This window comes from Cyprinodon tularosa, unplaced genomic scaffold, assembly GCF_016077235.1.
Source record: "Cyprinodon tularosa strain WSP-4 unplaced genomic scaffold, ASM1607723v1 ctg890, whole genome shotgun sequence".
Lineage (NCBI taxonomy): Eukaryota > Metazoa > Chordata > Actinopteri > Cyprinodontiformes > Cyprinodontidae > Cyprinodon > Cyprinodon tularosa.
Window position 1 is genome coordinate 324,335 of NW_024039663.1, and position 64,255 is coordinate 388,589.

The following is a 64,255-nucleotide window of genomic DNA, read 5'->3' on the forward strand; positions in this document are numbered from 1 at the left end:
GAACCCGTAACGGTCAGGAATAACTAAAAGCCCGTAACAGTTAGGGTTAGCTATGAACCAGTAATGGTCAGGGTTATCTATGGACCTGTAACAGTTAGGGTTAACAATTAATCTGTAATGCCATAATGGTTAGGGCTAGCTATGAACCCGTAACGGTCAAGGTTAGTTATGAACTCGTAACGGTCAGGCTTAACTAAAAGCCCATAACAGTTAGGGTTAGCTATGAACCAGTAATGGTCAGGGTTATCTATGGACCTCTAACAGTTAAGGTTAGCTATGAGCCAGTAATGGTCAGGGTTATCTATGGACCTGTAACAGTTAGGTTTAGCTATGAACCAGTAATGGTCAGGGTTATCTATGGACCTGTAACAGTTAGGGTTAACAATTAATCTGTAATGCCATAATGGTTAGGGCTAGCTATGAACCCGTAACGGTCAAGGTTAGTTATGAACTCGTAACGGTCAGGCTTAACTAAAAGCCCATAACAGTTAGGGTTAGCTATGGACCAGTAATGGTCAGGGTTATCTATGGACCTGTAACAGTTAGGGTTAGCTATGAACCAGTAATGGTCAGGGTTATCTATGGACCCGTAACAGTTAGGGTTAGCCATGAACCTGCAATGGTTAGGGTTATCTATGGACCTGTAAAAGCTAGGGTTAGCAATGAATCTGTAATGCCATAATGGTTAGGAGCTATGAACCCGTAACGGTCAAGGTTAGTTATGAACCCGTAACGGTCAGGCTTAACTAAAAGCCCATAACAGTTAGGGTTAGCTATGAGCCAGTAATGGTCAGGGTTATCTATGGACCTGTAACAGTTAGGGTTAACAATTAATCTGTAATGCCATAATGGTTAGGGCTAGCTATGAACCCGTAACGGTCAAGGTTAGTTATGAACTCGTAACGGTCAGGCTTAACTAAAAGCCCATAACAGTTAGGGTTAGCTATGAACCAGTAATGGTCAGGGTTATCTATGGACCTGTAACAGTTAGGGTTAGCTATGAACCAGTAATGGTCAGGGTTATCTATGGACCCGTAACAGTTAGGGTTAGCCATGAACCTGCAATGGTTAGGGTTATCTATGGACCTGTAAAAGCTAGGGTTAGCAATGAATCTGTAATGCCATAATGGTTAGGGCTAGCTATGAACCCGTAACGGTCAAGGTTAGTTATGAACCCGTAACGGTCAGGCTTAACTAAAAGCCCATAACAGTTAGGGTTAGCTATGAACCAGTAATGGTCAGGGTTATCTATGGACCTGTAACAGTTAGGGTTAACAATTAATCTGTAATGCCATAATGGTTAGGGCTAGCTATGAACCCGTAACGGTCAAGGTTAGTTATGAACTCGTAACGGTCAGGCTTAACTAAAAGCCCATAACAGTTAGGGTTAGCTATGAACCAGTAATGGTCAGGGTTATCTATGGACCTGTAACAGTTAGGGTTAGCTATGAACCAGTAATGGTCAGGGTTATCTATGGACCCGTAACAGTTAGGGTTAGCCATGAACCTGCAATGGTTAGGGTTATCTATGGACCTGTAAAAGCTAGGGTTAGCAATGAATCTGTAATGCCATAATGGTTAGGGCTAGCTATGAACCCGTAACGGTCAAGGTTAGTTATGAACCCGTAACGGTCAGGCATAACTAAAAGCCCGTAACAGTTAGGGTTAGCTATGAACCAGTAATGGTCAGGGTTATCTATGGACCTGTAACAGTTAGGGTTAACAATTAATCTGTAATGCCATAATGGTTAGGGCTAGCTATGAACCCGTAACGGTCAAGGTTAGTTATGAACTCGTAACGGTCAGGCTTAACTAAAAGCCCGTAACAGGTAGGGTTAGCTATGAACCAGTAATGGTAAGGGTTATCTATGGACCCGTAACAGTTAGGGTTAGCTATGAACCAGTAATGGTCAGGGTTATCTATGGACCCGTAACAGTTAGGGTTAGCTATGAACCAGTAATTGTCAGGGTTATCTATGGACCCGTAATAGTTAGGGTTAGCTATGAACCAGTAATGGTCAGGGTTATCTATGGACCTGTAACAGTTAGGGTTAACAATGAATCTGTAATGCCATAATGGTTAGGGCTAGCTATGAACCCGTAAAGGTCAAGGTTAGGTATGAACCCGTAATGGTCAGGGTTAACTAAAAGCCCGTAACAGTTAGGGTTAGCTATGAACCAGTAATGGTCAGGGTTATCTATGGACCCGTAACAGTTAGGGTTAGCTATGAACCTGCAATGGTTAGGGTCAAGGGTCAGGTGGGTTAGGCTGTAGAAATATATGGAATTCAGTGGAGACGCCCTGCAAATATAGTGAGACGAGTGTGTGTGTTTGTGCTCAGTCCACTTTTCCTCACAGCTTTAGGAGGGTTAATGACAGATATGTAAGTAGGCAGCGTGACCTGTTCTGCTGCACATGGAGTTTATTTGCTGTGGTTTTAGTTGTAGCTTTCACCCTCAGCCCCCGAGGCACGGACACGTCTGTGGTTTTCCCTCCCAGAGAGCAGCGATCTGACAAGCAGCACAGACCAAATCCAGGCCAGGTCTGGGGCTATGATTGCTATGCATCCCTTAGGTATGGAATAAATACAAGGGCAGTAAGCAGATCCACCGCAGGGGAGTGGAGAGTTTTCCAGACTTACCATGTACGCCTTGACGGGATATCTCTTATCCTCATATGTAACCTCATAACATTTAGAGCTTTTCAGCAATAAAAACAGCTTTGATCTCCTGTGGAAAGTCGGGCAGGTTTAATGTCTGACTTAAAGGGCCATTAGCTGCATTTTTATCTGGTAGCAGGGCTGCTTGGTTCGTCTGAATGAGAAGTCAGGGTGTAGCTCCCCTTGAGGTAGGAAAAGCAAGCTTCTGATTGGAGAGCAGTTGTTCTCAGAGAGCTCAGAAAGACAGCGGATCAGTCGCTCTCTACCGCCCCTCAGAGCGCTTCAGCTGATTTACCCCTGAGCAAGGCACTAAGCCTTCTGCAAAGAGAGAAATGTGATTATTCAAAGCAAACAGCTTTGTGTTAATGGAGTGTTTTTACTTTAAATAAGGAGCAGTCCTCTAAATATGTAGTTTTTTATCTGTGTTGGAATACCCCCACCCCCACCCTTTCCCTCCATCAGTGGAGCACACCACACACACTTGTCCAAACTTGCCATGTAATTTGTGGATTAGCAGTTGTCTCTAATGGAGGAGACCTTCTGAGCAGCCCCTCTGCAGCCGAGAAAAATGACGAGAAGAGATGGAAACAGATGCTTGAGATGAACTCAACTTCTTCATGAGCGATTGTGCTCTTCATCATCTTTGTTTTCCTTCTTGCTGAACTGATCATCCAGACAGTCCACCAGGCATCAGTCATTCAGACTCCTATGATAAACAGAAAGAAAAAATAAGACATGGAGATTTTCTAGATCTCCACCTTTAACTCATTGAGTTTCGAGGTGTAACTCTGTGATGAAAGTTGGTGGGGACACTCTAAGGTTGGGGACTGATGGACCTACAGTTAGTTGCACGTTGCATATCCATAGAAATCTGTTTCACCTTTAAATCCGCAGCTCTCCCTACTTCTCTCTCTGCTCTGTTTAAAATAATTTATGAACCTCTTTGCTAATATAATGATGCCAGCGAGAAAATTTCAAGATATGTAGAAGCTCTGCAGTCTGATTCTGTCTGCTCAAGAAAACGTGTTCATTTTAACCTGTAACTGGGAGAAATGGTCGTCTGAGAAGCCAAGCTTTTTTTAACTAGTAAAAGAGAAGAGTAGAAGAACAAAGTATGTTTTCTCAAGCTTCTTGCATTATAATACTAACTTCTATACACTTACAATCTGTGGACATTTTCAGCTGAAAAAGCTCTGTATGTCTAAGAAACAGATTTTTCGGTGGCATCCACGTTTTTTTTACCACCCCATGTCTTCTCTCTTTTACTTAAACATCGAAGTAGATACTGGTTAAATTCCCTGAGTGCTGCTGTGTGTCTCTCCTCCAACCATGTACCTACTCTGTACATCAGTGAAAGCAACAAATCCCATGACGTTACATCGAGAGGCGGGACACAGGAGCAGCGGGAGAGAGGAAAAAAGACAGATTTAAAACTCTTTGACCACAGATAAATGCACCCCACCTCCGTTACCTTTGGGTAAAGGAAGGAAGGGGGGAAAAAGTGTAGATTATTGGTGTGAACATGTCCACACCAGTCCTTCATAAAGTTACGCCTGTGGTGGGAACAGACACTCTGGTTCAGGTGATGATGGAGCCACTGTGAAGTGTTAGCTGAGCCCACATCACCAAACTTCTGCTCAGTAATGGGCCCATCACTACCACTAAGCAAAAATTGGTTTAAAAGACCTTGTTAAGACGACTTGATTTACCTCCAAACGACGTCAACAATTGAAAAGCGAAAAGTCGTAATGTCCAGATCGTTGAAAACTGGTTTTATGACGTGTTTTTGATGTCTATTATTGGAATAAAAAAGGACAAAATCTGACCAACCAAAACAGACCAAGTTTCATCAATGATTTTTGGACAGAATCAAGACTATGATGGACCTACCAGATTTAACATAAAAACCAACGTCTAAATGATGTCTCCTTCAGCAGTGTGTAGCAGTTAGCTTGTCGCAGCTTGGCTTCGGGTGCAAACCAACAGACCGTCGCTCAGAGCTACAAACTAGCGTGCTGGGATAGTGTCCGAGGTGTGCCAGGCGTTATGGACGGCACTACAGCCAAAGTTTCTGCCATTAGGTACCAAACAGGAAATACACATTGTGTAGAGTGGATGCCTCCTGTCTGCGGCACTGTCTGCGGTCACCTACATTTTTGGGCAGGTTCACCAGAGTGTCTGGTGGGGGGCATATCTGTGTTGACTGCAACACACGCAGACAACCTGGTTTCTGAGCATAAACCAGAATTTAGGTGAGCCCACATCAAACTTCTGCTCGGTAACGGTCCGTCACTACCCACCCAGCAAAAATTGGTTGAAAAGACATTGTAAAGGCGAAATGATTTACATCCAAACGACATCTACCTACGGTTGAAAGGCAATCCTTCCGGAAGCAGAACCACGCTGCCTCGTCCCCTCAGCTTGTTAGACCAACAGTTTTATTTCGGGACAGAGGATTCAGATCACACTCTGTGCGTGTTTTGGTTCATATTTAACAGTCGTTTTGCTGTGGACCTCGCCGAGCAGACAAGCTCTCCGTTGCCATGGATACTGTATTTTCTGTTAGATATATTAAGGTTTGAGCCTTTTTCTGTCTTTGTTTAGTTTTCTAAATGAAGATTTAGTTTGGAAGTGAGCCAGAGAGCAGAGGAGAGGCTTGCTGAGAAGTCCCCCTCTTCCTGAGAAACACTCCACAGAGACACCTACACATTCCTGACGGCACAAGGCATGACTTGTTACGGAGGCTCTTCACAGCGACGTGTTAAGGTGAGAGCAGGCGCTCACCACTGGGGTGTGTGCATCCAGAGGGGCAGCGTTGATTTAGTGTGTGTGTGTGTGGGGGGGGGGTCTCCCCTGTCTGCATTAGGAGAGCCTCCAGCCTTTGTGATTCCTTTTGATCAAATCACTGTGAAAGATGAGTGTCATGCCCTCTTCCAGCCAGCTGTGAGGGGACTGCCCCGTGACGGGGGAGGGGGGTAGACATGTCTGGGGCTGCGTTCTGAGAGGGCGCACACACCTCCATGTGTGTGTGTGTTTTCTGTGGAGGCTGGGGAGGGAGCAGGCAGCTCCTGAGGTGAGAATGCTGAGTGGGAGGATCTCATTCCAATCCCCTGTGCCCAGTTTACACACACACACACACACCCCCACACACACTGAACATCTTGAGTAGTTTAGAGGGAATCCACTGCAACATTACAGGAGAAAAAGCACGGGAGGCGCATGTGTGTAGCCAGAATAAAGCTGGTTCCTTTGGACTGACTGCCTGTAGCTGTTTGGATGTTTCTTAGGAGAGAAGAAGAGAGCATGAAGCTCTGCTAAAGGAGGACTGGAGGGACTCCCAGAGCATGGCCAAGTCCAGCGTCTCCATAGAAACGTCCCACTGAGCGACCATGGCTGAGGTAAGGCACTCAGAGCTTCTCTTCAGAACCAGAACCGGGAGGAGGTTTGATGTCAGAGATCTGGTTCCTCCTGAAGCCAAAAGTTTAACTCTTCTTGATCCCCTTTGATCATTTTTTAGAAACTTTTTCTTAAATGCCTTCAGAACAAAACAGAGAACAGAGCATCTTCAGCAGAACTTTGATCAGAATCGAGGATCCGGATGTTTAGAAGGATGCAGAACAATATGAAAAGTATTTGCTAAAAACAACCTTCCAATGAGGCAAAAAGGATGCGGCACTTTGCTGCGTTCAGCTTCGGTTCTCTGTGGATTATTTCATCCACAGATTCATTAAATATTTCATTTCTGGTCACCTGAAAGTTTTTGGGATGAAACGTGTTTTCTTCTTTACAGTGAAAGTCAGTTGGTGATTCTGAGCTTATTGTAGGAGAAGCCTTTCTGGGGTGACCAGGGCCTGGTCCCGATCCGACATGTTGTCCCGATCCGGCAGGTTGTCCCGATCCGGCATGTTGTCCCTCAGAACCCGTTAGAGAAGGTAAAGCGTTTTAGCTGCAGCAGTGGGTGAGCAGCTCTAATGCAGCAGCAATGTTTCCATAAAAGCTTGAGCAGCAGAGCAAGGAAATAATCTCTGATCAACGGAACAAGAACAAATGGAAATCTTCATGTTCCAATAAAAAAAAAAAAAGACCTCAAAACTGAACTTCCAGATATGTTTGTATTCACATAAAACTAATATCTAAATAAGTCATTTTTGCCTAAATTGAGGATGTAAGTGAGACACTTTGCCAACGGTACAAGAAATGTTACATTTAAAATAAGAAAAAACTATTGTACTGTCTAATTTCAAGTGCATATTATCTAATTATCTGATTTAAATTTCATTGGCAGATCATCTTATTTACCCACTCTAATAAAGGATAAATACAATTAATTTAAGACATTTTGACTTATATCTAGATAGTTTTTGCATTGAAAATACTTTAAAATCAATCAAGAATAAATCCAAACATAATTCCTTCCTCTGAGCAGGTCAGTAAACAGCCTGTAAACCAAACGGCTGATCTGGGCCCTTAAATAGGATCATATTTTTATTCTGAAATTCAAATAACAAAAAAAAAGTTTGATTTTTTTCCTTAAAGTGCAAAACTAATTATTCAGATTATTTTACCCACAAACTGAAATCAAACAGCAAAAAACTAAATTAAAAAAAGTCCTATTTTCTATAAACAAATGTATTTTTCTTGAATTGAGGAGGTAAGTGAGACACGTTGCCAATCGAACAAGACATTTATGTTTATAATAATAAAAATCTATTAGATTGTCTTATTTCAATTGCATATTATCTAATTATATCATTTTAAGAGTAAAAATACTAATTCCACTAGCAAATAATTTTTTTAACCTACTTTATTCAAGGGTAAATACACTTGGACTCACACCTTTTTTTTCATGGAGATAAAGAGATTAGATTTTTAAACATGTCTGATGAAAATAAGGAACAGCGACATGACAGAGAAGCTTTATTTCTGCTAATTTCTCCATTTTTTTCTTCCCTCTGTTTAATTCTTTGGGCTGCGAACAGAGAAGACTGGGACTTGGGGCCGTTGTCCCTCCGTTTTCCAACAGTTTCCCTCTCTAATGTGGATCATCAGCTGCTTCAGCCCATCAGGGTCTGTCTGTGACTGGATGAGGAGCTGGAGGGGGCTGCCTGAGCCTTTTACCCCCTCAGCGTCTCCTCGAGCTGTGATCTGGCCCTGCTGGCCCCTGACTAACTCTGCAAGCCCACCAGTATGCTCTGGCTGCGCACCGTAGTATCTGCACCGCACAGCCACCAAAAGGCTTGTAAGGATTTGTCAGTCAGATGTGACCAGATTGGGAAGAGGCAGGAGGGGGGTGGGGGTGTGTGTGATATTAATCTGATCATAGCTGGAAGCCAGACTCTCTCAGACTGGGTGTACCAACATGTTCCCCTCATTTCCTCGCAGCCAAACCCTCCCTCTGCCTCTCTAACTTCCAGGACGCTCTGCCGTCCGTCCGTCCTCGCGCTCACAGATCTCTGTCCTGAAGGTAGTTTTGGAAGAGGCCGGCCCAGCCCTCATGGAGCTGCAGGTAAACCTTTACCTAACCTCTGCCACTGCTGGAGAGTAGCTAACTACTGGAAAAACGCTCTAAAAAGAAATAGAAATGTCTTAACTTTAGTTCATCTAGCCTTAATTTAGGTTATCTGCCAATGGAATTAATATTTTTACTCTTAAAATAAAATAATTAGAAGAATGAGAAATTAAATAATTCATTTTTTGTTTCTTATTTAAATGTAAATTGTCTTCTTCTGTTGTATAAGTATTTCACTTACGTCCTAAATTCAAGAACAAATAATTTAACTTATTTAGATTTCATTTATTTGCTGTATGTACTTCAGTACTTTTCTTGAGTATCTTTACTTTATTACATTTCTAAGCGTGTACTTGCCAGATAACAGAAATTAGGAGTGAATCTGGTAGCCACTGATTTAGAGATTTAATGTTATTTGTTGCCATGTGGCCAAGTTGTTCACCAGGATGAGTCTCAGAGCAGAGTTATAGTTTCTAATAGATTCAACATTTAACCTCTATTCTATAGAGGAAGAATGAGGAGAATCAAAACTCTCCTCTTTTCTTTTTGGTTGGTTTTTAAAGAAGAACTAATAATAAAATATCTGTCCTTAGTTTTGTGGTATTTTGATGCTGCTGTTCTATCCAGGTGGTGTAGAATCTATAGCAGGGTGTTCTATGCTTCAGTACATCAGGTGGTTTCTGAAATTGCAGGATCTTTAAAATTACTCTGAAAATTAGACAGAAAAGTTCTGATATTAAAATTAATTAATTTGCCTTTTTGAATAGTTGAGTACTTTTAAATACTTAAGTATTTTCAAAGTGAGTACCTTCGTACTTTAACTTGAGTAGATTTAAGATATGACTGAGTATAAATACTTTAACTGAAGTAGTACTTTGTCCAGCAGTGGTCTGTTCTGTGGATCATGCTGGGCGGCTGCTGACTGACTGACTGCAGGAGAATTTCTCCCGGCTGCCTAAAGCTCTGCAGCCTGTCTCTACATGCTGCGCTCATTTCTTTAAAAAGAAATGAGCCATCTCCATTTTAAACCAACTTCTTCCTCCTTTTCTGAGCTTTAGATAGAAGCTGGTCAGAATCAGACAGTTTCTGTTTTTGCAATGGATTGAAAAACGCGTACACCAGAAAAACAAGCTCGAAATAAGTAAAAAAATATCTTACTTTAAGTGTATTTACCTAATTTGAGTACACAAATTAGATATTTTGCCAATGGAATGAGTATTTTTACTCTTAAAATAAGATCATTAGATAATATGCACTTGAAATAAAACAATGCAAATGTGTTTTCTTAATTTAAATGTAAATTGTCTTGTTCCATTGGCAAAATGTCTCTTTTACTTCCTCAGTCCAAGAACAAATACACTTATTTTAAAAAAAAAATGACTGATCTAGATTTAGATTTGCAGTGTACAGATGTTTTCTGACTGCAGCTTTATTTTATCCAGATAAATTGATCTGTGTGGAAAATTATGTACATTTTTCTCTGTTGATTAAAAACTGACTTTGTTTCGCTTTGTGATTGTTTCCTCATTCAGTAAAAACACAGCCACGTTGCTGAAGTCTGAATAAAAAACACGCTGAAATGTGAACTGATGTGTAGGATTTAATTTAAGCTTTGGTTTTATTAACATTGCTGTTTTGGTTTGAGCAGAGGTGTAGAAGGCAACAGCAGATTTAGATTCAAAGTGCCTCAGGAATAAAATAGTGAACATTCTCACTTTATCAGCTTAAATTTCTGATCAAGTCTTAAAATTATTTCTTTGCTGTTTTTTGTGTCTGGATTTTTATCAGTCAAACATGATAAATATTCAGACTTCCTTGTTTTATAGCAAACCTGATGATTTCTTTGTGTCTCTGCAGACAGTAGGGCGTGAGAGCGTGTTCCTCCTTCTCGACGTTAGCTTCCCAGCAGGTTAGCTCCTGCCTGTTATCCTGGACTCGCCCAATCAGAGCGGCCTTTTCCCTTCCTGTCATCCAGGCTCAGGCCAGGAGGACATCAGGACTTTTTCCTCCTTTTTTCCATACCTGACCGCGGCTCCTCATCCGACCTATGCAGCGTGAGCAGCACTCAGGCTGTCATATAAAAAGCTTTATGGTTTAACAGAAACAAAGTACTGATAACCTGAGGATCAGAAGACAGGAATCCTGCAGACTTCCTCCTCTGAAAGGTTGCAGGTGATGCTGAGGAGCTCTGCCAGCTGCAGACAGCGAGATGTTCACAGCCTCACAAACACATATGAACAAACCTTAACGGCCATCAGGAAGTCAGTTACCTTAACTTGAACCCTGAAACTTTTTGATCCGCAGTTTTCCTGCAGACACTGTTGGTCTGTCTGTGATCAGTGGTTTCTGACAGGTAAATGGACGGGTCGGGTCGGGTCTTGCTGATGGGCCTGAATGCGAAGAAGACTGCAGGCAGTAAGCTGTGGCTCTGAGGCTGAGTGACCGGCTTCATTCTGAGCAATTAGCATCTCTGTCACTGGCTTCCTTCATGCAGCCCAACAGCTCCTGCTTTGTTGTGACAATGGCAAAGAGGAAGAGCCAGGCCCAGCCCCGCCAGGCCTGGTCAGGCCAGGCCAAGCCAGGCCGGCGCGGGGTGCCATACTTCCTCCCATTCTTCTTCTCCTTCTCTTTGTCCTCCTCTCAAAAAGTCATGAAATGAATCCCTAATTAAGACGAAAGAAGGGCGAGCACAATTAAGCATAATGTGTGTGTGTGTGTGTGTGTGTGTGTGTGTGTGTGTGTGTGTGTGTGTGTGTGTGTGTGTGTGTGTGTGTGTGTGTGTGTGTGTGTGTGGTGGGGGGGGAGTTAGCTGGAGCACACAGATGTGTGTGTGTGTTTGGGAGGGTTGATCTAGGGTGTGTGTGTCCACAGTGGGCTGGGATTAGGCTAATTGCGCTGATGGGGTTCTTATGCTCTCATGCCTCAAGGTTGTACTGAGGAGCCTGGTTCTGGTGGTTCTGGTCACGATGCGTTAAACGTTCGGCTGTGGACCCATGAAGATTAACTGGTGTGTATGACGGTCAGGCAGCTTTTCATTCTCTCTCATGATGAGAGGCTAGAGCCAGGGGAAACCATGTGGTTGTAGATCCTAAGGACTTTGATCGCAGAATCAGTCCCTGACCCAGCCAGGAGGAGGCCGGCGACCCATCCAAACCAGCCTTCACTCCTCCTGTGCCAGAGAAGAGGGAAGGAGCATCAGCAAGGAGCTAAGCATTCTGCTCGTGTCTGCTACAACCCCACTGATCATCTATTATAGATGCAGAGGGAGAGAGGCGCTGGAGTGGAGCCATTCCAAGGTTTCTGCGTGAACCACTAAGAAGAGAGCAGCAGCTTTGATCAGGAGGATGATGAAGCTTTTTTTTTCCTCCTGCACTGAAACATCTTTCCATGTCCCTTTTGTTAAGGATGCAAAGAGCTGCAGCTCCATGAAGGAGAAATCCCACTTCGTTCTGATCAGGGGGTGTGTGCTGCACTCCTCCATACAACCGTCCTCTTCTGCAATCGTAAAATGAATGACAAACATTTATTTAGCAAATCGATTAATCTGTCGATTATTTTTCAATTTTCTTTAACGATCAATAATCAGAGAGCAAAAGGTTCTTTAAAGAAAATTTTTAACCAAATTAAACCAGGTGAAAGAAAAACATATTCTCTAGAGGAGTAATAAATATAAATAAAGCAGAATGACGTGATTTTTTTTTTATCTTAAATGCAAAATGCTTACATATTTTTTCAAAATTTTTCTATAATTGCTGCTCAAGGTTGGTTGCTCTACCAGCTAAAGACACATTTTAAAGTCTCTATACTCCACTTAATGATTTATCGATTAGTAAATTAGTTGACAGTTATTTCTATAATCACTATTAATTGTTTCAGCCCTACATTTATTCACAGGATAAAGGACGGGATTATTGTTATGTCTCTGTCAGGGTTGGAAGTTTCTTCTGGATGGCTTTTTTTCCCCGGGATTTTTCCAATTTGTTTTTTCCCTGCTGGAAGAAACAGTTTCTTCAATTTTCTCTTTAATTTATTTCTATAGCTCCAATTCACATCAGGTCACTTTCCAGTTCACCAGATCATCCAGTCAGATTGATTCAAAGTTTTCTATCTAAGGAAAACCAGCTGATTGCATCGACTCAGTGACTCTTCAGCAATCCCTCACACTAAGCATGCTTGTAGCGACAGTGGAGAGGAAAAACTCCCTTTGAACAGGTAGAAACCTCCAGCAGAACCAGGCTTAGTGTGAGCGGCCATCTGCTGAGGCTGATTGGGTCTCATTTTCCATCTTCCAGTGTCTTCTGGAAAAACTTGGAAGTTCAACATTAGTGGAATGTTTTATTTCTTCTGTTGAATATTCTGCCTTAAGCAGGCCCAGATCCAGCAATATTCCTGGGGTGGCGTTCAATATCTATAAAGCAGGGAGGTTTGAGGGCATGAATAACAGAAGACCTGAAAGAAAAGAAAGACAGCTGGTCGAATCTGAGAATACAAGAAAGGCTAATAGTAAATGATCACTTCTGTATTAATATGTCTAATTCCCTTATGGGTTTTCTCAGGTGGGTTTTCCCTAAGGGTGTTTGTTACTTTGCAAGTTTTGCGACCATTTGTTATTTATTCATCTAGATTTGTATTACATAAATGTATTAAATTATATAAATACCTAATTTGTATCACTTTGTCTTTTCTTATAAAGATTTCTCCTCATGTAGCTTTCAGGATAAAGTGAGATGACTTTTCAATTGACCCGTCCCAGTTTCTTCCAGAAGAAATGGAAAAAATACCCTTTCTTTTAGTTTTTTTCATGAAAATGAACGTAACTCTGCTATTAAGAGCTGATTTCTGTTTCCTTCTGGTTTCAGGCTATCTGCTGCACCTTGGTGAACTGTAACTGTGACAGCTTTAAGCCCGGGAAATTGAAGAGGAGACAGTGTGAGAGCTGCAAGCATGGCTGGGTGGCCCACGGTGAGCGAGGAAACATCCACAGCTTCAGGAACGCTCAAACCGTCTCCTCTGGAGGAGTCTAAGAACTCAGACTCACTGGTTCTGTCAGATGATCATGGCCCGACTAATCCTGGAAGGACCATCATCCAGAACTAGAACGTTCCAGAGTTTCTACAAAAACCTTTTCTGCACATGAGAATAATTTCTGTATTTGTAGATCAAACATTACTTGGAGTTATGGAAATATGCAGAAATATGTCTGAATTTTCATTAAGCAGCAAAGTATTTTTAGAGATTTCTCTTTAATCTAAACCCCCCCATCCCCCGCCCCTGTATTCCAATCAGTTTATTTTCATATGGATCTATATTTTAGCAATATCCCAAGGTACTAACTCACTCCCTGAACCATTTCCCAACACCTACGATCGTTTTCCTCCTATTTTATTAACCATTTTTTTGTAAAACTCTTCCTTTATATCTAATCCAGAACAATGTGGTCCATTTGTTTTAGCACTCAGCAAGCTGAAGGTACACCACATGTTCCAGAGCAGCCAGGTGGAGATTGTGCACTCCAATGTGGTGTTCGATATTTGCAGCCTGATGCTGTACGGCACCCAAGCCATCCCCATCCGGCTCAAGATCCTCCTGGACCGTCTTTTCTCTGTCCTGAAACAGGAGGAGGTCATCCAGATCCTCAACGCACTGGACTGGACCCTGCAGGACTACATCAGAGGATATGTGCTCCAGGTGAGCGTGGTGAAATGCCTCCCTCCTCTGATCAAATGGGTCAACTCTAAAGAAATGTGGAAGCCAGTTCTGATTGTAGACGAGTCATACAAAATCCTCTTCGTGCAGCAGAAGCAGGAAGTAGTTCTGCACTATGCGTCCTGCAGCTAGGTTTTGCAAGGTACAACTTGTCTGACTCCACCATGTGGCCCTGCTTGCAGTGAGACAGAACCGCTCAATCAACCAGAATAGCTTTGAGTTCAGAGCAGAAGAAAATTTGCGTTGCCTTGAGGCGGAAGAAGGCCAGACTCCTACTTCAGTTTCTGCAGGGCAGAGTAGGTTGGAACCAGGATAAGCTGGTGTTTTGTGTTGGGCATTAAACAACATTGGTGGAAAGTAACAAAGTATATTTACTTGATTACTGTACTTAAGTACTTTTTCTGAGTTCCACACACACTGGAAAAAGTCTAACCTTGGTAAAATAAAAAGAAATAATGTCAAGATATCACATCTATAATATTTGACTTCCCAGAATCTGATGATTATTTTATGTTCATGTAAACAATAATTCTGCACTTGTTGTGCAAAATGATATCCTGCAGATAACGAATAAAAGAATAACTAGAACTGGAGTTATAGTTAATTATTTAACTTATTCAAAATCGGAGGAGAAATCAGGTTAGGGTTCTTAGTTGAATAATTGTAGCTTAAATTTTCATTCTTACCTGGGTTTATGGCTTTCACCTCTGGATGGTTCCTGGACCGGCTGTTAAAATCCAGTTATCCAGACCAATCTATTGACCCAGGCTAGGTTATCAGCAGAGCTATTAATTATCAATCAAAGAACATTTTTATCTCTGTTTATTCACACTGTTACCAAAGGAGGGTGGATCTGGCCTGAGTGATAAACCATCCGCTATATGGATTACAAGACCTCTACAAGTTAAATAATGATGTCTTTATTCTAATAATTCAGGATTACAAAAATCTCACATCTATGTAAAACACTACACGTTATTAGAAAATAAACACGAGGTAGACTAATTGACTAAATGGGGGACGCACGGTCCGGCTTCAGCTCTACCCGGGTCCGTCTTCACCAAGGGTCCTTTCTCGGAAAAGTTTTAAGTCAGTTTGATGCTACAGCAGGGGGCTTGATGGGCTTTGGTGGAGGAAGGTTTACTTACGGAGACTATCAGGCAGAGGCGTCCCCCTGCCGATAGGCCGTGATGTTTGTAGGGAGGTCCTCACAAAGGGGGGAAACTCAGCTCAGCGTTCAGCTCCGGAGATTTCTGTCTCCCCAGTTCACTATGCACGATGGGACACTGCGATCCGTGACTTTTGACGTAGGTAAAATGAACGCTACTTCCAGTTAGCTTTCTTTTAGCATTTCACTTGAAAAAGGGCCTCTCCTTACAGGCGATGAAACCCAGGGGAAGAGAGAGATTGAGCTCGCGCTCTGAGTTTTAAACCATGAATGATGAAGGGGTATTTCCTGTTGAAGTATCAGCCTCCTCAATCACCTTCATCGAATTGATTTGGGCTCCATTGTGGCATTATATCCCAACACACTTGACGCAACTTATAATTTTTGTCCTGTTCCAAATGATTTTCAGAACCTTTCAGTTGATGAACCAAACTATTATATTGATATTGAACCAACCTAATGTACTTACCAGTGACGGCCGGGTATCCAGGATTTAACTCCAACTAAACTCCACACTGAACCTTCAAGCAATGTTTGTTTAGCTCTGGATGTAGCCCGGTGGAACGAGCGACGGCTTTTGTCTAGCTAACGTTAGCGATTCATTGTCATAACGTTATCGGGTAAATGCGTAAACCCTCTTAGACGTCAGCTAGCTAATATTAACTACTTACCTAGCCAGGTATAACATTGATTATATGCAAATACTTTTCCTAATTGCGTTTATTTATGGGCAAAATCCACCCAGGATGTAGAGACGACGAAAATGGCGCTCTCTCACGGTCTGGGACTTGGATTTTATCACGTGATCTGACTGCAGCGTGCAAAGCACAATTCACATTTGACTCAAACAAAAGAAATTACCTGCAGGTCATGAATAAATATATATTGAGAGAAATCCAAAAACTTTGTTTTGGGTTCTTTGTACTTCTATTTAGTTCAGGTTAAATCAAACTTTACGTCTCAAAATCCAAAAAGAATGAGTTACACAATAAAATCAATAATTTTATCGCATTTACAGTGACAATCATTAGTTTGAATGAACCGCTACATGTTTCAGTGCAGTGAGAAACTCAGAGCACTGTCCTCTTTTATTTTGGTAAAATATTTGGCAAATTTAGGTAATTTTTATTAAAATAAGAAATAATAATATAATATCTGTCCTTATTTTTTGTGGCATTTTTTTGCTGAAGTTCTTTCCAGGTGGTGTAGAATCTATGGCACGTGGTTCTAGGCATCAGTACATCAGGTGGTTTCTGAAAATAACAGGTTCTTTAAAATTACTCTGAAAATTAGACAGAAATGTACTGATATCAGAAAATGTCATTTGTATTTTGGAATACTTAGATACTTTAAAATGCATGTACTTTTGAATACTTTAACTTGAGTAGTCTTTGACCGAGTAAGTTTTACTTGTTGTTGAATACATTTTGACTATGAGTATTAATAATTTCACTGAAGTAATACTGGTGAGTACTTTGTGCACCACTGCTAAACACAAACCAGTGCTGGGGTATCAGAACGCGCTCTTCTAGATACTGTGGGATGGCCCAAAGGGATATATAATGAATGGTCTTCATGTCACCAATCGTTGTGGTTAAATTAGGTCAGTCACAAGAATGGTTTTATTGAGCCATTTATATAAGCAAAATCTGAAAACCTTAACTCTTCCTGACTGATTGTCAAAATATATGCCTAGATATATTTGAGGGATATCATATGAATCATTTGATCAAAGTTTTATTTATTTTTTCTTTAAAGGAAGGAAGGAAAGCCTTTGGAGATGAAATGTTCCCAGTTTACTGGCGTATTCCAATTTACTGGGAACTTGGTTCAGACCAGTCTCCAGGCGCGGCTCATAGATTTGTAAATATCATGTCTTTTGCTCAGGAATCTGACTGAAGCTGATGCCAAGATGACTGAGCGCCAGACTACAGGCTCACTGACAGCACAAGATCTCATTTCAATTTGTGCATCATCAAAAATTCAAATTGGGATGCATTTGATTTAAGTTAGTGGATTTAGGAGCAAGAGCAGAGTCCGAATCCTCGACAGACACCCAACGAATGCTTTGTGATAAAATATTCATGGTGGTTACGGCATGGAGCCGCTCTTCCATTTCAAAGGCCCTCAAAGTCAGATGTGATTAGAGCTGGCCGGAGACCTGCTGGATCAGGGAGGCTCTGTCTGATGCAGGGCGTGTGTGTGACGGATGTTATAAACATCTTTATTTTCGCATAGAATTTCAATTGTGTGTGGGTTCTTGTTTTTCATATATTATTTCTGGAAAAATAGCATGTTGCGGGGACTGACTGGCCCTGTTGGGGCCCCGAAGCCTGGACATCACGAGGTATTGCTGTTTTGGGGTCGGGTCACGTTTAGGACTAAAATGTGACCTGAGTTTAGGATTGAGTAGAGTGGCGGCTGGTGGAGTCTTCTCCAGGGGAGACTATAAATTCAAAATAGATGTATACCAAAAACTAATCAAATGTATACGAAGTTATCACAACAATATATTTACATGAATGTCAACAACACAATCCAACATTTTAAACTGTTCTGCAAAGTGCTTTAAATCAGTCCTAGCTGTCTTTATCCATGCTGGGTCAGATTATAAAGTTTGAAAAAAGAGGCAGGGAAAGCAGAATACAGCGTTAGCCTTGCTGCATGCAGTTAGCCAAGCCTTATTGTTAAATAATTCTATAAACCTGTCAATCAGCCGCACTTTCTAACAGACGACAGTGACGTCAGCGCTGTGGAGGGAGGTGGTGTGAAAATAAAGGTCCTCTCAGCCCTGGCAGCAGGAGAGCTGCGCCCCAAGATTCTCCGATCTTTGGCATCGAAGAGGAGCTGCTGTGCATGGACAACTTTTAACCAGTCTATGGGCAAAGACTTTTGCGCCCCAAGGCAGAAATTGATTGATTTATTGACTTTATTGATCTAATAGTGGAGAAATGTACCCATTACATCAGCTCAAACAGTGAAAAAGAAGGAGAATGTGCCAAAAGAAGAAGAGGTGTATGGGAGTATATACATTTTATACAGTGCATCCATATATATATATATATATATATATATATATATATATATATATATATATATATATATATATATATATATATATATATATATATATATATATATATATATAAATATATATAAAAAAAAAAAAAAAATATATATATATATATATATATATATATATATATATATATATATATATATATATATATATATATATATAAATATATATATATATATATATATATATATATATATATATATATATATATATATATATATATATATATATATATATATGTGACAGCTGAAGTCTTTTTTTTTTCTTTTTTTAAAGCAGGACTATTTTACAAGGTTATTGCATAGGGTATTTGCATGGGTATTTATCTTGCAAATCTAAAGAATGTATTAACATATTTCAAAACATTTAATTAAATTACTAATATATTTTTTTTGTCTTACTTAAGGTCATTGGGTGAGTGGGGCGAGGCCCTTGCGCCCTTATTGGCCAGCCGCCACTGGTGCGAACCTGTAACGGTCAGGGTCACAATCAGGCCAATTAGACATTAATGAATGGAAGTCAATAAAAAGCCCCAGAAAGATAGAGACATGTGTGTGTGCATAAACATGGCCCAAAGATGTAGGGTGTAATTGTGTGTGTTCTTCATAGATACAAGGCAGAGCGATATGAATAATTAAATGAAGATAAATGACCTGAACCACTGCGTCTGTGTAATGAGGGTCCTCTCAGGGCTCTACTCTGCTCACTCGGATTAGTAATTATTCCGAGTACTTTATCCTTTCTGCCAATCTCTTTCATAAGGTGTGTCATATCGGCTGCTCTGTGAGCATGTATCAGTGCCTCAACATACAGTTTTAATGCTGCTGATGAAATTCTTCTTTGACTTTCTTCTTCAACAATCTATGCAATGATATCCTCTACAGTCATTTGCTGCATCTTGTCAATCTTATTTTGCTTGGTCTGCAGGATGTCGCTGGAAAGGTGTTGGATCGGTGGGCCATCATGACCTTTGAGGAGGAGATTGCAACACTGCAGCAGTTTCTGCGTTTTGGTGAAACCAAATCAATCGTTGAGCTCATGGCCTTACAGGACAAGGAGGGGCAGGCGGTGTTGGTTCCCAGCACCCGGACAAACTCGGACATCCGCACCTTCATCGAGCGAAACACTCCTCGCTCCACTGCCAACATCTCCACAGCCAAGGTTGAAAAGATTAGCGGCAACAGCATTCATCACTTTGAGAACTTCATCAACAGCATGGCCTTCATGCTTCCATTCCAGCTGTTGGGCTCTGTTCCTGCGCCATTTTTAGGCTCACCACCAGGGGCGATGCACCATCAGAACCAGCAGCCATGCGGTGCTTCAATTGAGCAGCACACCCAAAGGAAAGATGAAGCGAGGGACAATCTTTGTAGGGACAACCCCCTCTACCTTTCAAATCCTTCAGAGAGCAGCCTGCTTGGCTCCAACTCTGTCTCATACACATCTGATTTGGTTCAGGGAGGAGAAAGAACAATGGACACACACACCACTACCACCAAGGTTGAAGCTGAGGATTTCTCCACCAGTGACAACTACTCAGATGGATCCTCCACACCATGCACACCCTCTATAACGTCTGATGTCACACAGATGTCCCCAGAGGCGAAGCTGCGCTGCCTGGATAGGAACAGAGGCAGCTCTGGAGGCATCTCAGGGGGCGGAGCCTCTCTGAAGAAGGGCCGTGTGTTTTGCAACGCTTGTGAGAAAACATTTTATGACAAAGGTACGCTGAAAATCCATTACAATGCTGTTCATTTGAAGATTAAACACAAGTGTACCATTGAGGGCTGCAACATGGTGTTCAGCTCGCTGCGCAGTCGCAACAGACACAGCGCCAACCCAAACCCCCGGCTACACATGCCCATGAACCGAAACAACAGAGACAAAGACTCACGGGGAAACTTGTCGGCAGATGAAGGTTCACAAGGAGAAAAGAGAGCTGAATTTAGCAATAGGATTTCAATCTCCTCCTCAGAAAGCCATAAGTCAGCACCCAGCTACATGGTGAGCCATGTAGACACTGCTACAAAGCTTCACAGCAGTTCTTTCTCCAGCATGGGCCAGACCGGCATCCTTTTCCCAAACCTGAAAACAGTACAGCCTGTCTTGCCTTTCTACCGAAGCCTGGTAACACCAGCAGAACTTGCCAACACCCCAGGGACTCTACCTTCTCTTCCCATTTTATCCTCTTCTGTACCTGTTAAACCCATCACAGCACCTGAAGCCTGTATAACGGACCCAATACCAAAGAAAAAATCACGCAAGTCAAGTATGCCGATAAAAATAGAGAAGGAGATGATAGAGCAAGATGAGCATATTGAAGAGGGAAGCTGCAGTGAGGAGGAGGTTTCTTTGCAGTGTAGGGACAAAGATGACTGTGACAGCAACCAAGAGGAACAGTATATGTTTAATAAAAAACAGGAGAAGCCGACTGAGGCAGTAAATGATAATACAGACAAAGAAAAGGAAAGAGATGGTAGTACTCAGAGAGACCAAACCTTAGCTAGAAACTCAGTTGAAATGGACAATAAACATGACTCCACTGGGCAAAATGAAACAATCATCACAGTTTCACCATCTTCTTTAGAAATGAGACTCCCGGGTAGCCACAAAAACTCAGCTGATAAAGAATCCCTCCGCAGTGAAGAAAGAGCTGACTCAGAACATGGAGACCCATTACACACACATGACAGTGTCGCAGAGCAGCAATGGGATGAAGAAAGGCACCAGGTAACTAATGGCGGCAGTCTCCTGTTAGACGAGAAAGGAGACCTTGATAGGTGCTCAGAAGATCATGGGGTCTCAGGGTTGTCTCACCTAGACCCTGATGCTAACCTTCAACACCACTGTGAGATCTGCAGTAAAACCTTTAAGAATCCGTACAGTGTCAAGATCCACTACCAAAACATCCACTTGAAGGAGATGCACATGTGCGTGGTGGAGGGCTGCAATGCTGCCTTCCCATCCCGCAGGAGCCGAGACAGGTGAGGTGACCAAAAGGTTCGTTGATGTTCTAAGTGAAGATGTCTAATGGGTTCGGTTCATCCCTGTCCACTGTGTATTGAATTGATATCATTGGCCTCTGTGGTCTGACAGGAAGTGGAAATATGCTGGATCTGCTCTAAAAGAACAAGACGATAAGTCTTTTAAAGCCGACATGATTTACATCAAAACGTCTACATTTGGTTGAAAAGTGAAAGGTGAAAAGAATTTTCAGATTGTTAAAAGGACGACGAAAACCCAGTTTTCAACATCTTTTATTGGACTAAAGTGGAATGGCCGACCAAACGCAGCCCAATTTGTCAAGACCGACCAGATTTATCCTAAAATCCAACGTCTAAATGATGTCTGGTGTTACTGGGGGGGGGGGGGGGGGGGGAGGGGGCGGGAGCTAAAAAGGAATGGTTCTGAAAGAGCCACCATGATGTTTCAACAATCAGCCAATAAATCTGACATAAATTCATGCTAAGCTATGTAAATGTGCTAAAATAAACTCATGAGGCTAAAAGCTTGAACTTTCAGAGGCTTATGCTTGTTTCTGATAAGTGAGGCCAAAAAAACACTTTACCTCTAGGGGCAGTAGACCAAAGAGGTTCTCCGTGATAAAGAGGGCAACATCAACAGGGACCCCATTTTTAACGACACCTACATACCAAATGGTCCTTTACTTCTCCAATGTTTACCAGAGGCTGGTCTCCACAACCTTAGAGAAAAACAGCTTTCATTTAGTTTAACAGCTGGTCTTACCAACTGAGACCGGTGAGATAGATTTATCCCACTTAGACCATGAGAGTCTAGCTGCATACCTGCACTTTCAGGACCCGTCGTTGCAGAACTGCACGGTCAGGTGCCGCACTGTCACAACCGGAAATTCATTCAAAGCCTTTCAAAATAAAAGAATTACTGAATACCTCAATACATGACCAGAAAAGACAATAACTTCTTTTGTTTTCCCAAAACACCGGAGAAAACAGTAGACACAAAACAAACTTTCAAATATATATTTATTTCATTTTCTTGGAAATGTTTTTATTGTCCAAACAGCAGATTTCATGCAGTTGAACTTTTGGCAAAGTTCCAGCGGGAGTCTCATTGAAATGTGGGTCTGTAAGAGACAGATAATTTAATAAGTAAAAGAAAAACACCCAGAAGTAATGATAAAACAAGCCTTTCTTGGTCTTTAAGAAGGGAAAAGTAAGGAAAAGGCATATTTAAGTGAGCATTTACCTCGCAAAAAAGTATATCTTCTTCCAGTTAAATATGGCAGTACCCATGTGCTACGTGCTATTCCTGAATGCTTCAATTTTTTTAATTGAATCAACTTCCGGTCCTGACACTGCAAGAGACCACATTGTGCAAGTCTGCAGCCAGACCCGTCTCACGTTGACTGATGCTATCAAAGCTCAGTTTTCATTTAGAGCAGGGGTGTCAAAGTGGTTCCAGAAAGGGCCGTGTGGCTGCAGGTTTTCTTTCCAGCCAAGCAATAGCACACCAGACTCCAGTCATCTAGTCAAAGGAGTCCAATCTGAACATGATGACTTGATGAGATGAATGGAGTCTGGTGTGCTATTGCTTGGTTGGAAACCTGCAGCCACACGGCCCTTTCTGGAACCACTTTGACACCGTTTGATTTAGAGGATTTTCTGCTTTCAGCTGATATAAAAGATTGCATTTAAGATGAGAAGACAACATTAAACCAATAACATTTTATACAGGGATGTACTCTATGAACTAGAAGTAGCTGGGGAGGGGGGGGGGGGGGGGGTACATTATACAACAGCAGCAGGTCAGTCCATTCTCAGTGTAGAGATCAGTGATGTAAAAGTCCACCTGATAAAAAGTGATAAAAATACAAAGAAAACGTTCTTCCAAAAGGCCTTGGGCTTATTTCAAATAGAAACGGTTACAGAAACAGAAGGGAAAGCAAGAAAAAAAAAAGAAGAAATAGTGAATATTGGTGGATGTGTTGGAAAATTCAAATAGAGAAATAATTGTAGGAGAGAAAGAAGGATATTCCATCTGTAGAACAGCTGAAAATGCTGGATTAATAACCTACAAAATTTAATTAATATTGATGATAGAAGATATTTTAACTCTGAAAAAGGAACCTCACCAGGATGCTAATTCTAATTTAACAAACCATGATCATAAAGTCTCCCTTTGATAAAATAAAATGGTGTAATACAGTTAACTGGTAACCAGTTCAGTCTTCCACAGCATCCAGTCTTTGTTTAATGACAGCCAAGTCTACGAAGGACACAGGATTATTAATTACACATAGAAGCAGTTCTGATCAAATCTGTGGTCTGGAGGTAGATTTTTTTTTTTAGATATCAGGGACCGAAAGCAATGAACTGGACACTTATAATATTTACGGTATAGATATAAATATAAATAGATATAAAAAGATCTAGTTGTACGTACTCTTCATTGTTAGCAGCTGTGGTTTATTGCGATGGTATGATGGTAAACCATAAAGCACTGTTAGATAATCCTGATAAAGATGTCTGCTCCGTTCAGGGGTTCAATCTAAAAATCTGCACAGTAGTTTTGGGCCTAGCTTGATGACCGTCCATTCATTCAGATTAAAGCATTAGTGGTTAGAAAAATCCTGGATCTAATAAGCTTCTGGGACAAAGATGAAACCATCTAATCTTTAATCTTTTCTGTCTCTTCACCTACAGACACAGCGCCAATTTGAACCTGCATCACAAGCTGCTGACCAAAGACTCACTGAGACCAGCCACCCCCCCCTGCTCGCCATCATCCCACTGCAGAGACCCTGAGGGCCTGGAGCCGTGCCACAACCAGCAGGACAAGGACCTGCTGCACCAAGACCCAATTAGTCAGACCTCCGTCATCTTCCGAGGACACAGCCGCATGGGGCTGGTGTTTCCTATGAGCAAGGCACCTGCTGCCCTCAGCAGCACGGAGACTTTATCCACAGCAGAGATGGAGGGGTTAGGGGGAGACTACGGAGGTGGAGATGGGAATGAAGGGGCAGTCCTCGACCTGAGCACCTCCGCTCTACCTCAGTCGTCCTGGGACTCAGACGGAGCTGAGAGTGATGAACGGGAGGCGGGTGAAGAAGATGAGGAGGTCCTCCCCACAGAGGAAAGCGATGAAAGCTGCGATGGGACGGGTTCTGGGAGGCCAGAGACCGAGGAGCTGGCCCCCGGCGGACACAGGAACCAAGGCTGTAGCAGGAGCGCACAGAACCGCCTCCAGGGGGCGGGCTCTCCCATAACATGCCACATCTGCCGAAAGGTGTACAGCAACAAAGGGACGTTCAGAGCTCATTACAAGACCGTCCATCTACGACTTTTGCACAAGTGTAAGGTCCCTGGCTGTGAGACGTCCTTCTCTTCTGTGCGCAGCAGGAACAGACACAGTCAGAACCCCAACCTGCACAAGAACCTGTGTGTTGGCTCAGGAACAGCCTCCCCGCACGAGTAAACTGGCAGCAAACTGGGAATGTTTCTCCTCATTTTATGGCGAGGGGATGGAGGGAAGGCTCCCCCATTAGCACTTTTTAAATTAACAAAATATGAACCGTCTGTTTGGAGAAATCAGGAGAAGAGAACGGATTCAGTTAGAAGTTCCTTTAAAAATTACATTCCTGTGAGTGTTTCCTCCTAAAACCCTGAGTACAATCATTGTGCCAGACCCCTGTGTCTTTCAGGTCTCACCTCTATGTGTCGTTTCCTTCATCAGAGCTGTGTTTAAGAGGGCGTCATTGTTTAAAGGTTGTAGTGTTGTGACCATTTTTGCTGTTCGCTGATAGATCTGCGAGGTCTGTGCTCTATCCTGCCAAAATCAACCAAAGACTTCCCTCCCTTCCTTGGTGGGTGTTAAGCCCCTTCACATGGTCGGAGGGATATGCAGTATTCAGGGGCTCAACAGGGTCTTCTCAAGTAAAGTGTGGCCATCGCTGTGAGACAGCAAATCATTGAAACTAAAGGCCAGCCGGGTGGCTGAGGCTTCCACCAGCTCTCTGTTGGTCTAGTATGGGTTACGTTGGGCGGTGGGGTGATTGAGCAGATGATCCAAATGAAAAGCCAGATGAACGTACTGTGAACGGGTCAAACACTGAAAATCCAAACGGGGACCTGCAGCTGATTATCGGCCCCACAAAGACTGTAAACAAAGCCAACCGTGGAGCAATCTTTTTACAAATGGATCTTCTGTGAATAGTCGTTTGTTGTCTAAAGGAAGTCAGTAAATGTAAGATTTCATCACTGGAAGCTGAATAAAAAACATGAACACTGTGTTGTTTTGCTGCATCACACACTTTTGTATTCTGTATTTAAAATTCAAAGGGCCATTCTTCTCTTTAAAAAAATGAGAGCAAAGCTGATACTTGTTCATAGATATTTCTTTGGAATTATTGTTACCATGTTTGTTTTCATTTAAATAAAGAGCCATATGTTTGGAGGACTCCTAATCTTTTCTATCCATCAGGTGCTAATCAGCATTCCTTGACGCACCGACAAATGAACAAAACTGCATCTTGGCTCACTGAGCACCATGTTCTTCTAAATAAAGTCTGGGTCTGTGTGAACAGAACAGATGTGGTCTTGCTTTATGAAGCTGACTAGTCAGTCACTTCATTTGGATGGGATTAAATTTATCTCAGATAATAAAGTGAAAACTCTTGGTGTGATTTTTGATCAGGACCTGTCATTTAAAACCCATATGACAGAGGTTTCTAGAATTTCCTTCTTTTATCTGCGAAATACTGCAAAAAATTTGAAATAGAATATTAATAGTAATAATAATACATTTTATGTGTAATACACTTTACATTTTAAATAAAATTCAAATTGCTACAGGTAAAATCATCATAGAAGGGTAAAATCAGAATAGAATTCAATTTCATTGTTAATAGCCAGTCATAAGTACAAACCAACGAAATGCACTCTCTGCATTTAACCCATCCCCTTGGAGAGCTGTGGGCTGCCTTTGTGTGGCGCCCGGGGAGTAGTGTGGGGGTTAAGGGTCCTGTTCAGGGTTGATGCTGATAAACTACAGTAGTCCATGCACTTGTTATTTCACGGCTTGACTATTGTAATTCTTTACTATCAGGAAACTACCTTGTACTGCAGCACCTCCTAGAGAACAAGTTATTTGTTAAGCCAGAGAAATGTGTATTCCAGCAGCCATCAGTCAGTTTCCTAGGTTACATTGTTCCCAAGGGTCAATTTCAGCCAGACCCAGACAAGATAAGAGCTGTGGCAGATTGGCCTGCCCCCACCTCACGCAAACAACTGCAGTGCTTCCTTGGGTTTGCCAACTTCTATCACAGGTTCATTCGGGACTATAGCAAAGAAGCTACCCCTCTTACCAAACTCACCTCCCCTAAAATTCCATTCTCATGGCCAGCTGAGGCCGAGCATGCCTTTCAGAGACTGAAGTACCTGTTTACCTCTGGTCCTGTGCTCCTCCACCCTGGCTCTTCTAGACAGTTTGTGCTATAGGTGGATGCGTCTGAGTCGGGAGTGGGTGCCGTCCTATCTCAGTGCCATCCAGAGACTCACAAGCTTCACCCCTGTGCCTTCTTCTCCAAGCGACTATCTGCAGCAGAACAGAACTATGAGGTTGGGAATCGTGAGCTGTTGGCTATAGTGCTAGTCTTATAGGAGTGGAGACACTGGTTGGAAGGATCCAAACACCCATTCTTCATCTGGACAGATCATACAAATCTGGCTTATCTTCATTCTGCAAAACATCTAAATTCACGGCAGGCTCACTGGTCCATGTTCCTTAGTTGCTTCAACTTCACACTCTCATACCGCCCAGGCTCCCGCAACACCAAGGCTGATGTTCTCTCACGTCAGTTTTCCCAAGATTCAGCTTCTTCTGAGCCTGTGCCAATTCTGCCGCCCTCCTGTTTTGTGGGACCAGCACCATGGGAGATCGAGTCCATAGTTCCGGCAACTCAACAAACCTCGCCTGATCCTGGTAGAGGCCCAGCTAATCGCCTGTTTGTCCCTGAAACGGTTCACAGTGGGGACATACCTTCACACTCACCTGCCATCCTGGTTTTCGACGTACCCTTCTTTTCCTCCAGCAGAGTTTCTGGTGGCCTGGCATGACTCGGGACACAAGAGAGTTTGTGGTGGCCTGTACCGTCTGCGCCCGTAGTAAGGCTTCTCACGCTCCACCTGCTGGTTTTCTACAGCCTCTCCCTGTACCCGGCCACCCATGGTCACACATAGCTGTGGATTTCATCACTGGTCTACCACCTTCTAGAGGTTACACTGTCATCCTCACAATTGTTGACCGTTTCTCAAACTCTGTTCATTTTGTCCCTCTCCCCAAGTTACCCACTGCCCTTGAGACAGCAGACTTCCTGGTTTCACATGTTTTTAGGATTCATTGGATTCCTGTGGATATAGTTTCTGAGCGAGGCTCCCAGTTTTCCTCTCAAGTGTGGCCACAAGTTTGTTGTCTGGGTACCACACACAATCCAACGGCCAGACAGAGCGGGCTAATCAGGATTTAGGGGCAGCCCTCCAGTGTGTCTCAGCCAGGCATCCCTCCTCATGGAGCGTTCAGCTGCCCTGGATTGAATATGCCCACAACTCCCTAGTCAGCTCCCCCATGTACCAACCTGGTCAAATAGGTGTGGTTGTCTACACGGGACCTCCCCCTACAGGTGGAGTCATGGAAGCTCGCCCCCATTACATTGGCCCGTTTGAGGTGAAAAAGTAATCAATCCATCTGCTGTTAGATTGAAATTGCATGGTTTCCAGTATCTCGTGGACTGGGAGGGGTACGGTCGGAGGAGTGATCTTGGATTTCCCGTCGGCTCATTATCAGTCAGCAGTTGTTGGATGACTTCTACCGGTAGTTTCCTGACAAGCCTGGAAATACGCTTTTAGAAATTCTAGGATCCACTAGTAAACCTGCAGATTGAGAGTGAAGTGCTCTGTTAGGAACATAAGGAACAATCAGATCTCTGATATCAGATGGAGCTTGGCCATTTAAGGCTTTATATGTGAGAAGGAGGATTTTAAGTTCTATTCTGGATTTAACAGGAAGCCAATGAAAAGAAGCCAGGATAGGAGAGATATGATCTCTCTTTTTCATTTTCATCAGAACTCTGGTTGTAGCATTTTGGATCAGCTGAAGGCTTTTAACTACAGTTTGTGGACTTCCTGATAGTAATGAATGGTAAAGAATATCAAAATATATCCATCTCCCCCTAGTGTTCTGGAGCACTTCTACCTTTAAGAGGTAGCTTGCAGCTTTTTTTTTTTTTTTACTTTTGCTTCTTGCAGCATTTCTCTTGTGTGTTTTTTTAGCATGTTCCCATTATTCATGGGTTTGCTTTGTGTTTGTTCTTTGTTCTTTGTCCTTTCTCTTTATTTTCTGTGATTTCAGCCTTTCTCTTTTTCTTTATGGTGTTTGCATTTTTGTCTCATTTGCTTATTTGCAGCTAGTTTGTGTTGTTAAAGAGTGTTTACACTCCTTGGCCACAATACCTATGATACGAACATGCATATAATTTTCATTGCTTGATTTTATTTCTTTTTCCAGAATAGTAATATGCAGAAAGTAAGGGTCTGATTCTTTTTATTGGACAATAAGAGAGAAACACTCAGTTCCCTGTTAGCAAAGATTCAAACCAGGATTGCTGAAAAATGGCACACTTAATATGACCAAAAAAAGAAAAAAAGCCTCTTACACTGTATGAAGAGGTGAATTAATCACAGCAGTACTGTCAGGCGAGGTTAAAGTGCATGGATGCAAATGGACCAGCAACAGTGAGAGTATTCGCGGGCCCACACTGAAAAGCGGGGAGGACAACTCTGTTACACAACATTCCTGAGTAGCGCACCATTATACAGAGCTGAAAGCCTTGCATAACTCAACAATTCAACCTACCTATCACATTTACTGTACATTAGTCCGGCTGCACAACTGTTCTTTAACACTTGAAAACAAAACAAAAAAGCTGTTCTGACAAGTGGCAGAAATCTAGTAGCACTCAGAGACAGCACTGCATGTTATTTTAGTCCCCCCATTTTCTGCATGTAGGCGACATTATTCAACATGATCTCTACAGGTGCAGCACCACTTCCTTCTCATTTCTCTCTGGAAGCACACTTTCACTCACTTTCAGAAGCTGTTTCCAGGAGGAGATGAAAGCTTCATTACTTCTTTCCATCAGAAGTTCACAGTTGAATGCAGGCAGTCCGATGGTAGACTGGTGATCCGTCCGCAGCCTCATCCTGTGCCGGCTGGAGAAAGGAAGCCACCCTATCCATGGATAGATGAATGCCAATAGTGTTTATTAAAGCATGTGATCTCAGTTAAAGCTGCACTGGCAGAAACACATCAAGTCTTCTTCTAAAGAGTCCTGTTATCCTACCAGCCTTCCCTGCTCAGCTGTGAAGAGCTGGGTGCTGCACCCAGAATACAGCCGGCCAGGCTAGGACAAAGGAGCAAAGTTTATTTTTGGGTTAACAGGCAGACAAGGAAGGAAGGCGTCTCTGGAAGCAGGGGCAGTTTGATGTGGGAGGCAAGCTCTCTGCAGCAGCTGGAGAAGAGGGAGGTGGGTGGTGTAGCTTGGTAGATGGACACTGATTTGGAGCTGGATTCTGGGTAGACAGAGCACAGGTAAGATTAATATTTTCAATTTCAAAAGCTGAAGAAATAATTTCTACAAGGGAGAGAAGTTGTCACATCTACCAACTAATGGTGACCATCAGAAAGTGAGAACACAGGAAGCCAGACTTTAAATACTGCTCCACATGAAGATCAGTCTCAGCTGTGTGCAGCCAGCTCCTCCCAGGCCACACCTATCAGAGAGAGAGAGAGCACAACGCCCAAAAAGGCTCAGACGGCACATCAGTTCTGCTTCGTATTGTTTTTGCTGCCTGCCAGGTGCTGATGGGTGAAGCCTGGAGTTCCTGACAAGCCGTCATAGGAACTCTGAACCTCTATCCTCTTAGTTTCTGGGCTGAACCGCTCTCTGCTGCCATTCACCTATCTGGAGATGTTCTGATCCATTTCTCCGTGAAAGTACAGCAGGTTTTTACTTCCTCTGAACACATCCAGTTTATCATTGAACTGTGGTGGTCAAACCCTGGGAGTTGGCCCAGAGAACTTAGTTGTCCCTCGGTGCTCGCCTTGCTGCTCTGAGTGGGGGTGGGTCTTTGGTTCTTCACAACCACTATTGAGCATTTTTCCTTTGGATAAACTTTACATGCACAGGTGCCCTCTCACAAACAACTACAGGTGCTTGGTTCCAGGTACTTAGAGATTCACTTTCACACAGACAGCCCATATTCTTATCTTCAGCTACCACACTAAACATGTCAAATTAAATAATACTACCTATACTTCAGTGATAGTATCAAGGTGCTTATTATGCGTTGGTTATGCTGTCCTTTTTTTTACGTCTCCTTGCAGGTGATGAAGCAGACTAAAGATGATTTATCTCCCTTTTATCTCCTCTTTCTTTCATCTTTTCTCCTTTTTTCCTTTTTTTCCGTTCCTGTATACCTACATTGCAGTGTCCATATAATCTGTAAAACTCCCTGCATGAATCATAATAAAGCTATTTATATGCATAAATCAAGTGGAACATTATGGCGATAGCTGTACTGCTCCACTTGTGAAAGTAAAATCTGTTGGGCTCTTTTTGGCATCAAGACAATTATTCTTGTTGCCACATCGCCAGACTGTTAAAAAACAAACAAAAAGAAAGGAGATGAAAACAAACACCGGGTTCTGTGACAGTTGTTTCTTTCCTCTGTTGTCTTGCTCTTTAGCCAGACATGCAGTGGTGGAAGACAGAGGCCATACAGCTGCCAGGGAGGGGTTAGACTGCTGATCCGTATTTATTCACTGGATTGCCCGAAAAAATTGAAGCCACTGTCCGCCATGCAGGCACTGTCCACTCCCACAGAGATGCGCAGTAAAAATGCCTCCCTGTGCAGCATTTGGCAGCAAAAACCAGCAGTTTTCTAGCTGCAGGAAGATGTTCCACAGGTAATTTCCCAGTCAGTGGATGAACTAAGCAATAAATCCATCTATAGCTGATGTATAGTCTGTAGACTGACATTAGTCTGGTTATCTCAGACTGACTGGAAGACATTGACTGAGTTAGCCACTGACATTGGGTCTAACGTTAGATAGTAGAAGGTAGAGGAAATAGAAAGTAATTCACTGTGAAATGTCATGTAGTAATTCTTTAAGTGGATGAAGCTGTTGATACATTGATGTTTGTTATATTTCTCATTTGAAAAAGTCATGAGCTGAAATATATTGCATGTAAGATTGAGGCAAAAAAGCACTCAACATTTGACCCTTATATATATATATATATATATATATATATATATATATATATATATATATATATATATATATATATATATATATATATATATATATATATATATATATATATATATATATATATATATATATATATATATATATATATATATATATATATATATGTGTATATATATATTTCAATAAATCAATCACTGGATAGTGTATGCATGGTTTTTTGTGTGTATGTGTGTGTTTGTATGTATAGTTTTTTCAAATGATCAGATGTAATTAAAAATGGTGATAAATACATGCATATTACATTTACATCATCAATTTACTAATTCTGGAACTTCTGTACTATTCTGCTTCATTAACACTGTCATGAAATGGGACACATGTACCCAGTATTCAAGGTGAGACAGTCAGTAGGAAAGTTTAAAGTGTTTATTAAATAAAAACAAACAAAACTAATGTGGAGCTGCTAGGATCTGCGGCTCATGGATGCTGCAGGAGGGGGGGTGGGCCACCGCCCAATCTCTGACACTCTGTGGGAGAAACACAGGTAAGTGACCACGATCATCTGACAGAAGATGATAATCTCAGTGAGTCACTTACCTGGTTTAACAGTTCAGTCCATCACCCTCGAAGGGGGTGCGATCCAGCAGATGGGCTGACAGCTGACGCACCGCACGTCACCCCGAGTGACAGAGTGGCGATCCTGGACAGGGATGCAGAGCAGGCAGGAACAGACAGAACAGGCAGGATCCAGGCTTCCAGGCATCCTAGAGCTCCCAGGCAGGTTCAGTCCAGAAGTGTGACCAGGTGGCCACACACAGGAGAAGACAGGATCGGGTGCAGACAGGCAGACTCAGTGGAAGAGGGTAGCCGAGACAGGACGTGGAACCAGAACTTGAGCAGGACCTTTAAACTGGTCTCCACCTTGGAGCCAGGCTTACCGATATAAAAACTGAACCTCCCCGCGTAAAGAGCCAAAAACGCTGAGGACTCAGCAGGGGAGGAACAGTGGACGAGCAGGAGACGAGACAGACACAAAAGCCTCTTTCCTCTGGCCGCCAGGATCCAGGACATGAACCTTAGAATAAACAGAACTGAATAGACTGAACAGAAAAACACCATCTAATGATCTAGCCATGATAGCTGAAACTGTGCCCAATATAAGGACAACTGGCAGGTGGATGAGATGAGTGATGATTAGGAGCTGGAAAGAGTAAAGCAGGTGAAAGGCATGAGTAATTAAAGTCATCTACTGATGCTATGAAACAGCCAGCATGTGTCAAAGTGATCAATTTATCTTTATTTTAAAAGTCTTACGTCTCCTGAAAATGACAACATCATCATTGTTCAATGATGTAGCGCACAGATTGTTTACAGTGAGACCGCTCTAACTAGGGAGTCCCAATATGGCAGCCAGTGGCTATACTTCAACACCTTACTTCGGACGGATAATCAGCAATCCAGTGAATAAATAGAGATCAGAGAGTTAGACCAGCTTTTGTTTGCCAGTGGGAATGCGGAAAATGCCGATTGACCCACGTTGGAAAAACCTGCGTTAACGCGCTATTTTCAGTGGGAAACAGGCTAATGACAGATTCCTGGTATAAAAAAAACACATCCTTTGGTTTCTATCACTTTAGCTCAGCCGTTTTATTTAAAGCACTGAGGAATCTTTAAAGTGGATACCAACTGGTGTTTTAATGTTTCAGTAAAACAGTTCATCATACAGCCCTTATGGAACAGCATTCAGCCCTGTTCTGCATAAGCAGCGTTCGTTCCCTCTACTTACAACAATGGAAAGCAGTCAGAGTCAAAACAAATTACAGACACTTTGGTTAACAGTAACATGTTATGAATAAACCTTGAGAAAGAATCTGATTTGTTATGGGAAGAAGCTATGTCTGGTCTACAAACACCATCCTGCAGAGAATTGTGTGGCCTTGAGACAGAAACAGACTGATTGAAAACTTTTATAGTGAGTAAATAGGATAAATTAATATATAATAAAAGAGAAATCTAAATTTTGCGACAACACCCACCGCTGACCATCCTCAACTTTCATAGGCAGCCATATTTCTGGGGCTCTGAGAGCAGAACTTTGAAACCTTGGGCTGGAGATCACTGAAGGGTGGGGGATGTTACGCTGCAGAGGGAATGGATTGTCCACGGGGAACTTAAGAAGCTGAGGAACATGAGGGGTTTTTGGTGTCCAGATGGACAGCAGATGATCTTTGTTCCTCCAAACGTAACTCAGTCCCAGGGAGGAGAGAAAAGGCCAAAGGAGAGGGGTGTTCCTCCTCAGCTGAAGGTTTCCATTCAATATGTTTTCTTTTCTGTTTTTCTAGTTAGAGATGTTGTTCATCTGTTTAACTTTAAAGTGGATTTTCAGATCCAGCAACTGTGAATCTGTCTTTACTTTGTGTTCTTCATGAATCATGTTCTAAATGTTCCATGAGTTTAAGACCACAGCAGAAACAGTAAAAGTGCACTGCTGCTCCCTGTTGCGGGAAATCAAAACTTCCTTTGATTCCATTTTATTCCCCTGCACTGATCTATACCACCCTCTGCTGGCAGAAACCATTCAATGCATCCCACAAACAGACGCGTGGAGGTCAGTAAACCTTGGCCTGATGCAAAAGGATCTGGGAGAGTTGATCATGCTTCTCCCATCAGGAGGATTAAGTGAGAAGGCTTTTCTGCCATTCTTCATTCATTAGTTGATTTCTAAGAGCTCTGAACCATCCAACCAAAGCAGTAAGCAGCAGGATACAGGGAAAATTTCAAAATATATAATTACCAAACATAAAAGCAGAGCAACAAGAAAATAAGACCATTGATAAAACCTCAATTGTAAAAAAAAAAAAAAAAAGTAAATCCAAGGCTTCATTCTGCTTCATTCTATCTCTATTCTCCCACTCTGCAGAATCTGTTAGTTCAATCTCTAACGTTCTGCTCTCTCTGCTTTTTCTCATAGTAGCTTCATCTGGTCTGTTCCTGTTTGGCTGTGACTCCATCCTGGAGAGAAATATCTGTTGTGCTGCTGCCATCAACACCTTTGTTTCTAGATGTTGGAACTTGGCCTGTTTTTCAGTGTAGTCCTGTTTCTCTGACTGCGACTAACTGGATGTGCTCTCTTCATCCTCTGACATGGGAGCTGGCTCGGAGCTTGTCTGCCTGGCTGTGTGTTTCCTGGAGTTGCCTTTTGTATCTATGCTTCTTTTTCTATGTCTGCTTCTGTCTGCTTGAACCCCAGTTGGCCTCAGCAGATGGCCGCTCACACTGAGCCTGGTTCTGCTGGAGGTTTCTTCCTGTAAAGGGAGTTTTTCCTCTCCACTGTCGCTACATGCATGCTTAGTGTGAAGGATTGCATCCCAGTCAATGAGTCGATGCAATCAGCTGGTTTTCCTTAGATAGAAAACTTTGAATGAACTTGACTGCATGATCTGTTGAACTGTAAAGTTCCTAGAGATGACGTGCTGTGAATTGGCGCTATATAGAGAGACTGAATTGAACTGAATTTATCTGCTTGGCACCTTCAATCAGACATTGGACATAAAAGTAAACCCACTGTTGCATTTCACTGACAAATATGTAAATACATTGAGCCCTGCACTGAAGTAGATTTTTTTCACACACAGTTACAGCCATTTAAATTTTAAGCAGAGTCCTGTGTCCATACAAAGGCTGTCATTTTCACAGTAATGTATATTCAACATTTAATGCACACAAAATTAGAGTATACAGAGAGAGTGCTACAGCACATTTTAAAACCAGAATAGTATCTGACACTGAACATGAAAATAATTTGACTGAAGTGGAGAAAGGTGTTTCCTCACAGGATGACACTAAGTTTGAGATTGAAGAGTCATTGAAGAGGGTGACATATAAGACTTGGAAGGTCAGCTTGAACGTAACCTTGCTGGTCTGTTTTTGAAAATGCACACAATCCTGCAAATTGAATCAATTTGACTGGATGATTTGGTTGAACTGTAAAGTGCATTGAGATGACTTGTGTTGCAAATTGGCGCTATATAAATAAACTGAATTGAATTGAATATATCAGAAAGTGCCACACAAGAAGTTATTCAGCAGCTCAATATGGTCCACTACCTTTCACAGCCATTACTTCAAAATAAAGTCCAGGAGATTATGAGACAGCATTGTGGTGATGTGGATAATTCCATTGTGAGTGACATTGTAAATGTAGTTTCACAAACTAATGTCCTGCTGAAATTCACATCTGCAGGACGATCCTTATCACCAGCTGGCAGGAGAGCTTCATATTTACAACAAGAATTTCCTCTCGTTATGCCAGTTGAGATTCGTATTGACAGAGAAGGTTCTGTTGTATATGTCCCCACCCTGAAAATGTTGCAGGCTTTGTTAAGCAATAAGGATATTTTGGATAATGAAAACCAAAGCCATTTACGCAGCCCATAAATTTGAACCCAGCCATAAAGCCTAATTTAACATGTTCTTACATCTTAAAACATATTAAAAACCATAAATGTGCCTTAGTGGGAAATAAAAGATTTAGTCCTTTACTTGAACATTTTTTATTCAATATACGTGCAAACACTGCAAAAACCAAGAAGATGGCACAACACAAATGAAAACAAATCTGCATTTTTATGAAAAACAGACTTCTTTAGTGCCATATATACACTCGCCGGCCACTTTATTAGGTACGCCATGCTAGTAACGGGTTGGAACCCCCTTTTGCCTCTGAACTGCCTTAATTCTTCGTGGCATAGATTCAACAAGGTGCTGGAAGCATTCCTCAGGGAGTTTGGTCCATATTGACATGATGGCATCACACAGTTGCCACAGATTTGCCGGCTGCACATCCATGATGCGAATCTCCCGTTCCACCACATCCCAAAGATGCTCTATTGGATTGAGATCTGGTGACTGTGGAGGCCATTTGAGTACAGTGAACTCATTGTGATGATTACAGCTTTATGACATGGCGCATTATCCTGCTGAAAGTAGCCATCAGAAGTTGGGTACATTGTGGTCATAAAGGGATGGACATGGTCAGCAACAATACTCAGGTAGGCTGTGGCGTTGCAACGATGCTCAATTGGTACCAAGAGGCCCAAAGAGTGCCAAGAAAATATTCCCCACACCATGAAACCACCACCAGCAGCCTGAACCGTTGATACAAGGCAGGATGGATCCATGCTTTCATGTTGTAGACGCCAAATTCTGACCCTACCATCCGTATGTCGCAGCAGAAATCGAGACTCATCAGACCAGGCAACGTTTTTCCAATCTTCTATTGTCCAATTTCGATGAGCTTGTGCAAATTGTCGCCTCAGTTTCCTGTTCTTAGCTGAAAGGAGTGGCACCCGGTGTGGTCTTCTGCTGCTGTAGCCCATCTGCCTCAAAGTTCGACGTACTGTGCATTCAGAGATGCTCTTATGCCCACCTTGGTTGTAACGGGTGGTTATTTGAGTCACTGTTGCCCTTCTATCAGCTCGAACCAGTCTGGCCATTCTCCTCTGAGCTCTGGCATCAACAAGGCATTTCCGCCCACAGAACTGCCGCTCACTGGATGTTTTTTTCTTTTTCGGATCATTCTCTGTAAACCCTAGAGATGGTTGTGCGTGAAAATCCCAACAGATCGGCAGTTTCTGAAATACTCAGACCAGCCCTTCTGGCACCAACAATCATGCCACGTTCAAAGTCACTCAAATCACCTTTCTTCCCCATACTGATGCTTGGTTTGAACTGCCGATTGGCTGCTTAGAAATTAAGTGTTAACGAGCAGTTGGACAGGTGTACCTAATATAGTGGCCGGTGAGTGTAGCTTAAAATAACAAACCAAAAAAAGCATGCACAACAAACAAATGTGGAAATATGCGAAGCAGAGGTAGTTCGGGCACAAAGGGTCAAACTTCAGAACTTTGTTTTCAGCTACTCACGATGTATCATGCTAGTAACTGACATAGGCAGGCTAGATGGGACCGGTTAGTCTTGGGAGGGAAACTAAGATGGACTAGATAGCTGACTTACTGGCTTTGACCAGTATACTCTGCCTCCTGTGCATCATAAATCATGTTTATGACAGGGGTTGATGTTAAGGATTTTACTTTCACATTTCATTTGCCCAGAAACAATTTTTACTTGCCCAGTATAATGTTTGATGAATATAGTTCCTAATATTCATTTTTGTGTCAGGGTCCTGGTCTGATTGTTCCTGTTTTCCTTAGTTATCCATTTGTTGTCCTCTGCTGCCCTCTTGTGTCCTCCCTTGCTCTGTTTCTCTGTCCTGCCAAGCACCTGTTGCCAATTTCCTCGTCAGCTCTCTCTGTCTCTGTCCCCTTTAAAAGCCCTCCCTGTTCAGTTCCTGTTTGCTGGATCCTCGTCAAACACCCTGTCTAACTTCTGTCTGTGTACCTCGTCTCTCCCTGGCTCCTAGTTTGGATTTACCACTGATGTCTCCTTGGTTCAGGTTGGTTTGCTGTTTTCTTTTGGACTCTGTTTCCTGCTCCTGGATCTGTGAACTTTAATAAAACCACTTTAATTCACCTCTGCCTACTGGTCTCTGCGTTTGGGTCCTCCACACAAACACCGATCCTGACATTTTGTATATATATCAATGAAACATGTTTGTTTTTTAAATTTTTTTTGTAATTCAGTATTTTTTAAGTTTCCAAGGTTCCTGGTGGTGTGTATATGCATGCGTCAGATAATGAACTCAAACCTACATTACCGTGTTAACATGCTTTTCAATCCTTCCTGAACATTCTTTTTAAACTAAACTTTGCTTTAAACTGTTGTGTGCTTGGAAAATATAAATTGTAATGTTCAAAATCTAAAAACAACTTGACAGGTTAAAAACATAAGATAAATCACAAGACAGAAGTCAATGTCACAAATGAATAACTTTTATTTTAGAGTCACGGTGTCATGATGGGTTCTCTTAGAGTAAAGCCCAAGACACAAGCACGAGAATAACAGTTCAGGCAGGGGGCTGGTTCACTGGGGTCTGAGCAGGGAAAGGGAGATGGCTGGTAGCTGAGCTTCCAGCTCACTGCAGGGAAACAACAGGGGAAATCCACATGGGAACCTCTTGGGGAAACTCCACAGGGAAGTCGACAGGTATCATCCACGTAGGATTCTTGGGGTGGCTCACCAGGGCAGATTAGCTGGTTAACTCTCCTAGAGCTTTAGGCTTGAAACTGGTTCCCTGTGATGCAACTCTCCCAGAGCTGCAGGCCAGAGACAGGTTGCCAGAGAGACAGTTCTACCAGAGCTTTCACGAGGAGACAGGAGGTTAAGCTCATCCAGAGCTTTCACGAGGAGACAGGAGGTTAAGCTCATCCAGAGCTTTCACGAAGAGACAGGAGGTTAAGCTCATCCAGAGCTTTCACGAAGAGACAGGAGGTTAAGCTCATCCAGAGCTTTCACGAAGAGACAGGAGGTTAAGCTCATCCAGAGCTTTCACGAAGAGACAGGATTCCTGTGAGGCAGAAACAAGGAAGAATTAGAATCTGATCTCACACGAGAGATAACAAAGATTCATCTGTAACAGAGGCTCAGGAAGCTAACCAACTAAGATCAACACTGCGGCGTGGGATCAAGGTCAGGCAGGAGCTTATAAGGGAGAGGTCTTCTAATGAGAGGATTAGGAACAGGTGTGCAGGAAAGTTCCAGCTCCAGAAGACCCACAGCGCATCCTGCTGGAGACAGAGGGTAATCTCCAGATCCCCACAGTAACTCCAAACCTAAGGGAAAAAACAAAAAGAGCAGAAGAGGATCCTCGGCGCCCTCTGGTGGGCAAGCCTGAGGATCCCAACAGAGCCCCCCCCTCAAGGGCGGATTCCAGACGCCCCCTGAAAAAAAAAGGTCCAAAAAACAACAAAAAACAACCCACTCAGGGCGGGCGGAGGGGGCACTAGGGTGAGGAGGGCCAGACAGTGTAGGCTCAGGGGTCTCAGGACGGCACAGGGCTAACTCAGAGGTCTCTGGACGACACAGGGCTAACTCAGAGGTCTCTGGACGACACAGGGCTAACTCAGGGGTCTCTGGACGACACAGGGCTAACTCAGGGGTCTCTGGACGGCACAGGGCTAACTCAGGGGTTTCTAGCCGGCTCAGAGCGTGCTTACGGCGACGCCGTCTCTTACATCGGGGGGTCTTAGAAGTTAAACTGACGGGTTCACTGATTGGATCTGGCGATAAATAAACCGGTTGAAACGTGAGGGTACCAGAATGAATAACATGATCAGAAGCTAAGGGATCAGGCACGGGGTCAGGTTTAAAACTATCCGGGTTAATTACTAGTTCAGGATCAGAATCTGGCTGGTGTGGAACTCTGACTGATGGACGTGAAACTGGTGGACTAATTTTGAGGTTTTTAACGGATGAACTTAAATGGTGGTCAAGAACATGGGAACTAAGGGTAAACCGGCGCGGAGAGGAGTTGAAACTGGTTCGAGATGCTAGATCTAATCCTATGGCTAGTTCAATGAGGTCTTCGAGGCTAGGTGGCTCGACGTAAAAGGAAAGCTCGGTTCTGACAGATTCATTTAAAGCTACGAGGAAAGCTGACTTGAGTGCAGACTCGTTCCACCCGGAAACGGCTGCTCTACTCAGGAACTCGGAAGAAAATTCAGCTATGGACCTATTACCCTGTTTTGAATTCAGAAGGCAACTAGAAACTGAGAAACTAGAGGACTGAGTAAAGGTTTTTTCTAACTCTCGGATGAATCTTTCATATGTGCAGTTTGTTCTGGTTTTAAGCGGAAATTTGGTCTCCGCCCATTCGAGGGCTTCACCAGACAGAAAGGAAATAATAAAGGCTAACCTATCCTTATCAGAACGAAAATTAGAAGCGTGAAAACTAAAAAATAACAGACACGGAAATAAAAATCCCTTGAGCTTACTTGGGTCGCCAGAAAATCTCTCAGGTAGAGGAGGACCAGGTGACGAAAACGATGGGATGAGTTCAGACCAGAAAGGAGGGTTATCATCATGACTCGGAGGTGACGGACGGAATTCCGGAAGTGACAAATCCGGAACCGGAAGTTGAACTGGCACCATCTTGTGATTCCCACGAAGCTTGTGGGATCTTGAAACGAGTGTTTTCTTTGAGTCAAACGGGGATTTTAACTCACGGAGGGACAGAGTGTGATCAGGAGTAGGAGCGTCTTGTTTCTCAGAGCTACGACGGAGGTGATCTGCTGGGCTTTGTGTTTGGCCGCAGTGTTCTGTCATGATGGGTTCTCTTAGAGTAAAGCCCAAGATGCAGAACACACACAGAGGCACTGGTAAAAAGTCCAAAGAGTTTATTTTAAGACACAAGCACGAGAATAACAGTTCAGGCAGGGGGCTGGTTCACTGGGGTCTGAGCAGGGAAAGGGAGATGGCTGGTAGCTGAGCTTCCAGCTCACTGCAGGGAAACAACAGGGGAAATACACATGGGAACCTCTTTGGGAAACTCCACAGGGAAGTCGACAGGTATCATCCACGTAGGATTCTTGGGGTGGCTCACCAGGGCAGATTAGCTGGTTAACTCTCCTAGAGCTTTAGGCTTGAAACTGGTTCCCTGTGATGCAACTCTCCCAGAGCTGCAGGCCAGAGACAGGTTGCCAGAGAGACAGTTCTACCAGAGCTTTCACGAGGAGACAGGAGGTTAAGCTCATCCAGAGCTTTCACGAGGAGACAGGAGGTTAAGCTCATCCAGAGCTTTCACGAAGAGACAGGAGGTTAAGCTCATCCAGAGCTTTCACGAAGAGACAGGATTCCTGTGAGGCAGAAACAAGGAAGAATTAGAATCTAATCTCACACGAGAGATAACAAAGATTCATCTGTAACAGAGGCTCAGGAAGCTAACCAACTAAGATCAACACTGCGGCGTGGGATCAAGGTCAGGCAGGAGCTTATAAGGGAGAGGTCTTCTAATGAGAGGATTAGGAACAGGTGTGCAGGAAAGTTCCAGCTCCAGAAGACCCACAGCGCATCCTGCTGGAGACAGAGGGTAATCTCCAGATCCCCACAGTAACTCCAAACCTAAGGGAAAAAACAAAAAGAGCAGAAGAGGATCCTCGGCGCCCTCTGGTGGGCAAGCCTGAGGATCCCAACACACGGTATGTTTATACAAGATAATACTATTAATATAATGTGACTTTTCTAGAGAATCATTATACAGTTATTTTATACAGGGTTTCCACAGTCTGACATGATTTCAGAATTCCACTTTTAACTGACTCAGGATTAGTTTTCCCTGACAAAATAAATGTAGCAACAAGACAATAATAATAACATAACAGGTCACCAATCTAACATGTTTAGCTCTTTAACATTTAAATGCACCTCTCCAATGTCTAAGAGAAAAAAATGTATGAAAATTTTTTAATGTATGACCTGCATCACTGTACAGAAGACTGCCATATGATAGCCATATTTACACTGTGCGCATGGCATACAATTATGCCAATTTTCCTAATCCCTGACCGATGACTTTTAATCTATTATTATCTGGGTGGAGGGTAAAATGGGTGGAGGGTAAAATAGGTGGTGGCTGTACTTTTTTGCCTTGTTGTTGTTTTTTAGCCTGCAAAGTTGAAAAAAAAAGTGTCTGATTCGCTCCAATTCCCGGACAAAAGTCACGCCATCTGGCGGAAAATCACGCAGCTTTTTCAAATCATGCAGCTTTTTCAAATCACACGAGAATGTGTACAAAACAACAAAAAAGGCGCCAGCAACTCAACTGGGTCGTTTTTACCCAATGTCTGTGATTTTCAAAGTAATTTTGAGTGATAAATATTTTTTTTTTTGCAATCATTCATTAAAATTTCGATGACAACAATAAAAACTACTTGCCCTGGGAGACCGGGCGATGGTTAACATGGAGCCCTGCATGATGTTTCGCCTAAGCCTTAATTGTACTGCCCTATCTCTGAGGTTTCTCAACTCAGAGGCTACTAGCTGTCCTCGGAGTCTGCATTGGACACGGCGGTTTTCTGTAAGAGTTGGAGCAGTGACAGTTTGGCCATTTTAAGTCTTTGCTGAGCAGATTCTGGTTTTAGTTTTGTGACTCCTTGTTTTTCGACAAGCTGACATGCCGAAGACAAACTACTTTCGTCTTCCTCCACTTCAGCTTCAGTTTCCAACATAGATGAATCCTCCTCGTCCTCCAATTTGTCCTCTGACTCAGTGGTGGCCTATGAAAAACAGCAAAGAAATCAGTCAGAAGTGAAGAGATTACAATGAAATAACAAATTGGATCAGCTACTTCAGAGAATTTCACACTTAATTATCACTAGGTGTAGGTTGTCAGAAGAGACTTTATATCATGTCAATAACTTCAAGGCATTTCACTTTGTACATTGTAAGTGTGCAATAGATTGGACTTTAACATTTATCCAGTATTTCCCCACCAATATCCCCTTTACTATGTGGTTATATAGACTTAATCTCAGTGCAGATTTTGTATGTCTGTGGATGACATGACCCTTTAAAAAAATCCAACTTAAGTATCCACTTCTGTTTTGGAGTCAGTGGTTTGCAGTGTTGGGCACGTTACTTTGACAAAGTAATTAGTTATAGTTACTAGTTATTTCTCCCAAAAAGTATCTGAGTTACTAACTGAGTTACTCCACAATAAAAGTAACTACTTACTAGTAAAAGTAACTATTGCGCCTGCGCTGTGCGGAGATGCAGGGGAATCCGTATCTGATGGGGACACGCAGCTCGACGTAACAGCGGTATTTCCATCTGGAAAATGCTGTTTTGCTGCTGGTGTCCTCCTCACTCTCGATCTCTCTGTGTGTGCTGTACGTTAACACCCGCCAGCAGAAACACCCACCTACCCAACTGACAGACGGAATCTCACTAAACATCAGCCATTCTCATCCTCCCCTCTCTCATGACAAGGCGCGCACGAGTCCTATCATGAAAAAAGGTTCATTGTGCGACCTGAGTAACGCGCAGTAACAGGTTAGTCGGCAACGGTAACTGCGTTATAGTTACAGTCAAAGTAATTAGTTAGATTACTCGTTACTAAAAAAATGGGATTAACAGCAGTGAAAGTAACAGCGTTACTAAATGATAAAAACCTCCACAATGACAGCAACACCAGGAGGATGTGGAAAGGCATTCGGATGATCACAGACAGAAAAAAAGAATGTTAGAATTGTAAATATATAGTCATATGTTTATATTAGTATATTTTTTATGTAGTTATTGCTATTTTCAAGGCTGCACTTTAAAAAATTTAATTGTCTGTTTTAAACTACATTTCTTTTTGTATACACTCGTGTAAACAAAATGACAAAATAAACATGTCTATGTCTATCCAAATAAAGAACAATGCCATTCTGTAGCTCTGCCGCTCAAAAGGAAACATTCTTGTCTGAGGGAACCAGGCTCGCCAGATGGGTGCTCTGGCTGGAAGAATAGCTTGACATACAAAATGGGGAACTATCAAACTAAACTGACAAAAGCTGGATGTGAAGAGGTTGCATTAGGTTTTAGGATCGTAAAAAGTTTTCCAAAATTTCCCCACTGGCTCAAGCCAGTCTACTTACCCTAATTTTTTCCCATGTCTTATAGGTGTTTGCTGAGTTCAACAGGATAGCTACAACAAACCTGGAAAATGACTGTTCTGGTCCTGTTGACTGCTCGCACCACGTTTTGCAACAATCTTCAAGTCCAAAAACGGAAGTGTTGGAGAGAAACTGGCTAAAATCGTGCAGCAAATTGATTCAAGGGTCTGTCGACTACAGAATTGTTAAGCTTATGCGTTGGATTACTTTAAATAACTACTCCGATTGGCAACTGTTCTCTGCACACATTACAATACCTCTTGAAGGAGGTATTGCAATGGACAATCTCCTGAACCTTCCTCAAGCACTCTTCCTTTTGTTTGGGCTGTCCTATGCGCTGCACTTGAAATACCCTAAAGCCATGAAAAAAACATTAAACTTCAGTCAACGGGTGATGCTTGGCCTGGGAGAAAACAAACTCACCCCCAAACTTCAAACTAAAAAATCTCCTGTTGAGTTAGAATGGTAAAAATCAAGAGTGACATTTGCGATACAATCTCCTTTGTTTATGAACGGTGGAGGCAGTTGCTTTTAATTGTAAACTAAATTAAGGCATTCCTTTCATATTGTGTTATATCAGCCACTTGGTTCATTTGCAAATTACATTTAGAGGCTGCAGGTGTTTGGTCATTCATCCATGTGTGAGATCTGTTAACATTTTTGTTCCCCAACCTAATGTCACTTGTACTATACTTCTACTTAAGTAACAAATGTGTGAACTTTTGACTTTTAAGTTGATCCCACAATCATAAGGTCCATGTAGAGGTAAAGCGTTGGCCTTACTCTTATTGAAGACCTCTCTGAGGTCATGATGCTCCTCAGGAACCTTAGACAAATGGGGGTAATAGTCATCCTCAACACCAGTGACCGGAGTTTCTGGCTTAGCTGAACGTAGGGAACTGGGAACGATAACGAGCATGTGAGTCACTAACCTGGTTCTTAAGTTCTGTCCTAGCCCAGAGGAAGGAGTAGAAACCAATTGGATGATTTATCCACAGCATGCAGCAGTAGCCGCCCAGAGAGTTCCAGCATCTAGACGGAGCATACAGACAAGCAGAAGCCAGCAGATGCTGACAAGCAGAAGAATCCGGAGGGAGAATTTAGAGCAGTACCCACAGCCTATTGAGCTTTAATCCTGCTCTTGGAGAGGAGAGTCAGTGGATGGTGGTCTGGGGTAATGGCCGCCTTGGTGCAGCTGTAGTGTTTCCTCTCTCAAAACGAACATAAAAGTTGTTAACCTTGTTGAGGAAGGAGACATCAGAGGAGGCGGAGAGGTGTTAATGGTCCTCTAGTTTGTAAGAATATGAAGGCCTTGCAATATATATCAGAGAAATTATTCTCCACCTTTCTATTATATTGCTTTTGGCCTTCTTGATGCCCACTTTAGCTCAGCCCTGGGTGCTCTACAGGCCTGTGCATCCCCCAGAGATGGGAAATGTGGAGCAACAAATCATCTCCATGTCATGTATTTGTCTACCCACCCATTGAATCAGATGAGTCCAATCTGCATAGTGAATTAACTCGTTCAGATTGGACTCACCCGGTTAATTGGCTGTGTAGAACAACTTTCTAACTGCTTAGAAGCTTCAACTGAAAGATGAAATAAAAATCTTGTTTACAATTCCTGAAATTCTGGCAAGGAAAGAGGTACGGAATGCCCCGATTGCGGCATTGTGTTTGGAATCCAGAGGTTCTGAGTTCAAGCCCCACTCCCACGGACTGCCACCCTGGCTCCCCAAGCAAAGACATTAACCCCTACACTGCTCCCTGGGCATCTCAAAAAAAAAAAAAAAAGGTTTATTCCTGTTTGTTTTTGAAATACCAGGCCTGTTGTGCAGAAATTGCAAATGCTTTATATAAGGAGATACAAAACAGCTCCTTAGGCTGGAACCATTTCGTATCTCCTTCTTACTGCGATCAGTGTATGACACACTCCCGACCCCAGCAAATTTGCACAGGTGGGGGCTATCTGAGAGCCCACTGTGCAAGCTCTGCGGGGAGAAAGGGACCATGGCGCATATCCTGTCTGGGTGTAAAATTGCACTTGCCCGAGGAAGATACAGGTGGCGCCATGACAAGGTGCTCATGACACTTGCCAACACCCTAGAGCAGGAGAGGAACTAGAAACGGCAGAAACATTCAAAGGCAACATCAATCCAGATTGTAAGCGAAGGGGAAAAGCCACCAACCGCAGTTACAGCAAAACCTAGTCTACTGCAAAAGGCCCAATCCTGGGAAATGAAGGTTGACCTGGGCGGAAGGTTGAAGTTCCCACAGTTTATCCAGACATCCCTGAGGCCAGATGTGGTACTGTGGTCAGAAGAAGCGAAGAATATCATCCTTATTGACCTGACTGTCCCATGGGAAGAGGGGTGTGAACAGGCCTTTGAAAGGAAAAGTGGAAAGTATCAAGACCTTCTGCATGAGTTCAGAGAGAAGGGATGGCAGTCATGGTTGTTCCCAGTCGAGGTCGGTTGTCGAGGGTTCCCTGCCCAGTCTGTATGGAGAATGTTCACAGCCATTGGATTGGGAGGGAGGGAAAGAAAGGTTGCAGCTCGCAGGATGGGGAGGCAGCAGAAAAAGCCTCATGCTGGTTATGTAGTAGGAGGGAGGAGGTTAGCTGGAAGCCAGGAGGAGGAGATGGGCAGTGACTTGGCCACCACTGCCGACCCACCACCGGGAGGCTGTTGTGGTTCAGGGTCAAAACAGCCAGTGAACGGTGGATGCCACCTGATGACATTGATTCCTCCTGGCCAAGGCTACATTCACTTAGGGTGAATGAAGGAGAAGCATCTTCGGATGTATATGTATTGTATTATTATTTAAGTACATGTCACCATGTTTGAGTGAAAATCATCTAGAACATTTGATACATTGTTATTAAGATGCAATAACTACAAGTAAAACTCAAATATACTCAAAATACTTGAGATGTTTTTTTTGCAGTATGGCTCAAACATCCACCTTTAAATTGTTAATAAGATATATATTTGAAAAAATAAAATAAAATATGCAAATATTGTACTTACATTTCAATGTTTTCCAAGTTTGGCCATTACATTAACTTTACTATAATATTATAACTTGCTTTAAAACACTTAACTTTTGAAAACATTCCAACTCTTTTTTTTTAAAACAACTGCTTATTAGCTGATTATGCAACACCAAAGGTAGGTGCCTGTCACGATTTTACCTAAGGCTCGGACTCACATGCAGTGAAACCAATTCAGAGAGACACAGGTGAAAGGTTTAACAGGTTTATTGAAGAGTAAAGGCTCGTTGCGGAGTTGCTCAGAACTCAGCTCGACCGGTACTGGAAGGTGAAGGGAAGACAAACGGTTAGTTCAGGCTCAGTGGGAAATTTCATTCGTGGATATTGAGAAGAGGATCTGGTGGTTGACTCACGTTTCCAGAGAAGTTGTTGGATCTTTGACTCCAATCTGTGGGCTGTTTTCCAGTGTTATTCTGATTCGGTGGAGGGCGGAAAAGGGTTTACCCAGAACTCGGATGGTTGTTGATGAACGGAGATACTGACTGCCACTCAGATTTCCTGCGGTACTTGAACGGGTCGTAATGGGGATGATTCCCTTGTTCAGAGTGTAAACTCAACTTCCTCTTCAAGGAAGAAGAATCCAAACCTCCTGTTTGAATCCCCAGCTCGGTTTGAGGCTCAGTTGATTCCTTCAGGGAGTGAAGGTCCGAAAAGAATCCAGTTTGCAGGAAGACTTCCTGCCGAGAGGCAAAGACAAAAATAAGTTAAAACTCAGGTTGACAAGAACTCAGTCTTACTCAGCAAAAACTCAGCTTGGCTAGAGTACCCAAAACTCGCAAACACTCTGGCGTCGAGGTAGTGGCAATCAGCAGCTTAAGAGCACTCCGCTAATGAGGAAACCATCAGCAGGTGTGTGAGGAGGCGGACCGGAACTAGGCGCCTCCTGCTGGTGGAAGGGAGAACAACACAAAAAAAAAAGATACACACACAGACTAGAGTCCTGACAGTGCCTGCAGCACCCTGTTGGTCATGTACTTTGTGAAAGACTCATAGTCCGAGTGCACAGGAAGCCGTAGTACTATAAGGCAAGTATTTGCTTCTGGGAAGACTTTGTTAGGCTCACGGAGGAATACAATTTGTGGACGATGGGGAAAGTCCAGTGGAGGTACCTTGGATGCTACAGAAGCAAACTCCAGTAGAGTTTCAAGGGTAATGGGACTGCATTCTCCTTCTGAAAGACAAAATGTTGAAATTATGTCCTTTGTTATAAGGTATCCAGTGTGTACTCTTAACGACATGGAAGAAAATTTGTTAAATTCCTTTCTTCGTTCCTCCTCCTACTTGTTATATTGGTGAGGACAATGCATGTATCGTTCGTAAATATAAAACAAACATTTTGAAGAAAAATCATGACTAAGTATGATCATTGTAAATAGTATGTAAAAGTATGCATTTATGCAACAAATTAACCAATATATTTTCACTGGTAAAAGACAGACATTTTCTATGGCAGCTTAAAAAAAAGAAATTCCAGGAAAGAGTTTTCTAGAAATTTTACTGTTTTTCGTCCTGTCTCTAGCAATTTAAAAAGTCTGCATCTATACCATGATTACTTCTTTTTGGACAGTGGTGATGAATCAGTCACAAAATGTCATTGATACCGATTGTGCTTACAATATCACAATAAATGTACCTTCAATATCCACCAACCAGTCTCTCCAGCAGCATATGGTTTGATTTTCTATCCTCCTTTTATTGCTGCCTTGCACAGAAAAACACACTTGGAAAAGTGTGTACAGGTCCCGTGCCAAGTGTGGTTTCTCCTCACAGACAAACAATTCATGAAAGACTGCAGGGTTTTTCTGAATCTCGTCTAGCACATTAAGAGTCTTCAAACCTTCCACAAACCATTAAGAAATTAGAATAAGGTCTTACTTTTATAATACAAGATATGCACTTTTGATTCACTCATCCAAAGGCAACTCTGGTGGATGTTTTGGAGAATCAGGTGGCTCTTCTTCCTCTTCCAGTAGAATTATAGTTTGCTCAGTTAATGGAGAAGTTGGTGCCTGGTTCTCAATGGTATCTGCCTGTAGAGTCAGGGTAGAGTAGGGGGAGAGGGGCAGCCTTGAGGTTGCAACCAATGAAACTTCTGAAGACGGTAAAACTGGTTGTACTTGAGTGGAGGGGTGGAACACAGGTGCCTGGGAAGAGAATGACGTTGATGTTTTTGAGGAGTTAGGCATGGTCGACAGCCATCAGGAGATGTTTGGGCCAGTAGTGACTGGGCTGACAAAGATGTCTGTCAGCCCAGTCAACACATAAGAATAAAACACAAATTAAAACAGACAAGTAAATTAGAATGTCAGGTCTTATAAAAAGCAAAAGAATAAAAATGAGTTTTAAGGTGTGACGTGTTCCAGACTATGGGTTGATCTAATGTAGGGCTGCAATTTCAATATAAATGCAATTTATTAAAGCGCAATTTCCAAATCGCAGAGGTCTGCAATTTTTTTGCTATGTAACAATTAATGGATCAGACGTGTCCTTTAGGTGTCAGTGACATGTTTAATGTGGGTTGGCCTCCACTTGGAAGGGAAGACTGTTGCAGCGGTGAGATAATCTTAGTCTAATACTTGTTTTAGAGTTTATATAATCATACTATTTTACCAGAAGCTTTCAGGAATCTCACCATAGCATAAAGTACTGGTCCATCAGTTTTTACATAAACTTCCTTGTTGGTTGCAATTTCTACTCTATGTTCAACAAGGATTGATTTCCAAATCAGTTAAAAGTTGTTCTCTTGAATAATATTCAGATTAAAAGAAACATTAAAGGTTGTTTTTTTAAATTTTCCTTGTTTACAAACATCTTTATCGAGTGGCCATATTTGTCACTTGTAGTTAATGAAGAGAAAACTTAAAATCAAATCGCAATCTTGGTTGAAATATATCGTAGGCAGATTGCTATGATTTTTGCTCCGAGTTCAGACGCAGTGTTTTAGCATCTAATGTGCACACAGATGAAACAGATTGTTTTTGTATACGTTTCAAAAGACATGATAAATTACACCGGAAAAAAAATTATCCCCTTAAATGGCAATAGCAATATTAAGATTTAAAAAAAATTGTGATTAGATCATTTTCAAAAATTGTTCAGCCCTCATCTAATGTTAAAAGGTAGGTTGTTCCAAAAATCAGAAGTAGTGACAGCGACTGCTGCTTCTATTCACTGTCAGTCTGGTCCAAGGAAAATGTAAGAGCAATTTATTATCTGACTGAAGTGTTCTAGTACTGGAATGTTCATTAAGAAAGTATTGAAGATAAACTGGAGCAAAGCTATGTAAAGTTTTAAAAACCAATAAAAGACTTAAAATCAATCCTATAACAATCTGGTAACCAAATGCAGAGAAATTGATACTTGTGTTATATGCTCTCGTTTCTGGGATACAGTCAAAAGTCTAGTTGCAGAATTTTGAAACATTTTGGGGAAAAAAAAAAAAAATATTGAGACGACATTTTATGGGATTTGGACTTAATTACTTTACCTGAATATCTACAGTTGAAATCCAAAGCACATACAAAGTTACAGATGTTGTTATGATCAGTGTTGGGGAGTAACGGATTACATGTAAGGACGTTACGTAATTTAATTACAAAAACAGAGTAACTGTAATTCGTTACAGTTACAATGAGAAAATATGTAATTCAGTTACAGTTACTTCCGAAAATATAAAGAATTACAAATTTAGTCACATTTTTTAAAAAATATAAAGAAAAACCTTTGCGAAATATGTACAGTGAACCCTCGCTATAATGCGGTTCACTTTTCACCGTCTCGCTGCTTCACGGATTTGTATCATGCATTGTTAAACTTTATTGTCAAACATAATCAATGGTGGCATGTCGGTTTATAAGGATCTTTTGGCCCAGAAGAAAAAAGAGCGACAACAACTACGATAACTATGTTCTTCTCTCCAAAAAACACAAACCTGCACCGCAGGCTTTAGAAGAAAAAAACGCCACAGAGCAGAGTCAGGATGCAGCGGCTCCGTCAAACAGCAGTGAAATACTGTACTGTACACGTCAGTCACTATTTGTCCTAATGTACTTTGCATTTTTTTTCATAGTCATTTTTCATTTTCTCCCGTTCCACTCCGTCACGGCGGGGCAGTTCGTTTTGATGATTAAAATTATTACTTATTTATTGATAACTATATTATTTTACAGTACAGTACAGTAGTTATTTGTAAAAAAAAAAAAAAAAAAGACTATAACAACGTCTATACCATACTTTTATTTGTTTAACAAATGCTTGGGCCTGTAAAAACTTTTTGTTCCTTGATTTCAATGTTGTATGGAGTATTTCATTGTATAAAAACTCAAAAACATAGAGGTTTCTACATCACGGATTTCCCCTATCACGGGTTCTTTTAGGAAAGTAACCCCCGCGATAAACGAGGGTTTACTGTCATTATATTTTTATTGCTTTGCGCCCTGTATCGCCGTTTCCCGCTAAGGCTCCTTGTCTCCATCATATTTGCCACTCTGATGATCCATCCTGTGCTGGTGGAGCCTCCTTGAGGAACAGCATGCGAGCGGACGGTTCTATTTCAGCTCAAGCAGCACATCAAAAATGACAGCCTTCCAGCACTGGAAATTTAAGGAGCATTTCATTTACATCTGTGAAAATGGCTCAAATTTAACCGTGCAGTGCAAGAAGTGTTTGCCGGCTATCAACCTGAACCTGCTTGTGTTAGTCTGCAAACTGCGTCAATGGTAGAGCCTGGGGGAGGAACAGAAAAGAGTATGGCCCGATGAGAGGAGTCTGAGAAAATCTTCCATGCCTGGTGCTGGAATCTCTTCTTGTGGACATCCTGTGATTGCCTGTCAGCAGTTCCCTCTCAGCTTAGTGCTTTTTTAAGGTTCACATTCAGTTCTCAAAAATGTAATGTTGAACATGGGTCAATACTCATTAAAACCTTAAAGTAATCAAAAAGTAATCAAAAGTAATTTGTTACATTACTTTTTAAAAGTAATCGAAAGTTACACTACAATTACATTTTAAACAAGGTAACTTGTAACTGGAACGGATTACATTTTTAAAGTAACTTACCCAACAGTGGTTATGATCCATAAGTGAGCCTGATGAGGTACTCCAGTTGGTGTGGATGACGTTGCTTGTTGAACACTGAATATTTCTCTGGCCATTTCATCTTGTCCGACAAAGTCAAACAAGACCTTAAAAAAAAAAAAAAAAACAAAGGGTAATGCAATTTCAGTTACTTGAAAAAAATCATATACATTCTCTCAATTAACACATTACCTGAATTGGGTCAGACACATTGAATGTTCTCTTTGTGATAAATCCATTCGGATATTTGAACATCAAAAGCAGTCCAGTTGATGGTTCTTCATGTACCGCCAGTCTTTGCTGCCGTTCTTCAATTGCCTAAAACATGAGCACTAAAGCTTTTTGGGAATCCATAAGCAACTCTCATCCTAACAATGTAACAGCTCTTACCTTTATGTGTCTTTCCTCCCAGGCCTTGTAACACCATCTTCTCCTTTCCTGGTAGAAATTTTTTTTTTGAGTAGCAACAACAACAGCAACAACAAATGATGATAACAAAAATGGTAATTCACTTTTTCTTGGTCTGCAAACAAAGACTTTTCATACTCTTTGTCTTGCTGGGACCGCAGAGATCACCAATCTATGAATACAGCACAGAGATTGTTAAAGTCAATATCAGAAATGAGATACAAAACTAAAATGCATATATTGTTCTTCAAATGAATGACCTGCTCTTCCCCCAAATTTCTGTAAGTACTCTCAGCCTCTGGAGATATATTCTGTACTTCTGGTGTAGTTGAGGGTTCTGAAAACAAAGTCCTGGAAATTGCTGATGTTGAGTAGGTTTCCTAGACATGGTAAAGACATTTCAAATTATGGTGGAAGACAAAATGGTGGATACATCAAATTATTTTTGTGTACAAAAAATATCATTCCTGTGACATCTGCTCAAGATAGAATGTAGAGTCTGCTTTTGCCAACCCTTTCCTTCAGCTCCCTCACAGAATTCACCTGTAATGTTTCTACCTTTCATCCTTTTCCAGCTCTTGCCAGTTCAAAGCCAACCAGAGGTAGGCTGATGTGTGGGTAGCTTTGACACACAAAGTTGTTCAGTTCAGACAAGCTCCAATTCAGGTTAATTTTAGAGCTCCTGGTTTCGGTCCCCTCATGCACAGGGTTGCCTGAATAATCAATGGTGACAAAACAATGTTAATCACAATACCAAAGACCATGCCAATTAAGTTTAAATTAGGGCTGTCAGTTTTAAGGCGTTAACACATAAACTTCCCCGCCCCGCTCTCCAGACTGTTTTTTAACCCTCTGTGCTTTCCGTAGTTTCAAGAGCGCTAGAGACTATAGCAAAACATACCCATGCTCACTGTTGCCAACACTGTGCTTTTCATGCAACTTTGGGCTTCTTTTTTCTAAAGTTGCTCTTAAAATTCACATTAATTTGCACATTGTGTCAACATCAGGGCATCATGATTAATGATGTAGCCATTATGGGCCAGAGTTTAACATTTTATGGCACCGGGATGTTTTAATTCCAATTATTAAAAGTGCTTGTGCAAATATGTTTTGTACAAGCATGTTTTTTATTAGTGTTATTTATTGAAAAATAAACAGGCTATTACACTTTCAGAAATAAAAGGATAAAATATGCATCTGATCTCAAGTTAACTATTAAAATTATACGGATGAGGATTAGTAGCCTGACGTAGTCCGACTCAATTCTAGTCAGAATATGAGTCTGATACTGCTCCATAGAGCTGTGATTATGGGGCGTGTTTCGAACGAACCAGGAAAAAAAATGCCTCTGCACTCAATTGGATAGACCTACAACCAATAAGAGCAACGGAGTGCGTGACGTATGTTAAGCGAGGCATAGTTGTTGTCCACAAAAATCAATGCGTGCAGTTGCACGCCTAGAATAAGAAGATGAGACTTGATCGCGTTTCTCTGTTCCTCTTTTAAAATTAATTTGCTGTCGATATCTTCTAGAACAGACCTAATAGCAGAATCTACTCACCTAAACTCTCCAGAGGCAGCCATTATTGTTGTCACCCAAGCGCGCTTTGGTCACGTGGTTGATTATGTTACTGTTGGTCATCTGTCCATCATCGTATAAAGCCCGCCCTGACAATTTGATTGGATCGCCTGACAGTGGGCGATAATACTCGCGCTACTATGGAGCAGAGCCAGACCGAACTTCCCGATCTCAAACTTTGTGGGCGGGACTAAGTTCGGAATGGCACCCAGGCTAGAGGATTAGGGCCACTGGGAAAAAAAAAAAAGTTAACTGATTTTCAAATTTTATTTCAGTTAAGTATAGGAAAAAAAGTCAGAATTCTGACTGTATTCTGACAATAAAATAAAGTCAGAATTCTGACTCTCTACTAAACTGAAATAAAATTAAAAAATCCGTTAACTTTTTTTTTTCTTCCACTGGCCCTAATCCTCTTCCGTAAAATTATGCGATTGATCTTGATATAAAATTTGTATCGTTTGATAGCCCTAGTTTAAATTCATCAGCCCACCAGATGACTCTGGTGAAAGAGTAAAATTAGGAATTACAACCCAAATAGAGATGTTAAAAGCAAAAGTAACTCCTTCTGTCACATTATGAGGGTGTATGAAATTATGTATGTTTTGAAAACATATGCCCACCTAATCCATTGTTCTCCAGTCTTTGTACATCAGAGGGAGAAGGGAGAACGTCAATATTAGGGCCAGAAAGCAAGAGAATGTTTGTCTTCCATACAGGGCTTGGCAGCCTCCCAACCGAACCTGCAGTGAACAGAATCACACCGCTGATCCACCATAGATGCTAAATGATATTCTATAACATCAAGTGTGCCAACTGGGGTTGTCACTTTTCTTAACTTTCACTAAGGACTATTTCTCATGTAGATATTGAAAATTGTGCAATTGCCAAAGTAAACCACATTATTTGTTATGTGTGTTTTTTTGATAATGACGAGATCAACAAAATTACTCATGCATAAAAAAAAATGTTTGCCAATGAAGAACTTACCCAGAGAGAGTGGTGTATATAAGGTGCTTTTAAGTAACACTACAAGTAGGGTTGTCAACCGTCCCTTCAAAAAAGGAATCATTCCGTATTTAGAAATCAAAGTACCTTTCCTGTATTTAGTGCAAAAGAAACACACTTTATCCCGTATTACTGAGAGAGTAAAAAACAGTCAGTAAAAAGCTAATGGTAAATGAAGAACAAGGGCAGGTTAGATACAAAACTTACGCTAAACTTGTTCCCCTCCCTGTCCTGCGTTGTGACCAATGAGCTGACAGCATATATGTAAGGATCCAGAATCCCCTCATCCCATTGGTCGAGCCAAGTTTTGCTCACGGAGAACATAGCGGGAGACAACAGAGCAGGATGGGGGACGAACGGAGCCATTTAAATACCGACACTGCTTCTGGGGGCATTGCACCTTCACATAGCGATGCCCCTCAGCATCCCATCTTCCACTGGTTTGGTGGAGAGGATTTTACAACTGAAGTCTACAGTCATTGAATTTAACGCACAAATATGTTTAAAAGTTTGAAGAAGTTTTCTGTTGCACCAAAAATGTGCACTATTTATTTATTGTTTTTTATTCATTTTTACAGTTTGAAGTTAAGCAGGACAGGCTTATGTCTAAGATAAATTTTGTTATTTGTATTAAAGTGATTAGCTGGATAATATTTTGTTTTCATGTGTTCATGTCACTCGCAAATAAGCATCTAATTCAATGCAGATTTGAGTCAAATATTAAAAAAAAAATTATGCACAAAGGGGGGCTAAAACAAAATCCCCACGCCAGGAGGGGTGAAGGCAATCAGGTCAGCTGGCAGCACATGAGGTGTCCCTTTGTTTTTTCCAGGGAGTTGGCAACCCTAGCGACAAGAAACCAGCATTTTGAAAAAGGTGCTTATAGAAGTTTCACAAATCAAATACAAAAAATTATATTGATCATCAAAATTGTGAAATTAAAATGTGAAAGCCAATAATTTCATTTTTCATTATGAACAAAGACTACGAAGGACTTGCAACATGTCAAAGGTGTACCCTGCCTCTCGCCTGTCGCTGGTGCAAAATGAGGAACAAATCAAATACTCAGCAAATCGCTTCACATCGCTTCAATACTGGACTATTCCGTATTTTATAGACAATTCCATATTTTATAGGGCGGATGCCAACTCTAGGCTACTTAAAGTTTCCTAATTAATATTATTATTATTCCACTAGCACTAAGCTAACTTCGCCAGGAAAGTTACAGTTATATGAACCTACAGCTGACCATCCACTTACCTTGACTTCTCGCACTTGACGTTGAAAAAGTCTTCTTGTTGCAGAGAATAAATTCTCTGTATTTCTTAATTCATGTCAGGCACGAGTTGCAGCACTGAATATAGTGTTAAAAACACGAGCATTTGAGGCGGACTGACCTGACATTGTGGACCACTGAATAGCAGAATCAATTAGCTAGCATGCCTAACACCTGTCCGCCAAAATGCTACGCAAATCTCAGACGTTTTTGAAGTATGGCAAGATATCACTGATATCATGTTGACTAGCCAGAATGTCAATTTAAGATATCTTTAATGGAAAAGCTGAATAATTCAAGATATCTTTAATTCATTTAGAGATGTCTTAAGAGGAATTTTGAATAGTCAAAATTACAATTCAAGATATCTTTAAATTTGTTTTGTCTAGTCAATTTTTGCTTTTAAGATATCTGTAATTTAGATTTCACTAGTCAAAACTGCATATCTCCTATCCTAAAATACATTTAAGATATCTTGAATTACGTTGGCATTTGAGATATCTTTAATTAGAATTATGACTAGTCAAAACTAAAATTGAGATATCTTGAATTTACTTTATGACTAGTCGTAATTTAATTGTAGATATCTGAAATGTGTATTTCAGATAGCCAGTGATTCATTCTAGATATCTTAAATTGACGTCTCCATACAAGTTAACGGTCAATTTGACGTCATTTCGACTAGTCAGAATGTAATTAGAGATATCTCGAATAGGTATTTTGACTAGTCAAAATAAAATTTATGATGTCTTAAATCGCTAAAACGTCTAGTCATAAAACAATTGGAGATATCTTGAATGTAAAGGCGGTACAACCGAATTTATGTTAAAACATCTTGCCATAAAAGCTGTTTCTGCGTGCAACATGCTCATGTACTCTTTCTTGTCATGGTATCCACACTGCAAAAACTGTAAATATCAGCTGTGCTGCTGCCATCAACACCTTTGTTCATAGATGTTGGAACTTGCCCTTTTTTCAATGTAGTCCTGTTTCTCTGACTGTGACTAACTGGATGTGCTCTGTTCATCCTCTGACATGGGAGCTGGATTGCAGCTCGTCTGCCCGGCTGTGTGTTTCCTGGACGAGGCCGCCTTCTTTTGTATCTATGCTTCTTGTATCTATGCAGATGGCCGCTCCCAATGACCCTGGTTCTGCTGAAGTTTTCTTCCTTTTAAAACTGAGTTTTTCCTCTCCTCTGTCGCTACAAGCATGCTTAGTGTGAGGGATTGCCTTCGAGGCAATAAGTCGATGCAATCAGCTGGTTTTCCTTAGATAGAAAACTGTGAATGAATCTGACTGGATGATCTAGTGAATTGTAAAGTGCCTTGAGATGACGTGTGTTGTGAATCGGCACTATAAAAATAAACTGAATTTAATTGAATTAAATCAAAGTCTCTTTCTCTTAAAACAGGTGCTTGAATTTAGCAGGTTAGTGAGACATTTTGCCAATGGAACAAGAGAATATAGATTAAAAATAAGAAAAAAAACTATACATTGTCTTATTTGAAGTGCATATTATCTAATTATCTTATTTAAAGGTAAAAATGCTCATTCTATTGGCAGGTTATCTATGCCAATAGAATGAGTCTGAAAACTGGCCTTCTGAAAACATCAGCATCCAGCATGCATTTGGTGAAGCAAAAAAAATTTAGAGCACACTTCATTTAAATGCACAAAATATCAAAAGCATCAGTTATCCTTGATATAAGGCTGGTTCTTCAAAACCAAAAAAAAAAAAAGTAAATACAAATTGAAAAGCTGTCTTTATTATTTTTTTTACCTTGGTCCAACTGCTCTAAACTGTTAACCTACAATGCTTTACTGAAAAACTTTTTTTTCCTACAGATAAGTAAAGATTCTAAAGTTTCTGTCTCTAAAATACTTGGTGCTATATCTCAGTGAGTTTTTTTTAAATACTAAATCAACTTTAATACTGCTAGAAATACAATGTTTCTAAACAAAAAAACAAACAGAAAAACATTTAACACAACTGAACTAATCACAATAATAAGAGACGTAAATCTTCTTATATAAACAGAGCTGAAAATAAAAAAAAACAAATATATGATCCCAAACTTATCTGAAATTAAGCTATAAGGAGCACATGCTTAAGATTTTATCAGTCCCTCCGCCTACATAAACTGCAGGCTGATTAGGGTAGAAGCACAAAGGCTTAAAAAGCCCTCGGTCCAAAAATGCCAGAGAAAGTGGATGTATAACAATGTTGGTGAAGGGACCTAAAACTGACCATGTCAGCTTTACTCATTCCCAGCCATTAGACATCATTAGAATGTCATAAAATTAGGAAAGCATTAAGTAAGATCTAAATGATTTTTTGTTTAACTTATTTAAATAAGCTTTCTGATGTTCCATCTTTTCCCATTTTCATCCTGAAGAACGGCAGCAACATGTTTGATTGTAGTTAGTCTATATCCAGACCTCAGCATTCCTCTGCTTGCACATTCCACTCTCCCTCTTGCTCCTTTCTGCTCTCTGTGAGTTAGTTTTCTTTGCTTGTCCTGGTCTGACTTCCACTTCCACATCCTTAAAGTTCAGAGCACATCTCCATTCAGGCTGCTGACCCTCCACACACTCCACAGTAGGGAGAGAGCTGCTGCTGGCCACTTCTCTGAAGCCAAAAGAAGGTGTTAGAGATGGGCTGTCTAGAGGAAAAGGTTTGTATCCACTCTGGATACCTGGACAGCTGCTACAGGACTTGTTCTCCCTTAGCTTTAATGATTGGCGAATCTTCTTCCAGCCCAGATGATTTAGTTCAAGGAAGTTGAGCACAATGCAGAAAACTCCGACACAGAACATGAAGAGGAGGAAGATGGTCTTCTCAGTGGGCCTGGACACGTAGCAGTCCACTGGCTGACTGCAAGGGGAAGAAGTGCAAATAAATTGGACTGGTACCTGAAAGCCATACAGCTTCCACTGGGCCAGGACAAAGCCAATTTCCAAGATGGTCCGTATACACACATGGAAAATGTAACATTTGGACAGAACTCCACAAGAGGCCACTTGAACCAAAACAGAGCCCTCTTTGTAGGAGCCTGCTTGGGCCTGCTTTAAGGGCACTATGTTGACGAGGTCTTTCTTCTGTAGGTTTGGGGGAACGAGGTCCTTCAACACATCTGCTAGGCTGTGACCTAGATGCTTATGGGATTGGATTGAGCAACTGTCGGAGTCACAGCTGCAGTCAAAGTCCTCCTTTCCTTCTGCTTGCTCTCCAGCAGGGCGTCCATGCCTCTGTCCTTTCCCCAGCTTCTGAGAGCTGTTCTGGGACTGCTTGGACAGGTTGTGCCACGTGTAAATGATGAAACAAAGGGAGGGAGTGGAGACACTGATTATGTGGAACACCCAGAACCGAGGCTGTGAGATGGGAGCAAATGTGTCATAGCACACTGTTGAACATCCCGGTTGTAGTGTGTTGCACACAAACATCTCCTGCTCATCCGTGTAGAGGTCCTCTGTAGCAACAGCAACAATGAGCAACCTGAAGATGACCATGACAGTGAGCCACAGGCGTCCGATCATGGTGGAGTGATGGTGGACAGCATCAAGAAGACGTTTGAGTAAAGTCCACTCTGTCATGGTGTCCTGGTGGTGTAAGTATCTTTAAAAAAGGAAAAGGCGCAAGGCCTGGAGGTAGCGGTCCCAACTTTCCCTCTGAACCACTGAAACATATAGACTTGCTGACAGCTTGAAGAATTTCTGGTTCTCCCACGATGTGGTACCTTACCTGTTGTAGATCCTATTAGTTTCTGTTATTCCTACAAACTGCATCTGTTTAATCCTCGATTAGTTCCTTTAACTGAAGAGTGTCTCATGTCCCCCTCTGTTGCCTCATGTTTGCTAACTCTGCAGGCTGCCCTACTCAGAATGGAGCCTCAGTAAAAGAACCACCCATCTTTTATAGATAAGGAAATCAACTTGACATGAGTCACTTGGCACACTCACATCTCTCTTGTTCTGAGGATCCATTTTAAACCCGGGGAGAAATCCCTGTTCCTTCTTAAGAGCAGCTGCTGATAACACAGTAAAAGAGCATTCTTCTCTGATTAGTTCCCTCAGCACCAAGGAGATGGTCCAATAATGGCAACATACAAAATAAATATGTGAGATTCCTAACAGTCTGCATGATTTAAGCGACAAAAATTCCCATGCAAGATATTTGTGTCAAAGAGCTGGGAATTCCTCTATCTTATCAGGAGGAAAAAAGTTGGCTGAAGAAAGAACTGCCATGGTGACAGACAATCTTTGCCTGGTAGACTTTGTGCATAAGGGAAGTTTTGGACAACCTCCCTTAATTCACTTTGCCACTCCTCTTATCTGTGTTTTAAAAACAGCCTATTGAAGCCTCTGCTTGGCTAAATATGTTTTGTGCCAAGACAGAAACAAGTGACAACCATTTCTAACACCAAAGGCTGCCTGTTCAACTCAGTGTTTGGCTTTTTGACATTGAACAACTTGGTTATTGGTAAAACATTTAAAAGGTACTTCCAGGAATTTTAATTATATCAATGCAAAACAAATGTCTATAGTATCCAACCACAGTCATGATCCTTTTGTAATCTTTGCATATCTGTATTGTTTAATAACTTTTACAGACGTTCAATGTGCTTCTGCATTTGATCCTGTTGTATCTATTGTTGTTTTTAAAGCCCGGCATACGCTGCACAATATTTTCAATCTTGTACTCAGCTACAGCTCAAACTGTACAACAAAACCTCAGAGTTTAAAAGTTTCCAGCTCATGATGCATATTCTTACATTGTACAATCCAATGCACCTGTGCACATTGTATATCCACACTTTGGACTCAGCGCCGAGAGATGTCGCTGGTCGGACTTCTCAATCTAGAAGAAGAAGAAGATGTTTGATTTTCTCCCGACCTTACCACTCCTGATTGGGATGTGGTCATGAGAGGCTAATCACCCTTCATTACACCCTGTTTATTACACGAGGCAGGACGCACCATGAGGCTGAAACTTGGCTAAACCCAGCCTAAGATGTACCTCTGGCACAGCACTAATTAAGCGAGTAGATGTACTTAATTTTTTTTGTTGATGTCTTTGAAAACGTCACTGACCCTAACCTTCAATGATTCAAACATTTAATCTAACTACAGGTCACAATAAAGCCCAATTTACAAAGTAATGGTACAATTTCATAGGGGGTTTTAAAGGGTAATTAAAGTCATTAAAATCACAAATAAACATATAATACATTTAAAAAAAAGATAAATTAAAATGAATGCTTTTGAAGATGTTTTCATGATTTGTTGCAAGAACACTTTTCTTGGATTTCTTTTAAATTGGACCCAATGCAAGTTTTAGGATCAGAACTTTTTGTTACAAATTCTCAGTGACTGAATTGACAGTTTCTTATTTCTAAATTGCTGTGACATGATATTTATTGCAGCCGGTGTTACGTAGAGTGTATAATTCAGTTTCAATTCAATTTAGTTTATTTATATAGCGCCAATTCACAACACATGTCATCTCAAGGCAATTTACAGTTCACCAGATCATACAGTCAAATTGATTCAAAGTATTGTATCTAAGGAAAACCAGTTGAATGCATCGACTCATTGACTCGAATGCAATCCCTCACACTAAGTATGCTTGTAGCGACAGTGGAGAGGAAAAATTCAATTTTAACAGGAAGAAACCTCCAGCAGAACCAGGCTCAGTGTGAATGGCCAGTAATGGCATATAAATAAAAGCAGACCTGAGCTTCTATTATCTCCATCCTTGACTATCAATGTAGATACTGTTAAACAGTAATGACAAATCTGCTAACATAACAACAAAACATAGCATGAAATGTATCTGCATTTATCTTCAAAATCCCTACTATGTTATAATTGGCAGGGCTACTTACTGTTAGTGTGGGCTACTCTTGATATGAGCTATGTATTTTAACACATGCTAAGTTGATAACCAGCCAGCAATTCTACATAGGTTAAATATCTGGATTAAATATGGGTTGCAAATGGGTTTCTCTGCAGGTTTCATTAAGGCAACACATGTTTTGCCCATCTGGGCCTTAACTGGGATCTACCCGGGCTTTACATGGGACCTATCTGGACAATGAGTATGGGTCGCATAAACCTTGTAACCTTTGCCCATGCAAAATACATGGGCTCTTTATAGATCCCATTTGGGTAGTCAATATCGGTTTGCTGCATTGGCCTCATATAGCACATTTTACATAGACCTCATAGAGGCTGTCCAGTACAAGCCCATGCCCACCCCTTACCCATGTAGCCCTACTGAAACCCACATGAGGCCCAGCAGAGCATACTGGCTGGGCTGTACCTCCAGGTCAAGTCTAGTGCCAGATGTGTCTCTAGAGAACTGATCTGGACAGAATTTCACCAAAATAAACTACAAAAACCTAAAATAAATCCTCATAACACTGCAGGCGGGGGGCAGGGCACCGCCCAATCTCAGACACTCTAGGGAGGAAACACAGGTAAGTGACCACGATAAACTGATATAAGATTATCTGTTTTGGTCACTTACCTGGTTTAACAGTCCAGACCACGAGTGTCCCCAATGTTGCAGTCCCAGAGGTTATGCTGGAAGCTGATCCTGGTCAGGGATCCAGAACAGACAGGAACAGACAGAAACAGGCAGGATCCAGATCAGGCAGGAACAGACAGAAACAGGTAGCAGGATCCAGACTTCCAGGCATCCACAGGCAGAAGCATGACCAGGTGGTCACGCACAGGAGCAGACAGGATCAGGTGCAGACAGGCAGGCACAGTGGAAGAGGGTAGCCAAGACAGGAGGTAGGAACCGGAACTTGAAGCAGGAGTTTAAACTGGTCTCCTCCCTGGAGCCAGGCTTACTGGATAAAAACTGAACCCTCCCCCATAATGAGCCAAAAACCCAGAGGACTCCGTGGGGGACGAACAGTGGACGATCAGGAGACGAGACAAACACTGAAACCCTCTTTCCACTGGCAGCTAGGATCCAGGACATGAACCATAAAATAAAACAGAACAGAAAGACTGACAGAAAGACAAGCAATGATCTGGCACTGAATGCTCAGGCTGAACTGAATATAAACCAGAGGAAACAGGTGAGAGGAATGAATTATAATTGAGGCAGGGAGGGAAAAGGGCAGGTGAGAGGAATTACTAATTAGGGAGGAGCAAACAGGCCAGATCATGACAGAGCCCCCCCCCCCCTTAAGGGCGGATTCCAGACGCCCAAACACTACGAAAAAAAAAAGTAAACCAAGCAGGGCGGGTAGGGGGGGTGGGGGTCAAGACCAGACACAGATCATAGAGGAAAAAAAAAACCCAAACAGAACATGGGCTTCTGACATCGGGAGACACAGACCCAAAACACAGACTAACAGAACCTCCCGCATGTCAGAACAGAGCCGAAAAACAAACCCGAAAAGAAAAACCAAAACTATCCTACTGACTGTCCCCCGATGGGTCCTTCTTTGGCCAGATCATTCTGTCATGAAATGCGGACAGATGGACCCAGTATTCAAGGAGAGACAGTCAGAAGGAAAGTTCAAACAAGTTTATTAAATAAACAAAACAAAACAAAGCGGAGCTGTGGCTCGCGGACACTGCAGGCGGGGGGGCAGGGCACCGCCCAATCTCAGACACTCTAGGGAGGAAACACAGGTAAGTGACCACGATAAACTGATATAAGATTATCTGTGTTGGTCACTTACCTGGTTTAACAGTCCAGACTACGAGTGTCCCCAGTGCTGCAGTCCCAGAGATTATGCTGGAAGCTGATCCTGGTCAGGGATCCAGAACAGACAGGAACAGACAGAAACAGACAGGATCCAGATCAGGCAGGAACAGAAACAGGTGGCAGGATCCAGACTTCCAGGCATCCAC

General features: G+C 41.9%; 2 protein-coding genes and 1 long non-coding RNA gene across 4 annotated transcripts; 1 reads left to right on the plus strand and 2 right to left on the minus strand.

Annotated features, from left to right (window-relative positions):
• Positions 1–5,776: 5,776 nt before the first annotated feature.
• bnc1 (basonuclin 1) lies at positions 5,777–25,559 on the plus strand. Of its 2 annotated transcripts, none has more exons than XM_038273813.1 (5): positions 5,777–6,058; positions 13,029–13,131; positions 13,622–13,857; positions 19,050–21,106; positions 23,807–25,559. In XM_038273813.1, the coding sequence occupies exons 1-5, from the start codon at positions 6,050–6,052 to the stop codon at positions 24,576–24,578; spliced, it is 3,177 nt and encodes a 1,058-aa protein (XP_038129741.1). In that variant the 5' UTR covers positions 5,777–6,049; the 3' UTR covers positions 24,579–25,559. The 2 variants fall into 2 exon arrangements, with proteins under 2 accessions (XP_038129741.1, XP_038129740.1); XM_038273812.1 differs by lacking the exon at positions 5,777–6,058 and adding an exon at positions 7,527–8,166.
• Positions 25,560–28,848: 3,289 nt separating this feature from the next.
• On the minus strand, positions 28,849–29,892 carry LOC119775746. The gene is made up of 3 exons (XR_005279695.1): positions 29,820–29,892; positions 29,245–29,728; positions 28,849–28,914 (listed from the first exon to the last, which is right to left on the minus strand). It is a non-coding gene; the product is annotated as an uncharacterized LOC119775746 (long non-coding RNA).
• A 28,255-nt stretch (positions 29,893–58,147) lies between these two features.
• Positions 58,148–60,252, minus strand: gjd6 (gap junction protein delta 6). Its single transcript, XM_038273823.1, has one exon. The coding sequence runs from the start codon at positions 59,972–59,974 to the stop codon at positions 58,808–58,810; it is 1,167 nt and encodes a 388-aa protein (XP_038129751.1). The 5' UTR covers positions 59,975–60,252; the 3' UTR covers positions 58,148–58,807.
• Positions 60,253–64,255: the final 4,003 nt, after the last annotated feature.

Coding starts and splice junctions, on each gene's coding strand:
- bnc1 (XM_038273812.1), top strand. Junction 13,132..13,621: donor GCATGGCTGGGTGGCCCACG/GTGAGCGAGGAA, acceptor CATTTGTTTTAG/CACTCAGCAAGCTGAAGGTA. Junction 13,858..19,049: donor TCAGAGGATATGTGCTCCAG/GTGAGCGTGGTG, acceptor CTTGGTCTGCAG/GATGTCGCTGGAAAGGTGTT.
- gjd6 (XM_038273823.1), bottom strand. CDS start 59,974: ATGACAGAGTGGACTTTACTCAAACGTCTTCTTGATGCTGTCCACCAT.